Here is a 72,089-nt window from a genome sequence, read left to right on the forward strand (position 1 = left end):
AGAAAAGTCGAGGAATTGGGAGATTTTCTACATTTGCCAGCCACCTGACAGCCATACCAAGCCACTGCTAGGGCTGCAAGCAGGCTGTGGGCACACCTGTGTGGGTAAATGTCCGCTGAGGGACAGGCTTGGCAACTCCAACACCAGACTGAGTTATGGCCCTGCAGAGTCTCAGTCCTGCCACTTGCACTGGAGACTGACTTGGGGGCTCCCTGCTCAGCTGCTTTTGGGGATTTCTTCTACAGATACATAAACTAACTCAGGAGGGTGGCAGGCATGCTCTGCAGTCAAGAAACCACCCTGCATGCAGCAGGATGCTCAGGAGATGCAGTGCTTGGTATCTCACAGGTGTAGCTGTAAAAGGATACACTGAAGATCTCAAGGGAAGTCTAGGGCTGAGCAAGGAATGAGCTGAAACAGTGTTAGACCCTGGCAAGTGGTTTTGTTAGTGCAAGACTTGTCCTGCTGCGGCTGTAGGAGCTGAGAAGCAATTCTGCTGAGAGCACAGCTGGCTCAGTGTGCCCCTTGTGCAAGTCTTGCCCCTTTCCTTTGCGTTCCGGTAGGTTTGGTTTAAGAACGGCAGATTACAGCTGATATCAGCGTATATGTGGGCTTTTTATCCCATTTATTTGTATAGGTTCTCAGTTACAGAGAAATAAATGAATCCAGTAAGCACACAAAGAAGAGTTTATCCTTCTTTGTTATGAGCTTTTTGCTATTCACATTCTCATGTGTCCTGTGTTTTTTGATGCACAGCCTTCTCCTTACTGTCTAAACAGGGAAGTGCCAGTACTTATTTATTTTTTAACAACAGTATTTAATTGTAGGCAGTTCCTAATTATCTACTGCTAATTTAAAATGGGAAAATGAAGTCCTTGCTTTGACAAACTGCTGGCTGAAGCCAAAGGGAAATGCTGTTGTGCAAGAGCTGTGACCTGCTGATGATAAGAGGTTTGCTTTTATTTTTTTTTTATTTTTTATTTTTTTTCCCCTTTGCATTTTCCTTAAGTGTAGTATCTTCAGTGGCTGCCTTTAAGATCCCACCTCAAATATATCATCAAGCAGCAATAAAACCAAAATATTTGGCTTAGCTTGCTTTTGGTTGATCCTATAAAAAGAGAGGGAGGATCAGGTTTTTGGCAGGTATAAATGGGTGAAATCATCAATGCTGCAACACAGCTGGGGATCTGGTCCTCTGGTGTGTCATGAGGAAGAAATTAACTCTTTACTTCTTATCCCCTGAGGCAGGTCAAGCACTGGCTGTCACTATGTTGCTCTGTGAGCTTCAGGCTTTACTTTCCCAAATTGTGTGTGCCTGAACTGCCGGTGGGAACTGCGTGCATGCCGTGCTCATCCCACTGCCTGAGTTTCCCTGCTTGGCCCTTTGATCCGCTCATCCAAATCCAAAGCTGAAGTGTTAGCCAAAATGCAAGCAAGCTGGGAATTTGAGCTCAGATACAAGTCAGAGCTCGCAGGACTGTGTCGGTCGCGAAAGCATCTTTCTTCTTGATCTGCAGGAGTGCTTTTCTCACACTGTTCCTTGTGCAGCACCGAAAGATTCGGGATGGCTGTCTATCAGGTGACAGGGGATTTGGTGAGCTGGCAGAAGATATGTGATTAGAGAGGACCCTAGGGTAAGGCAATTCCCACAGGGGCTTATAAGGGAGCGCGTCCTGCTGAAGCAGCACACGTTGCTGGCTTCCAGTGTCGGGAAGCCTGGGCTGGCATCACCGCAGACGCTCCCCACCAGTGGATGTTGCTGCAGGCACATCAGAATTTCTTAATGTAGTGAAGAAGAAAGGGGGAAGAGGACAGCAGGGAAGAGAAATCAGGGGAAAAAAATGTATAAAAAATTCACTACATAAATTAGCTGCGCTTCTTGCAGCAAAACTAACAGTTTCTTTTGAATGCGAATTCTGTTGCTTCTCTTAACTAAATGCCTAAAGGAATTGTATCACATAATATACAAGGGTAATTATTAAAAATGCATAAATAGTCTTGTAGGTACAAAAAGTTGCAACTTGTCTCCAGCAAAACATTAAAAGGTTTGCATATGTCAATGAATTACAGGCTGTTTGCTTTTAATCGCTGCTATTTTGGGAGTTCCTGTAAGGATGTTTTTAGAAGAAACACATTTGGTAATTGGAGGAGGCCGCCCCATTGTAATGGGCAGTTTGAAGCCCAAAGGAGGCCCAGCAAGGATTATTCAGGGTGTCTAACGGTTTTGGCTCTGGCTTTGGGTGTTAAGTATCGGCTAACATGTTTATGCCTGGCCTTCAGATGTCCAAACACAAAGGCTCTTTTCTTCTGCGGCTGGCAAGAATCCAGGCCAATCTTAGAATATTTGCCCATCCTCCTCTGCTGTATCCGACCCATCATTGAGGACAGTGTTTCTCTTGGAGTTTCATCTGAAAAACACTACAGCAGAGGAATGCTCACTGACCCAGAAGCCCAGTGACAAGAAGAGGGAATTATATGTGTATGAATGTCTGCCTTTGGGAAAAAAAGTGCACAGAAAGAGAACTACAACAAATCCAAAGTTTCTTTCCAAATTGAAACACCTGATTTTTTTTTTTTTTTTTTTTAAAGGGTCAGAAGGGATAGGGCTTGCCTATATAAATATATATTTAAAGATGAAATACTGTATTATATTGTATTAATGCAGCCTGCTTGCTAGTACAGCTCTGAGATTCAAGAAATGTAACATGCATTTGTGTTCAAGAGTGCAGGCATCAGTTCAGACTGATGCTTGGAGATTATCCTGAGCTAGAATAATGTATTTATGACTAGGGTCAAAGGGATTACCCACATGAATAAGACCTAGCAGGATCAGGCTCCACTCTTACAGATGGGGATGAATAACGTGATGTGAAAACAGACTCTTTTGGATTGTTTTCTTCAAGCTTATGTAATTAATTTCTGTTTCTGTTTTAAAATATATTAAAAGCACTTGATGCAGTCTTTAATATTGGTCAATATTTTCCTTTTAATTCTATATTTTTGACACCAGTCCTATAGTTCCAGCTGATGGAAAAATAGTTGACTGTTTCTTGCAACCAGCTGGAGGCCAGTCCATGTTTCTAAGGCCTTGCATTACCTGTAAATGAAAGAACAACAGTATGAACATTGCAGGATCAGTCCCAGGGTTTTGTGGTCTGAATGCTCCAATGTGTATATTAGAAAAGATTAGACAGGGAAAACATGCATTCAAGCAAATCCTCACATTTCTCAACTTCCATAGATATGCACAGTATCTGTACATATCTTCTCAGTTTAAAGTCTGATGTGCTGCAATGAACGGTGATGATAGAATACAATAAATGCATTCTACTGGCAAAAAGATGGGAAAGAAAATGAAAGGTATTCCGAAGTCTTATTCATTGGCTTTTGTACTCATGCTTTGTTTCAAGTGCAATCCATCAACTGCTTACAAAAAGCATTTAGTTATTGAGAGTATTTGCATCCTGTCTCAATGTCCTTCTAGTCAATACATTTGTTTTTATGACTTATAAAAGAAACCTCAAATGTTTTGATGTTCATACAACTCTGTTTCTCCTGAGTGAACCTCTTCTCTCAGTCCAGATCTCTGGCTAACACATTTCTACCTCCAGACCTTTGGCAAGGAAGAACAACAGGAGCGATGTTAGCCTGCAAAGCTGAGCTGGAAGACAGGTTGCTCTGACTGTGCAGGTAGTGTTTCCAGCTCTGTTGTGCCTGCTTTCTCCCAAGAAAGAGTGATTTGTTAGGAAGACTGAATAGCCATCATGTAACACCCTTACACAACTTGTTCCCTCTCCCTCTGCTGCTGAAGCAAAGGCAAAAACTCCAACTGATTTCAAGAGGAGCAGGATTGGGCCCTTAGGCTGTACATAAGTGTCTGTGTTGGAAAAAAAAAAAGTACGATGTTGGATGCTTCTTATAATATAAGATTAGATCAAATCCTTTCAGTGCCCTGAAGCTTTATACCTTAATGCTGGGCTACCTGTGGCAGATAGCAAGTGAATGCCTGTCAGCATAGATCATCCTCTCAGTGTTCACTAAAAATGTGCAATTCTCATTTTGCAGCATTTGAGATCTTTTTAAAAATGGAGTCAAGTGGGAATAGAATGTAACATCAAGACAAGTAGCTTCAATTTTTACCTGATCATTGGCATATTCAAGGTATTTTGTATATAGTGATGCCTGACAAGCAGTCAATGAACAGCCAGAAAATCAGTGAGTTGATAGTAGTCTTCTCATCAATGTGAATGAAAAATGTATGTAGCTAGTCTGAGGGAACAGCTCACCAGGCAAACAAACTGCTGTTTGCAACACAGGCAAAATATGCTGGTGATTATCGTGTGAAAGCAATACTTCCTGTCCTATCTGTAATGTGCCCATGAAGGAAACCTTCTGTCTGGAGCATGACCTTGTCCTGTGAGTGCTCAGTGCCACAGCGGCACCAAGGTCCATAACATGTTCCCTTGCTGCTGGTCTTCAGGCTGGCTGATCAGCTTTGGGTCTCCTGGGTTCCTGGGCAGTGGGGACAGGATAGTGAACACCCATGGCCTATCCCAACCCCACCGCTGTGCTGGGCAACTGGGAAATATGGTGATTAGACTTGACCACAAAAGACAGCGTGGCAAAATAGTTTCACATTAGGGTGTGTTGTAAGAAGCCTCTCTGGAGAGTGTGCATGTCTAAATCTTTCTGGCTTTGGGTGGTTCACTGGAGCTTCTCCTGGTGCAACCTCTGCTTGAGATCAGAGCTTTGCCTTTGTGTTTCACACAGTCCTGCCTCACCAGTACTTCTATTTTCAACAGAGGACAAATCTCCTAGACCTTGGGCTACAGAGGTGAAATTTGGAGACCTCTGGCTCTTTCTATGACCTGCATTTTATGTAGGAGTTGGACAAAGATGAAATGGGACAAAGCATTTCTACCCCACACTTTCATGACTGGAATTTTGAGCCATTCATTTTTTTTTGGAATTAAAGGCTGCTTTTTGCATAAGTAATATACAATAACTCGGTGAATACCAATTAAAAGCATATTTCACAAAATTAGGCTTTCAGTTGCCTGTTCTGTTGAATATCAGTTGGTAATAAGCTTTCCTCATTTCCCTGAGCATGTAATTTTTCCCTTGAATTCTTGAGTCACTGCTTTGATCACTTCTTGATTGCTTAAAGGCTGTGAGTCAGTAATATTTCCCAGTTTCATTGTCACATCAAAGATCTTTGAGGGGCTTTCTCCAACAGAAGGCAGCCAAGGTTCCTGGTTGACATAGTTCATCACCATGCTGAAGCTATGCTGCACAAATGAAAATAAGGAATAATGCATCACCTTTAGCCATTCGTGTAATCATTTGAATAATATGTATCACCTTCTTAAATGGGCCAGCTGCTACACAGCACTTTTTTTTTTTTTTGCTTGAATTTTTACACTTGAAAATATGGAGGGCAAACATTAAACAGGAAAGGTGATTTTCATCCAGACATGCTGATGAATGGAAGAAAAGGCAGTTGCTTTCCTCTATTTGCAGATTTCTGCAGTTCCTTTATTCAGGTATTATGACATGAACAATTCTGGTGCTCAAAAGCCTCACATTTTTACAGAAGCATCATTTAATGTGATAATATGCAAAGTATAACAAAAGCCCCAAACAATATAAATAATTTGTACAGGATTCAGACTTCCAGTTAGGTACAGGAGTGCTCTCTTGAAATGAGCAATTCACATCACACAGAGGCAGTTTGTATCACTTGAAATTACTGATGTGCCACAACATGGTAAGGCAGATCCTGATGCTCTGCCCTCGCTTGGTTTTGGTTCAGGGTCCTTTGTGGAAAAAAAGCAGATTTTCAAAGAAGCTTTGGATTTCCAAAGATCTCCAAGAATAACTTGAGGGCAAGATCATGATCTTCACCTGCAAATCCAGCGCAACCTCTGCCATCCCTTGTGGATTAACTCATGTGCTGGAGGAAAAAAGCCCTGTGGAGATGGACCAAAAGCTAGACATGGCTTTCTTTGGCTTGTGGGAAGAAGGAAAACCTGTAATTTTCAATGCTCGTGGCTCCTGTGGGGCTGCCACTGGTGTCTCCAGGCTTACATTTTTGGACACCAAACCCTGTTGTGCTGAAAGAAGGACATTATGCCCAATCCCATCTGCACCATCTTCACTTTTCCCCCTTGGTCAGAGGGTCTGGGTATGCACAAATACCCCTTTGGGATACTTGGCCAGTCCTGCCTTCTACAGAGGGAGAAATGGCTAGGAAAGAGCCTGTCAGGACATTGCTTTTGGGGAAGGGGCTTGCATAGGTGTTACCTGGAAGCAAAAGTTCTGTCTGAGTGTGGAAATTAAATTTTAGCTCTGAACAAGTGGCAAATTTAACTTCTTCAGGAGCTGCAATTATCCCCACTGTTAACTTCGTCGCCATCATTCCTAGAGCAAATAAATTACAAGGGGAAGGGATTTAAAGGGACACTGTCGCCTTATAGATCCTATGCTGCAAACAAACAAATGCTTTTACCTGTGTTACAAATCCCACCTTAATGTTATTAAAAGTGAAAGAATTTTTAAAAATCCAATTTACTTGTCACTCTTTCTGCTTTGTTTACTGGTTGTGTTTTCTCACCATGGACAATAGAAATCAATGAAGTCAGATTTGCCTGTGTTTGAGTCACTTCCACTTTTAGGTTTTCAGGTTTAGGGCGGAAAGTTCAGGGGAATGGTTATTTCATCAAATGCAATTGTTTTCACTTGCAATTAAAAAAAATCAATGGCACCGTTTCTATTCGGGCATATGTTTTGTAAAAGTCTGCTTCTGTGAAATTTAAACTTTGGACCAACCTTGGCAGTGTCCTTTGAAAGATGTAGCTAAGTAAAACCTGGTGCTAATAAAAATAATGCTTTTCATTACCATGGTAGATGGGAGACCAGTTATGCAGTAGGACTCCATCTTAATAGATATTGCATAAATAAGGGATAAAATACAACCAGAGCCTCTGAAACAAGGCGTAGATCCATCTCTAACAAGAACAAGGATAATGAGACACTGATATTCAGCACTATGAGCCATGATTTCAGCAGCCCAAGAAACCCGTTCTTGTAGGTAAGATGGCAAAGGCTGTTCTACAGAGGAATATGAAAGCAGATAAAGCAGTAACTTTGCAGATATTTACATGAGATTCTCATAAGCACAAGGGGCAGCTTTTGATCAAAGGATATAAATCTGTGTGAATCTAAATTTTTTTTATTTTTTTTTCTCCTATGCTGGAGTTTCCTATTCTGTGCTACCGCAGGAGGGCTCAATTTAGGTCCTCATAATGGTATGCAAGACTTGCAAAATGTATCCCAGATGGGGCATGCTCTCTAGATAAGGCTTTCTTCTTGTTCCACCAGGACTGAAATTTGGGGAGTTGCTGAAAGAGTGAATCGCATTTGGCCTCAAGTCTCCATTTAGCCTTATTAAAGGGTATCCATTTGTTACAGACTAGTGTGTACTAATGAGATACTGTCAACAAAATCTAAATTTTAGTAAAAATACAGCATTTTAATAACTAAGAAATGTATTTGTTTAAAAGCATACAGTCAGCTAGAAGAATTTGCAATCTAAATTAGGTTTTTATTCATAACAATTCAGTGGAACCTTCATCGATTCTAAGAAATGAACCTTGTGGTTTGCTAATAACTGAGAAGACTAACCAGAGTGCCCTTGTGCACCCAAAGACCCCCGCTTCTTTCCTGCTGAACTGAGAGAAATGGTTGCACACAGCAATCTCTACTCTGCATGACTGGGCACCACTAATAGGCTGGCTAGTGTTTCATGGATATGGACTACTCATGTACAGTGTGTCTGGAGTGTCACCTGCTGAAGGCAAAACCACAGAAATAGGCTATCAGGGACAGAGCACTTCATTTTCATCTTAGAGAGGTGATGAAAATACCAAATCAAGGCTCAAAAGAATGGAAAATGTCAGTTCCAGATTTTCCATATCGACCATTGGAAGATGTCTGGATCCGAGTACTGTATCTTGGGCTCCTTCAGGACAGAATTCTCATCTGAAAGGAGCTGTGTTCTTTTGTTGTTTTGTTTTTGTTATATTTCGTTAGTTTAAAAATACTGAGAGTACAGGACACTGCTTCCTCGTGATGCTGCCTGCATGCCTGATGGTCACTGCTCCTCCTGAGGAGCTCAGGTTCTCACAGGCAGCATCTAATTGCTACAAATACCTGCAATGTTTCGTTCCTTTCTCCTCCTTAACATAAAACTTTAGCTTCGGAGGAAAGCGGAATCTGCTTCCCTGACATTTCTAAATCCCCTGTTGCCGCCTGACGACACCAGGCAGGGTGGCAGACCCTTGACCGAGATCAGGTTGCCTCCAGGTGAGCTGGCAAATTGCTCCGAGGGCCCAGAGGGGCCAGGTCCCTCTAAGGCTATAGGTGTCATGGGCAGGAAGCTCCCAGACAGCAAAGCCTCTTGTACTGGCCGGCTGGGAGTTGTTTTTGAAGGGGGGAGAAGTGGGGGATAAGAAAAGAAGACCTTGTAGAAAGTTCCAGTCTCTATTCATAAGGCTTGTGATAAAAATGACCTCGTGTTTTATGGTGCAGCAAACAGAGCTGAAGAATGCAGTCCTGGGGCCAAGGGAAAGTGTTTCTTTGACAGGTTAGAGACACTTGAATCACACAGTGGCTTATTTCACTGTTCTCTCCTATTCTTGACGGTGCAGTGTTTAGAAAGGCTCTCTCGTAGTGGCATTGAGACGCTGAGGCTTTAGTGTGGATAACTCAGCTGCACTTTGCCATTTGTGCACAGCTTTTTGCTTTGCTGAAGGAGGGATGAGATCCTGCCTTTCAAAGACATCTCATAACCCATCTGTGTGCCTGTCTGTCTGTCTGTCTGTCATAGATATGAGCTATGATACAAAAAGCCCTCAGGAGCCAAATTTGCTGGGGAATTAAGCACTTAATACAAAGGCAGTCTTCTGCAATAAATGTTAGAAATCATTTGAAAATACTTTTATTGCTTTAAAAGAACCTGTATGCATGAAACCTGCTCTTCCTTCAATCACTGTTGATATTATATGCAGTTACTATGAAGCTTAGAGTGACCAATGTCACTTCTCCTCTTTGTCTGACACATTCAGAAACTTCCCCCTTCTCCCATTTTCACCATATAACATAATTTTCTTCATCTTTTCCAAGACCTCTTGGAAGTACACAGACATGTGATTACCACCTGGATCGCCCAGTTTCTCAGCTCAGCTTCCATCTAAATCTCTCCTATAAAAAAGAGTCCAAGGGCTCTTGCAGCCAGCTCCAGGTTCTGGGGCAGGAGATGACCATTTGCTTGGTTTCCTGTGAGTCTGGAGATCTAAAACCTCTATCAAAAGTGTCACACTTAGGACAGAGCAAACACAGCTTTTGGCCCCGACATGTCAACAGGTGCTCAGTCTTTAGAGATGCTTCCAGCTCCTTCAGTTTTAACTTTTTCTCACTTGAAGCATTGCAGAGATATGCATTTGGATGGAAATTGCTCTTCCTCAATGAAGGTTTTCCTAACTGCTGGCTCCTGGCTCTTTGTCTGATTTTTTTTTCTTATTTTCTTTTTTCTTTTTGGAGAGGCCCTACCCTCCTGTATAGACACAAGAGATTTCAGCTGAAACACAAGTCTCCCCTTTGCTGTCTCTCTCCCCTCTTCCCAAGACTTAAGAGGAAATCGAATGCTGCAACATAAGCACACGGGTTACACTTATATTTAGTTCAATGGCTTCTTCTTTCTAACAGTTTACTTTGTCTCTTCTAATTCAAGCATGTCAGTAGCAAGTATCATATCTGTGACATCGATAATAAAAATCCCATTGTAAATGCCGGGGTGTCATTTTCCATTCTGCCTAAACAATCCCGAGCTTTGTACTTCCTGGAGTGGCCTCTGTCTTTCACAGGTGACATTTGCAAATGGGGATCTGCATGTGTAAACCACACAGCTAACCACCTAATTTCCATACACACAGGCTAGAATTAGCCCCCTCTGTGTCAGGGATGAGGCTAGTCTGGGGAAATTTGACTGTCATGTTTACAACAAGTCCCTTTCCCCTTGGCCAGGGTGCCATCCTGGTGAGGTGGTGGAGGCACACAGTGTGCCCTGTGACGTACAGAGGAGCTGCATGCCCTTCATTTCAAAAGGGAAACTGGGAAAACCATCCACAAGCTTGTGTGCTTTGACTCTAGAATGCTTTTCTTGAGATGCTTTGGTGAAGGGTGCCAAGGGAAATTGATACCTGACTTTTGTGGAAAGAAGCCGATGCCTCCAGCACTTCTATCATCCTGGATGGAGCCTCTCTGCAGGCTCTCAGAGACATGGAAGATGCAGCTCCTGGGAGGGCAGGGCTGGTTTTGAGCCAGCCAGGAGCTTTTCAGCATTGTTGCTGTGGTTCCTGCTGAGGCAGCACTGCAGCATCAATGCAGAAGGGCTGCGTTCCCTCCTCAGAAGAAGTGAAAGGTTTTCAGAAAACATGGCCTCTGAAAGGCTCACTTTATTGAGCAGGGGGGTCAAAATTGTGTATTTTTGTGGTATGATTTTTAGAATTCTTCTTAGAATTATACCATTATTTATATATTCTTATAAAGCTCAGCAATTATTTTAAATATCTACCAATATATACCAAAGTAGGTAAAAAAGAATAATTATGAGACCATTTGGCATGGCTACAGCATCTGTGGAAAAGACATCTTTTATGTGTAACACAATTTGTCCAGAATTAATGAAAATATCCAGGGCTGGTTTTATGAAGTAATTTGTCACATTAAACAAAAAAAACCTAAGGTTACATTGGACATGAAAAGAAACTCCCTGAAGGTCAAAGCAATTAAACATTGGAACAACCCATCAACCCAGAGGTCACCAAGGCCTCATCTAATGAGAACGTTCAAACAGAAGGAAATCCTGCAATCATCTCTACTCATTTCTTCACCAGGTTAAATACCCATTTGAAGTCCTGGTGCAGTGCAGCCAATGGAAAAATTCCCAAGGGCTTTATTGGGACTGTGTTTTTTGCCTGGTGTCTAATAAAACCTTTGTATTTTAAGCAGAATTGGAATAGTTGTGAATTTGCATCTTCCATGAATTCCTGTGAGCCAATACACCTGCAAGGAACCTAGCAGTAGCATCTTCAATAGCCTTGTCTTTCTTCCTTTCTTCCTCTGTTTTAATATTAACAGCTGACATTTGGCTGTTATGAACATAACAGCCATTATGTCATAATCCCATTTCATTGTTTTTGAGGGAATTTGTTTGTTCACAATCTAAAAAGAACTAGCACAGAAAGCAATTTTAGAAGATTACAATCCAAAAGAAAGAGAATGATTATACAAATTTGGCAAGACTTTAGCATACTTTTAGTATTCAGTCATATCTTTTCATAGTTTGGAAATCTCAGTAATAAAAAGGACTCATCACTAACAATCTGAAAATTTGTGTGCTGCCCTAACCTTCTAGAAGTAGATGTAATAAGATTTATAAATACCTCTCCTTTAAAACTGATTTAGAAAAATGCCAGGTAAGCTCACACAGATTTGAGGAAAGAACTATGTGGGTCAAGTGCTACACATTTCTTGTAAGCCCTGAATGGGCAAACTGTTTTACAGCTGGTAATGACAGCAGAGCCCAGAACAGTTTCTTGCCATCTTTCCATTTCTTTCCTTCTGGGCTTTTCTGCCTTGGTGTTTTTGTTAATACTGCTCCCTCTTGATTTTCACTTTTTTTTTTTTTTTTTTCTTTCTTCTTTTTTTTTTTTTTTTTTTTTTTTCTTTTATGGATATCTGATAAGTGTGGTACAATACTAGGTTGTCTGGTAATCATATTTTATAGGTTATAATTTCCATAGGCACTTCCCTGCTTTAGTGCAGGAGCTTTTATTAAAGACAAAGCAAGCCAAAAAAAGGAACCAATGACATATTTAATACAAGTTTATATTAGGTAACAGGATAAAAGACATAAAATGTTCTTGGAACTACATACCGACGTCTGTCCATGTACTAAGGTAAGGTCCATGTGATTCTATTTGGGGACTGGGGGTGAAACCAGTGAAACAGGTTGGAGTTCATTATGTAGTGATAAAACATGCAGTAGCTTTTCATTTAGAGCAGGCTACATCTTGATCCTGTTAGATTAAGAATATGCTTCATTTATCAGGCAAAATTTGGTATTTTGTGCTTTTTAGCCAAGTGGGATATAATGCATTCCTGTTTTCTACACTTGACTACTCATCAAATTTTAAATCATATTGAATAATAATGGTATTCTGTAGTGTGGAGGTGGTGTTGCAAGTAAAGATTTCTCTGGTAATCACGGATGCTGATGTTTTATCAGCAATCACCAGATAAGAATGGGAAATGGCTCAAAACACACACTTCATAATGAGTCATCTAATACCTCACTAATTCTTTGCTGCAGATAATAATATTGTTGTTCTAACCACGTTGGACATCATTCATGCCTTTCTTTTCTTCAGCAGTTGTTGAGTTTAAGGGTTCATTTTAATGTGCTTTCTTCAGCAGAACATCAGACACTTGGAGTGTGGAGACAGTGGTGATAGAGCTGTATGGAAAAGTTTCTTTTTCTACCCCTCTGAAGTATTCTTGATTAGTATTCATACTTACCACAAAGAGGAGAACAAGCATTTGGAGTTCTGAAATGCAATGGTAATAAGACATGAAAAAATATTCCGGAGCCGGAAAATTCAGAGTCTACTTTCTGCTGTACTCCCAGTGTCAGGAGGTCTAAAAAAAACCACCATCCTCAGATGCAGGTGACCCCCTTACTTGCTCAAAGGGAGGCCTCAGCAGCCAAGTTCTCTTCTCACATCACCCTATATCTATTTTCTTAAAGGAATCAGTTTTTAAACATGACACAGTCATTAATATTGCCAATGGTTAAAACAACTCAGCAGCATTTTTTTTTTTCCAGAGAAGCTGCTTATGTCCTGCCATAATGTCCTGAATATGTCCTGTCATGCCATTCTGAGTGACACTAACACATAGTCCATACAGGTTTAAGGCAGTGTCTGTAGGAGAAGGGAGAAATTGGGGCAGTTCTAGAAAATTGTACAGGTGTTTAGCTTTAAAGGAGTGCTTTGTAAGGCTAAATGGCAGTTCTTTAAAATAATAATAATAATAATAATAATAATAATAATAATAATAATAATAATAATAATAATAATAATAATAATAATAAACAATAAATCAGAAGGCTCCACCACATTAAAAACAACAACAAACAAAACCAACCAAAACAAAAAACAAAAACATTTTGAACAATATTTTTTAAATTACTTTAAAACATGCCAATTAATGGCTTGCAGAGCATGGCAAAAGGGTTGGTTCATATTCACTCTATCAGGCAAATTTAGAGAAGAGTGGGGCAGGACAGTCCAGAGTGAATATATCAATTGCACTGTGCTAACCTTACTGTGCCAGGGATGAACTTGGCCACATCAGTGGCAGAAGGGCTCCTGCCTGATAACAGGAAAAGACAATCAGGGAATGTTTCTTTCCCCCAAGAACTGCTTTCTGCCCCAGATGTTGCTTCTTGGAAACATCTCAAGAGTGGACATTAACACTGCCTGTCATCTCCCTGTTACATGTTTGCAGTGTATGCATTTTCTTCTGAGCTGGTTTTGTCTGCTCTTCATGGCAGAAAAATACTCACTTTTAGGGCATAATTCCTTTTATCTACTGTTACTTGAGGGGAAGCACTGCTTTCTGGTTAATAAGTCCTTAAAATAAGTTCTTAAATAAGTCCTGCTCCAAAGGCCTTGTGGAGATCTGTGTTTTCTGGGGCTCCCTATAGGGGAGGCCACAAGGCCTTCTCCTTTCCCTCTCAAATTTTTCCCTCAGAATTTCTTTTCTGAGATTGTGAGGCCATGCAAACTGAAAGGATAAAGTTTAAATGAACACACAGTGATACTTGATTTAAACCCGGTCTAGACTTTTCATCTTGTGTGACTTGTTTTTCTCTGGAAAGGACAGAAAAAGGAAGATGGGGCACAGTGAAGGTGAGGGGTCTCCCTGCTTTGCAGTTCAGCTGCGAAGTTCAGTACAAGCATCAGCTCTGGGGACATGTATAGGGAGCATAAAAGGGAAGGTGGAGACTTTGAGAGAGGTTCTGTGTGAACCACAGAGGAGGAGATGCCTCGAGAGCTCAGTCTCAGCAGTGCAGTCCCAGGGGCAGCACATGAGGCCAGTGGGAAGCATCATGTTCTGGCTTTGGTTTTCAGTGGGTGGGTACGGAAAGAACTGTGAATTTTAACAGTTTCCTACCACACTAGCACAGCCCAGTTTGTCCCAACTCTTTTTTTTTTATTTTATCCAATTTATTTTATCCAATTTATTTTATTTTATTTTATCCAATTTATTTTATTTTATTTTATTTTATTTTATTTTATTTTATTTTATTTTATTTATTTTATTTTATTTTATTTTATTTTATTTTATTTTATTTTATTTTATTTTATTTTATTTTATTTTATTTTATTTTATTTTATATTTTATTTTATTTACTTTATTTTATTATTTTATTTTTTTCCTGCTTGGATAATAAAGTCCTGTGAAAAGGGTGAATTTAACAGGTGCCTGTAGAAAGGGCTAATAACAGTCTTGAATCCAGGCAGAACATGAGTGCAACCCATGCCTCAAATATGGACAGGCAGCAGAGTGGTGGGCATCCAGCCCTCCAGGAGGCATGGGGGAACCTGCCTGCTTTCAAAAATTCTCCTCCTCCGAAGTGGAGGAAAGATAATGGGCTTTTGTACTAAGCATGGGACTGCTAATAGATACTTGTCTTGCTGACATTCCTTTATTGAAATTATTACTTGTTCCATCTTACACTGAAGCAAGATTAAAAAAGGCCTAGAAAGTTACTGCTTTATTGGAGCCAGAAATCTATGCAGCACCAGGAAAGAGACAAGGATCTAACCCAAATTCCTATCTACAAGTTGGAGGGGAGTACTTAATTGTCTTTTCCAACAGATACCACCGAACAGAAGAAGTCTTAAGAAGAAGCTGACTTTCTGTTGACAGAGATGGACACAGACATTGAATGATCTCAGGGCCAAAACTAAAAGACAAATGTGGCTGGATCAGCAAAATGTCATGGTTAATAGTATCAAAAGCAACCAAAATAATTAAAAAGCAATAGGTCAGCCACATTGCCACACTCTGATGACTGTAATAAATAATTAAAAATTCAAAACAATGCAGCCTCAGTATTATGGAAATCAAACTGGACTTTAGGGAAATTTTTTGTGACTAGATGGTCAGACATACAATCATCTTCCCCTTCATCCCCCCGGTATCCTTTTCCAAGGTCTTAGGAATGGGAGGTGAAAGAGAAGGTGATAATTCAAGATGATTGGAAGACAATGATAACTTATTTATGATAACTGAATAATAGCGGCACAATTCAAAACAGATAAAGTAAAATCACAAATAAGCTGTAGGATTATCCATGCTGAAATAAAAGGACTCAACACTCACAGAGACATTGATTGTACTTAGGGGTATTTTGGGTCTGGATCATACAATGCTTCTACATGGACTTAATTTACTCCCCTTAGCTCTGAGAATGTCAGTGGACTGTCTCCAGCACATCAAATTATGTCCGCCTAGATTTGTGCAGGATCAGGCTGTAGGGTATGACCAGAGATGACCAGAGAAGGAGATGAGATATACAAATAATTAAAAGGTGACAGAAGAAGACAGCGAAATTTTCTGCAGAAGTTTCAGAAAGGAGTTTTGCTGTGTAACGAAAAGAGCTCTTGATCAATTTGAAACAACTTAATAGGACTTGAAGGCTAGCTAGACTTTTGTTTTCTTAAAGTGACAATGTCAAATAGTTTGGATGCACTGACATCCTATTATACTATATAGGACAAAATTGTAATTTCTTTTTGGTTTATTTCCTGTATTCAGTTCTGGAAACACAGAAGTCTGAGTATCCCATGAAGGTGAAATACTGAGCCACTAACATCAAACATAACATTACCATTGACTTGTGCTGTGCCTGGTGCCTTTCCGTGCACCAGTGGGAAGTTAAATAAATACAATTTCACTGACCAACCCATAAATGCAATGCAAGGAAAAACCATAAACAAAGCAACACAGAGACAGTACAGGCATTATCATTTGGATTTAGTAGCAAGCAAATTAATAACATGTTAGAAATAATTTAGGGTAACTATTACACCTGCAGACCTGATGGGAACAAGGTGGTGTGGACAGGTGGACCACGCACCAAGTGGGTGCTTAGCTGCTGGCCATGCCAGGGGGATCTTGCTGCATCTCCCATGTACAGGAAACAATTTTGGAAGTCTGAATTCTTTTATGGGATTGAAAAAATATAATTGACTACAGAAAAAATCAGGTTGAATAATGTAGTTCCCTAACATTTGTATAACAATACTTAGTTTTCCTCCTCACCAAGGGCTGCTGTGTTATCCATGTAGTGATTCTCTCTGATTCACATTTCTTTTTGGCTTAAGCAACTTTTTTTTTCTTTTTATGGATTTTGTTGAGTATTTTTCAAGTCTCCTCTCATCCTTCCATATTTCTGTCATCCACTTTTTTTTTTCTTTCTTTTTTTTTTTTTTTCTTTTTTTTTTTTTCTTTCTGGCTTTACATAAGCTGCACTTCCCTCTTGTAAAAAATCTTTCTGGCTTAGATTTTCCTTTTATAGATTTTCCTTTTAGCATTTTCAGTTTTACCAGGCTGTTTGATTTCTGGCTCTTGCTTTATTATTATTTTATATTATGGGGCCTTCCCATCAGCAGCTTCAGTCCAGTCAGTGGGTTGAGTCAATGTTTCTACCTACTCACCCACTTTTGCTGCAGCATCCAGCTGCTGGTGCACTCAAAATGCTCTGCTCCTGGGGTTGTGCTGCTGTCAGGGCTTGGGCTCCACTGACTTCTCTGCTGCCAGTCACAACCAACACACAACAGCATCATAATCAAGGCATGGGGTCCTAGTGAGATGTCTAAAAGCTACCTCGTGGCTGTGTATAACGCATAGAACAAGAACTTGAGTGTATGATGAGCATATGATCCACAGCCCCAAATTACTGACCCTTACCTAACCAACTCTACTAAGTGCTTTTCTGGTACGAAGTGCCTGGAGGCAAAGGCCTGGAGGAAGAATTTAGGCTTCCAGTGAGGGAGAAAAAAGAAGATTATCTGCTCTGTGAGTTCCTCAGATATGCAAATGAAGACTAAATGTGACTAGGATATGACAGGGCTGAGGTGTAGAGGAAGACAAATGTGAATAGAAACTCCCTAGGAGGGCAGAAACTGGAAGTCATTTCTCAGGCTTTTTGTCATAAAGGCATCCAGTCACCTCAGTTGCAGGTCATGATGCAAATAAATGCCACCTACCCTATCTGAGCTAGTCTTAGGGTATGTGATACTGGCCACAGCTCATCCCATCTCCCCACTGGTCCTTGCCTGGGGAGGACAGTGCAGAAAGTCTGAGGTCAGGGTGTTCCTGCTGTGGGGTGGTAAGTTGAATGCCAAATTTCAGGCACAGGAAAAGCCCTGTGGAGGAAATTTGGCCTCTCCTGGGACCTGGAAGAAGGTGAAGTGGCAGCATCCACTGCTTCTGTGGGCTTCCTCATCCCTTCCCTGGGACTGACCCTTCCTAGCACTGGGGCCCCATGGGCAGCAGGAGCAGCTGTGCCTGTCCTATGGGTCAGAGCAGCTGCTGGGGCAATGTATACTGCTATCAACAATTAGTAAGCATGGAAGAAAGCAAAAGATGCATTTTGACATATACCTTAGCTTCTTCCACTAAGATTGTCAAAGTAAAATATATCAAAATCCTTTCTGGTCTAGAAGTCACATTAATCAGCACTTTCCTTGACATTTCTTGGTGCATAAATCCAATTTAACAATTTATCAGTAGAATGGAGGAGTTCAAACATCTCTTAAACAAAATCATGATTTATACAATTATTAGTTTTGAATTAAACTTTCAAGATAGTAGAGAAGAGAAAGGCATAGAGTTTGGCATATCTGCCAAACTGCAGATTTCACGTTTGCTGCAGTGGCATCCATTGCAGTGATTCTACAGCTTTCAGTCAATTCATACTTCCTAATGATGCTGAATTTGGTTAATAATCTGGTTACTGATAGACAGCACGATCTATTACTCTTACTGAGAGCTTGTACATCACTTCTCAGCTATTGGATCCCCAAATGTATGCTTGGCACTGAAGATACTGGCTATGACTTTGATGTCAGCAAATCCATAATGAAACCAAGGCTCCTACAAAGATTTTGGTAGAAACATGTTAGTCTCAGACCTGTAAGAGACAGGAGCCATAGTAAGCACAGTGGATCAAGTTTGCTGCTGATATTGATGATGGTATAAATGGCAGCTCAGATAAGATCACGTGCTGGTATAAGTAGTGAAAAGGATAATATACTGATTCCGAGTCAGATAACCTGTGAAGCTTAAACTAACAGCTATCAGAAGAGGGCAATGCACAGATAACAGCTAAACAAAACATTCACTTAACCAAGATCTTTTCATATTGCAACCTTTCCATGCCACCACTGGTGCAGGAAGAGAACACCTATAAATATCACATTAAAAAGCTATTGTTGGATTTTCTGTTGCAAAATAGGAAAAACAAAACAAAAACAGTGGAGGAGCAAGATGCTTTTAGTATTAAAACACTTGGAGAGGTCACAAGTCTGCTTTCTGTACACTTTCCTTGGTCCTCCACCATTTAATAAAATATTCACTTATATAACCTATTCACTTTGGCAGCTATCTAGTGCCTTATCACTTATTGCTATCTTACCACTTTACAGCTGCTGTAGAAATTACACCAGACTTCAAATTTTGTTTAGATATTTAGTTGCTTAATTGTTTTTTTATTTTGCCTAAGAAATTGATTCATAGGAAAATATTGCCACACTTTTCCCCCCTTCCCCCCTGTCTAGCAATCTTATCCACAGATCAATTCTACTAACTTGTGATTGCATTTTATTTAAAGCAAAATGATTGGATGGAGTTTTGATTTAAGGAAAAATAGCAGGATAGGGAGAAATCTGATGCCTTGCCAATAAAAATCAATTAATGTGGGAACGATACAGATAGAATCAGAAAAGCCTCAATTTGTCCTGAAACAGGTATACCAAGATGCAGTCAACCTCAAAGCAAGTGGTTTTACATCTTTTTTTTTTTTTTTTCCACCTCTAGTTTTCAGAAAGGTACTTAATGCAAGCAAAGCTAATTAGTTGCTCTGTGAGCTTTGAGATTTGCAAAAATTGATTTTCTATTGCACTGTGTCTCCTGGCTGGACCTGCTGTGTCTGCTAGGGCTTGAGCAATGAGCAGAGTTTCTGTAGGGTCTGGGGCAGTCCTTCCTCTGGGGTGGCTCTGCACCCTGTAGCTGCCTGCCCAGCCAGGGCACTGGTAAGGTCTGTCTCCACCATCTGCCTCTCTTTTGTTAGAAACATTTGGGAATTAGGATGGCTTTGGACATTGAGAATTTCTACTGGCTTCATCTGAAATTGCTAATGAGTTCAGAAGAAAGGTGGGGTTGAGGGGAGATAACATGTCTGTCTCTCTTTCATACACACATACATACATGTGTGTACCAATATGTGAAAAACCAACATGACCATGTAAGCCTTATTATTTTCTTAAGCAGCCAGATTCAGAAATTCCCACTGATGCTGCAGAGCTATAAGGCAGGAGTGTTGCTAGATATCACTGGTGGGTCAGCTGGGTTGATGCTAGAATTACATTGGGAGTTATGCTAAATGCTTTGAGTCCTGTTTTACACGGGGCATCATCCAGGTGAATTATAGCGAGCATTTCCTGGCTATGCAATGCCAATCTGCAGGGACACAAAGGTTATGAGCTAGAGGAGCTGGGATGTATGAGTGTCTGGTGTAGAAGAGAGTGTTCCAGTTGCAACTTTGATAATTTTGATGTCATACTACTTCCAGATGACACGAGGACCAGGGAACAAGAAATCCATCAGGGCCAGCAGGCAGAGAAAGAGCACGTGGCTCAATGGGTTAAGTAACAAGCAAAAGCTACCTCCGCCAAGAGGGTGGTGAATGAATGAGCGCCGTCCCCCTCCAAGTTCCAGCAGTGACCAGGATTCCTTTCCCAGCCCGCCCCCGGGATTCCTCAGGCAGGAGGAAAAGGGAGAAAAGCAAACCCTTTCTCCTGGCTGGGCACAGCGGGGTGCAGAGCAGCAGCCCCCTGCCTGCGCTTCCCTGCCACCCCCATGCTGGCATGTGGCGGCTGCAGGGGGGTGAGCTGTGGCTGTGAAATGCAAATTTATTTGCAAGGCTCTTGATTTCACCAAGGAAAAAAACAGAAACAAAAACAAACAAACAAACAAAAAACCACACACAGAATTCAAGTGAGTAAAGCCACATGAATGGGAGGTGCTGTATACCCGGGTTTGTCCAAAGAGAAAGATGAATTGAGGTCCCTTTGAAAATGTGGCCGTCCCTTTTCTTTGAGCAGGATAAATAAGAAGTCAGTGGCAGATAGTAATACTTCTCCAACCTTGTACCGTGGGGATTTCAGCACATTATTGAATTATCCTCACTTACCTGTCTTAAAACAGATCTTTGCAGGTGTCAAGTCCTATTTGCCTCATTTTGGAGGGGGGAAGCACTGAGTATTGGTGAAGGGTTTTGTCCAAATCCTCCAGCAAATCTGTAGTAGAGACAGGAAGCAGAATAACTTGATCAATTAATCTGCCTGCCTACGTGTTATATATGTTTCCCTTTACTCCAAAAGACTTCAAAGATTTACATGTCAAGGGACATTTTTCTAGGGCAAAATCTAATATCCCAAGCCCACTTAAGTGTGCTGTACCTCCTGAAATCAGACCATCCTCAGACTAGGTCCTAAGTGGAGCTCTCCGTGTTTGGCTTGTGATCAATAACTCACAATAACATTTGGACCAAGAGATTATAGACATTAATCTAGCTTCAGAACAATTTAAGATCGTTAACCCACACAAGGGAAAGACAGTGTATGCCTTAGCAAATGTAAACCAACTTAAAAATACCTTTTTTGGACATCTTCTAAAATCTCCTTTATCTCGTCCAGGGGAAGAAGAAAGCTTAGCAAAGAGAACCTGATTGGAAATGCATTCCTCTCTGGTGTACTCTGTTGTCTTTGTCAGCTAATCTTGTATGAATTTGCTGTAGCAGCTCCACAATTCCTGCAAAAACTTGGCTTGCTCCTTTGCTCATATGGAAGTCCTTAGTAGACTCTGGTGATAAACAGAGTGGCATGCCAGCTAACAGCCAGTCATACCACACATACTTTTTGGGTTGCAGTGTTGTTTGGTGGGTACCCATTGATATATAGTTTTGATATGAAGTAGAGGGATAAGTATGAGTAGAGTCCAAGGTTTGGTCTTTGTGGACCAATGCTAAAAGTGCACCTTAGTGATTTTAATCACTCCTGTTGCATATACTTATAAGTTAAACCTAGGTCACAGATCTGTATTTTCTCAGAGGTATATGCAGGTCTTATCTGGAGACACATTTGTCAGCTGGGATCAGGTATACAGATCTATAAGAGATCATTTTGGGTCAAAATGGTCCAGAAGAACAGTTTGTACCTGCTTCCCCATGTTGGCAAAAGGCCAGTCTTGGTTATACCCCTTCTACTTCCCCTCCATCTTCTTCTTTCACTGGCATATTCTGGATAAAATTACTGCTGAGGTTTTGGACATTGGGGTAAAATTTGTATTCTGGATAATCCAAAAAAATCATCATTCCTCCCACTGTGGACATCCCACCTTACTGCCTGGGCTTGACATTGCTTTCTCTACAGCTGGTTCTGTTTGACCAGCAAGTGTTACCAGACATGCAGGAAACTTATTCAGAAATGCTGAGATGCTTTCTTCACCCCATGATGGTGGGACACCATTGTGTCAGGCACCTGATGGTACCAGTCAACATGAAAAGTGTGGGAGGTGAGGAGATTTGGTACTGGGGCTTATCTTATGGCCACCTCCTTGAACAGCAAGCAAGATCACTGTGGGAGGAAGAGGTCCTGGTGCTGAGCTGAGGGTACAGAGAGAAGGAGGTGAGTGCAGGCGGTGTGTTTCCCAAAATATCAGGAATGGGTTGGCATGTCTGGCTGTAGAGGTGCAGCTTTGTGGAAGATGAGAGAGCTGCACCTGCTTACGGGAGAAATAGATTTGGACTAAAAGACACAAAAGAGCAAATTGTAGAGAAGCAGAAATCTACAGACAGAATTATAGATATTGCTGAATCCCCAATGTATTTTTAAACTTCATTTTAAAGGGAAAACAATGGAAAAAAGCCTCAAAGGCACATATTTAAGTGTTAGTTTCACAGTAATACCTCCTCAGAGATCTGACTTTATCACTACTGAAAGGAGAAAGCAGAAAATGGAATTGTTTTTGTTGTTCTATCATGTTTGTGACATGACGAAAATGTGGAGTTCTTCTGCCTTTTGCTTTTCACCTTGTTGAACTGCTGTCAGACTTCTGTAAATCGTTTGCACCATAAACAAGGTTTGTAAGTGAAAGGGCAAGTGCTGAGAAAAGCCAAAGGCAGAGATTTTGTATTGAATCTTTTCTTACAGAGATAACTAGCTTCAGAGTGGACTGGCTTCACCTAGATCCAGGAAGCAAAGCCAAGTTTCACTGAAGACCACAGCATAATGAAGCTGAAACAGCAGTAAATGGATGAAGAACGAATGTGTTGGTTTGAATTTTACAAAAACAAACAAACAAATAAGTATGATAATTGTGACTGAAGGGACTGGGCTTTAAGCAGAAGCTACTGCCTTGTTTCTCTGTGGCATTTCACAGATGTGTGACAGACAAGCTCTCAGAAAGACAGACATCCCTTGCACAGGAATACTGCCTGGAAACTGCCTGCTGCTGCTGAGATCCATGGCTGTCACTAATCCCCACATAAACTCGGCAAGGCTGTTTGCCCCCTCCACACCAGTAATGGGATATCAAAATAGGGAGAAAAGAGAAACTGTTTTGCTTGCATACGTGACTATTACAGTGTCAGTACCCAGCGCATCAGGCAGCTCTGCTCTTTTGGCAGGGAGCCAGTAGAAGAAAAAGGCATCAGCACGATTTAAAGCATGGCAATGACAGGCTGGGATAACCTGGTACCTGTGGTGAGCCACGCTTGAACCAGTGAAAAGTGAGGGGCACAGCGAAGGAACCTGCTCCTGCTCTATCTTGCTGAGTAGTGCTGAGCAGCAAAGGAAGACCTGGGAGGTGGGACCACACTAACAAATACTTCTTTAGCTCCCTAGAGATTGTATAACTTCAGGTACACCTGTTTTGTTCTTCATTTTGCAAATAGGATACACCTGAAAGATGGAGTATTTAAGGAGCCTGGGATCCATTATGCATAAACCCAAACCCACTTGTGCTGGGGTCTAGTAAGTCGAAGCAGCCTGGTGTGTTTCATGCAAATGCCTGCAGACTTAGGTCAGCTTGTGACTACAAGCAAGGTGGTTGGTATATTCATCTCTTCATGGTGCAGCAGCAATGACTGCATTTCTGTCTTTCACCCATAGTTCTGTTTTGGTGGTTACACCTGGAACTTCTTAGAAAGTCATGTGGCACCATACCAATTGGTTTTCTTTAAACCTTGTATTTGTTTTGTGTTTTACTATTCTTTTGTTATTGCTTCTCTGTGTCTATGTGAGTTATGCAACTGTGGTTTTAATACAGCAATGAACTTCAGAGAATGTTACAGACTTCCAAAATGTAAAATGGACAACAAAAAGCACAGAACCTTATCTTAGAAACTAATAGAAAGGATATAAATCCTGTAGGTTGTATAAACCCTCCCCCAAACTTGCTCTGGTGCCTCACATGTTTTTGACTGCCCCTGATTTGCAACTAGTGAGAAATATGGAGCCCTGCCCACAGCGGATGAACACAGGGTCATCCAAAGCAAGTGTTGCTGTAATTATGGTGGGCCAAAAAACAGGGAATGCTCAGGAGCTGTTAGATCTCATGTTTCATATGTGATTGTGGTGCAGGGCTAGGAAGAAAAAAAAAGCAATAGAAAAGAGGGCTGCATGATTCCTTACCTGCTAGGAAGTTTGGAAACTTCTTGGGGAAGACTCTACTATACATGTATTAACTAATAAATGCTATCATATTTTACAAAAACATTATTTATATTTTGAATTAACCCAACTAAAGACATTATTTTGCCATGTAGCATAGCAGGCATTTGAAAAATTGGTAGGACTGAACCCCTAAGTTTTCATTCTAACATCCAAGGAAGTGGTTAAGCAATATCTGAGCTACTGACTTTTGTGCCCAGGGATGAAGAAGAGATGCATTTAAAAAACATTGGGAGAAACATTTCATGAGTTTAACCCTCCAGAAAGGGGAGGTATATATTGATCAGCTTTGTTTGGTGAAGCTGGTCAGAAGGTCATGCAATTACAGGACATGCAGGTTATAGAAAAAAAGGTTTCTTGGGAGCTGTTTGGAAACACAGGTGGAAGACTGACTGAGCATCTCTATTCCCCCCACAGCCAGCTGGGCACCATGGTCTGGAGGAGGAGGTGTTGTGCAGGAGCAGTGAGGACCAAAAGAACTTGGTTTGCAGCAGAATGTCTCTTCAAGCCAGTGGACAAGTTGAGGAGGAATTAAACCAGAAAAAGAGAAGAGAGGGATTCTAAAGATCTGATTTCTTCAGATGCATACATTTCTGCATCAGTAAAGACAAGAGTGTGATTTTGGATCCTCTGATTATTTCATCCAAGTTGAATCTCTAAGTGACATGGATTCCTCTCCGGAGCTGTCTGCTTCTTGCCATGCACTGAGTATGCTTAGACAATTAAAGTTTGGCAAAAGGAACTTCTCCTTCAATATTCCTAATTTTTCCCTCAGAGTAACAAGCCTACAGTTTTCCTAAGTGAAACTGTCAGTCTGAATCTTGTCCCCAATGTGTTTCTTAATTACACCATAGCTGTTAAGCTGTAGTGATGTTCCTTGCGGAATGGTCTGAAATTAAAGCTAAGAATAAACTCAGCTTGCTGAAGCAAAGCCTAAGTATTACTTTTTAAGGCAAAAAAAAAAAACACAACACAACCCCATTTTTTTCCTGAGGCTCTAATTGCTTATGAAGACTGCAACGTAATGATGATGAGACAAAAACAATTTAACTTCTGACCCTGTAAATGCATATTATGATTGGCAATAATTATTTTTGGATGCCATGTGGCTTGAGGATGCTCTGGTGCAGTGCACTGATGTCCACTTTGTTCACACAGGTACCTGAAGTGCTGTTACATCTTGTTTCCAGAAGCCAGAACTTGCTGCAAGGGGAGAGTTCAGCTCGAGCCCAGGGTCAATTCTGCAGCCACTGGTAATGCTGAGAAAAGGCTGGTGGGAGATTAGGCAGAAATGCACATTCAATAAAGTCAAAAGGATTTTGTCTCCCTAAAGGTTTGGAAGCAATGAGTTTGTAGATAACTTGATGCCTGTTTGCCCTATGGACATCACTCTTTAACTTCCACTGAGGCAGAGCATGCTGTTATCCTGTAGACACCCAGTGAAGCAGACAAGAAGGATTTTTTCAGTTTTTCTGGCCAGATCTGTAGTATTTTTTTTTTTTTTTTTAGGACAGATCTTCTATGAAAATCATATCAAGTTCAAGGTTATATTTAATGGTGGCTTTACAGTTTGCCAGCTACTAATGGTATTTCTTTGGATGCCTCCAAAACTATCTTAAACCATTATTTTCAGCCATTCCTTTAATTGTCTGTCTAAAAGATCATGGCTTTGAAGACAAAATCCCACAGCTTTACGTCTTCTTGATCTTTCTTTAACTCTACTTGACATTTGGATTTTTCTGTCTCAACCTTATGCAACTGAATTACCTGCAATTTCTTTTAAAATCAATACCTTTGATAACTTTCTATATGGCTTAGAACTCAGAAATAAATTGATTACATAGCATTTTAAAGCCAAATTAAAGCTAAAGATTAAAAGTTAGAATAATTAATAACAGAATAATTCCTAAAATGTGTTTCCTTGCCTAGCCTTGCCTTCTCCTGTTTCTCCCTCTCCAGACAAGACATACCAAACTAGTTTTTTCAACAAAATGATATTTAAAAACTTATTACCATCAACAATGTATGTACAGCAGAGTTTCCTGAAGAGCAAGATATTAGACCAGTAAATGAGTCTCAGATTTTTCAGAACGTCAATTTCAAAGTTGATTTGCAAATTGCATTTTGGTTTAGAAATGCTGAACAGACTTCCCCGAAATCCACATTTATCATTACCAAGACATTCTTAGTTAAACATCTTTTGAAAAGATATTTCTTGCCCTAAAACTCTGATACTCTGTGTTACCATCTGGAACAGATTTCATGTTCACTTCTCTGTCTGAATATCCTCCTCACAAAAGGATAAAGGATCTGGAAAGAACACTTTTTTTTGGTGAATTTAGAGCATTTTTTTTTCCTGTTGTGATTACATGCAAACAAAGCTATCAGAAATGAAAAGACAGACAGCTTACTACTGGTCACTGACATCACATGGCACCACATCTTACGGGGACACCAGCACAAACCAGTTGCTGCCTTATGACCTGTTTCTAACAGGAGCAGTGGGGTCATGCCAGGTGGGTCCATGTTTCATGCAGCTGAGGGATACACTGAGGCTGTGAGAATGCTCCTCTCTGAGGGTGCTTGGCATGGGGAGATCAGGCAAGGATGCTTTGAGGGCCTCTCCACAGGTCTGTGCACAGAGTGAGCATCACAAACTTGTCTTCTCATTGATGCCCAGAGTCATGACTGGGCAGCGGGTGAAAACCTCACGGGACCCATTTCTTTTTTAGGGGAGAGATGTTGACACAGTAAAGGAGCTTTTACATAGTGGAGCATCCTACTAGGTGGCACCTGGGGAGCCTTTTCTGAGATGCAGATGGCAGCAGGATGTAGATGATTGATTTATGGCAGACTTGGACTGACATGATAAAATACTGTGGCTGCTGCTTCTTAGTGGGGAGAGAGAAAATGATATAGTGAGGTTAATTTGTATTGTCACACAGATATGTAACAGGAACCCCCAAATATGAAGACAGGAAAGGGGCTTTTGTGGCACTGCATGGTGAGCTGAGCTTGCCCTGACTCTGTCCCTGCAATGTGTGGCTGAAGAAATAGATGCAGCAGGATATAGTCCTTTGCCTTCAAATTTGGGACCCTGAAACTGCTTACTAGATGGATTTCAGGTGCCTCCCTGCCACCAGAGACTGGGCTCTGTGGGCTAGCAGTTTTATGGAGGAGAGGGCAATGAAAAGGCTGGTGTTGTTGGCAGCCATCTCACGTGGCCAGTGTTGTATTTGTGCTCTACACTGTGTTTCCTGCACGTTTCCTAGGTCCAGGCAGAGTGTTTTTCCCTGTTTATTTGTTATTTTGTTTGTCTCTGGATACCATAAGTTATTGACTGGCAAGTCTGGCACAGGTAAGCAGAAATTGTTTCCTTTCCTTGTCGTGGCTGTGTATAGAGGCAAGGAAAATGAGGGACTCCTTGCAGGTCAGGGTAGAGTAAACACCATGTGATGCATTAAGGTGACACCTTAGCTTCAACTGTTTTAATTGATTTTTAATCAGCTTTTACCGCACAACAGCAATTTATTATAGGTTTTATGTGATTATAGGATTACTGTGATTTTACTTGTTCACTTAGCATAGTTTTTATGGGCTTATGGTAACTTCAGGTTTTATGTGCTACTGACATTTTGCAACTTTGCTAAAAGCTTATCTGTACAACTTCCCATTCTCCCTGCCCTGGCAGAAAGGATTGTTGCTACCGTCTGGCTCATTTATTAACCAACCTGTTTAAATCAGAGAAAAAAATGATATTACATATTTTCTTTTATAAGCACAGAAGTGGTGTGTGCTGTAAGCACTGCACAAATGCACACAGCTGTATCCACATGTGCCTGTGTAAAACTCCTTATACTGTGGAAGGAGAGGGCATGGATGGAAGCTGTAAGTCCCTGTGACAAAGTGTGACCAACTGTCCTTGTTCTTGGCAAGGTGACGGGCTTGTACCATGGTGGAGGGATCCCCTTTACCAAGGGTTGTTCAGTCTTCAGTATATTTTCCTCCTCTTTACTGAACATGAGCTTCTCCAGCCAAAGGGGAAAGAAGATGATCCCACTTGCTCAGGGATAATTTCTGAGTTTTGGTGACTGGGCACTCTGTCAGGGACCTGACAAGACATTACCAGTGTGGTGCTGGTAAGAGGGAACTGCCCAGGAGCCTCACTAACAGACTGCTGATGCTGCCGGGCACAGAGATTGGCAATCCTTACTCCAGCAGCAGAAGAAAACTGAAGGAAGAGTGGGGCCACCTGAAAGATACGGACACTTCTGGAGATCCTGCTATAATTGCAGGACCAGCAGTATTCCCATAACAGTGCCTTGAATCCTGGCGTGATCCTACAGTGAGATAACTGCTGGCTACATGGTGAGTGTCTCCTGTTCTGGCTGGAGCTGGCCAGGGACAGGTGCTATCAGGGAGGGTGGCAGGGACACAGGACAGCAGGTAGCATGGGGATGTAGTATGCCACAGAGGACTGCAGGTACAGTCTTTAAGGACGTTACAGATGGGTGCCTAACCACCCCAATGACATTCTCCCCACTGCCTCCTCCCTCTGCCCCCTAGAGCAGGTTCACAGGTTTTGGGGGGAGATCAGTGGCCCATCTGCATGCCACAGCACAGGGAAAAATGGCAATTTCACTTGAAGATGAGCTTTATAAAGGGACAAATCTAATCCACATAAACCGCAAAGCCCTCTGCTGCCTGAGGAGGGTGTTGGTAGGAGCATGGCTCACCGTGTCTGGGGACCCTTTGGAAAGATCTTGCCATTCAGGACCTTATCTATTCCAGGCTTCCCTTGTGTTAGCCTAGATACAGGCAAAAGATGCCTCAGGCTGTTGTGAGCAGCGAGGTTATCCCGGCTTTGCTGCTTGCTTTGCCTCGGCAGCTGCCTGTGAGAAGCCAGCAGGCTGCTGCTGAGCTGGAGATCAAACAGCGATGGGCACGGCAGGGGACAGCAGCAGCCAGCCTGGCTCGGCAGGCCTTCCCTCGGGCCCCTCACCCCAGCTTCATCTCATCCTTTCCCTCCCTGTCCTGCGATGCTTGCCCTACTCCACCTGCCAGGGCAGGGGCTGTGTTTCTCTGCTCTTTGCTGGGTGGAAGGCTCCTAGCAAGTGGTCTGAAGACCCCACAAATACCCCTTAAACAAATATATCAGCTTTGCTGGCTGGCACTGCATTTTTTGCCTTCTGTTTCTCCCTTCAGAACTGTCAGGCAACAAAATGTGAGCTAGTATTGTAAGCCAGCATTAATATGAACACCATTATGTGTTTCAGTCAGTCAGCATACTAAGGTTGGCTTTCAGGCTGATTTTTGTGGCTGAGACAAGAAAGTTACACAATAGACACTGGAGAATCGCTTTTAAAAAAAAAATCCACAATCCTCCATTGAAATACCACGGAGCAAGGACCAGCCCCAGCCCCGGCCTGGCCGAGGCGCAGTCACATGAGTACACAAAACAATGAGCACACAGTGCAGAAAGCTGAGGCCATTGAACTTTATGTCACTTCCCAACTGCAGCATTACTCATAATTTATGGCTATACTCGCCTTTCAACCTTTAAAACCTTTTCCCAAGTATTTGCAGCATTCTCACATAAATATTGCTACAATAAGTAACACCAACGTTTAGTAGCTGTTTTTCAAGAATAACCGTGTGACACTATTATGGCATTCCATTAAACCAGCTGCAGTGTGTGGAAGGTCTAAATCAAATCATGCCCGCTAACGGCAACACTTACACATATACAAGAGAACAATGGATGGGAAAAGTTTATTCTGCGTTTCAAGACATAAATGACAGTTTTGTCTCCGTTCACAGTTATGCAAGATGTCCCTCTTTGGTGAAATGACCCAGAGTGGACACAGACTAGAGACTACATTCACAAGCTATTCATTACCTTCTCAAGAAAAATTGCAATTACAAAATCCCTGGTTTTATTTATCTATCTGCTCATTTATTTTCAGGAAGAAAACCTCATTTCAAAGGAACAGGGAATTCTCTCTTTTTGTTGAAGCTCTCAAGTGTTGTGAAATGATTAGTAAAATAATTCCTTGCCAGAAATGTTCACTGTCCAAAATGCATTACGACAACTAAATGTAAATGACAGATAGTTAACTTGCATATAGATACGTGCTTAATTGCCCTCATCCCTCCTGTCTGAAGAATGCACTTAAGCATATGCTCATTTAAACACATATGCTTCATTTCTGTTTAGGTCAACAAGATTTGAGCATGTGCTTAAACATAAGCAAATGCTTAAGTGCTCTTCTTGAGTAGTGGTGCTTTTTTGAGGCAAAGCTAGAGAAATAATCTCTTGGAAAAGGCTGTCCTCTGTCCATCCTCTCACTCCAGCTGCACTGACAGGGTGCTCCTCCTCCTTCCCCCAAACCAGCTTACTCCTCAGGGAGCCCCTGGGGCTGATGACTGACAACCTGATGAATGGACGGGTAGGGAAAGGGGAAAAATCAACAGTTCTTCAGAGAAATGACCTGCACCACACAAGCACCCCTGCTGCTGGCCTGCGTGTCCCCCTAGAGAGCCCTGCGCAAAGCATGGTACTGTGGCCTGCACTGCAGCCACCAAACCACGTGGCATGGCCAGCACCTTCCCACCAAACCTCAGAGCCAAGCAGGCCTCTGTTTTGGTCCTTATTGCAAGCCTGCCCATCTGACAGTCTGCTGGTGCAGGTGTCCTCCTAGCCGTGCGATAAAAACCATGTACAAACTCTTGCTTGTGAGAGCCTGCATTCTTTGGTGATGTTTTCAGGTGCACTCGGGAGCTGTATCTGTTGTGCGCTATCAGTTTAATTAAGATAAGGATATGGAGTTTATGTTATATTCCCATAAACGATAGGGCAGAGATATGAATGATTTATATGGTATTAATTGTACTTGCAAAGTGCAGGTCTGTCAATATGCATAAATACAAATGCCACGTGAATCCATGTAAGAGAATAAAAACGAGATCTTTTTTTCCTTAACGAGTTTCCCAAATTCCCACTGTTTGTAACATGACACACGTAGTGCAAAAAGTTTGAAGGGACAGAGCATGGACTGCTTGGGGGGACAATTCACAAATACCTGTCCCAAGCCAACCTTGGCAAGGGATTGTGATTCAGTGCGAGAAGACTCACCCCACTGCCTGCCCTGCAGGTAACGGGCTTGCCTGTGACGGCAGCAGATTATTTGTTCTTTTTTTTTTTTTTCTTTTTTTTTTTTTTTTTTCCCCTGACACCGAACTAAAGAATGCATTGTGGGAAAACTGTCCTGACACATGACACTGTGCAAAGGAGGATCACAGCGTGAGGCAGCATCAAGGGGCTTACTTGGCCTTGATGCACTCTTGCACAGCATGGGGCTCCAGAGATGAGTGTCTCTTCCAACTGAAGCACTGGTGCAATTTGCACAACTCTCATGAGAGCGCATGGTGAAGCTGCTCTCAAAGCCCTCATGTAAACAGGGCTGGGGGAAGAAAAGGGAGAGAGAAAGAGCCTGCACCGTGCTTGGGAAGAGCACAAAAGGAGGCAGTTCAAAAGCGGCTGAGCAGAGGAGGAGGGACGCTGGGGAGGGAAGTAGGGTGGAAAGGGGTAGAAAATTAAATCCAAATACTGGAAGCAAAGGGGGAGGCTCAGAAATATAGCTGAATGGCTAGAGCAGCTGCGGAAGGGGCAGTCAGAGGAAAGGAAGGGTAGGAAGACACCGGATGGCAATGCGTAACTGGAGATTTGACTTTCAAGGCAAAACTGTGATTGAAATGTGCTCTGAAGAATCTGCGCCTCAGATGTGCAGCCCTTAAACTTCTTCAAAACCTCCTAAGTTCAGATAATAAGTTTGCATAAAGAGAGGGAGGGATGGAAAAGAGAAAATAAAGACGGCTGCAAGTGCTCCTTACTAGCCTGTCTCTGAGCAACAGGCCCTCCCGTACTCCCTCTCCCTCGTTGCTCCTGCTTATCATAATATGCCACTTTTGCGCATCAAATTTACATTTCAAAAATGCTGTATCGCTGCTCCAAAATTAATTATTAATCTTTCATCAGTCCCTTCCGCAGATACATTTTTAACTTTGATTTTGCTACCCATTGGGGGGAGGGCTGGGAGAGCAGCTCCTTTAATCTTGTCACCGATCTGTGGGGCTCTCTGCTCGTGCTGCTGCTGCCGGCCCCCCGCGTCCCCAAAGTGCTCCGCAGTTGTGGCGGAGCCGCTCTGCTCGTTCTGGAGAGAAGTTTTTTGAGAGCAGGGATTGTTCATGCCGCAGGATGCGGCTGCAGAGAACGGCATCTCCCCTGGTTTGACCTGGCGTTTGGTTTCACTGCAGCGAATCTGTGCTGGTACACAGAGCTCCGGGCTGCAGGTGGGTTATATGCCTGTGAGGAGGAGAAAGACCTGGATGGGATTTACATGGTCTGACCAGAGTGCTGTATGGGCTTATTCATCAATCAGTTGGTCATAGAGATATATAGGGAATGGTTTGAATATCAGCTATTTGCTCTAAAAACAAGCGCTGGAATTGTGGCTATTAATCTATGGGAAGAATTAGTCCTTCCCTTGCTTGTAATGGAAAAGGAAGAGGAGTAAGGGGAGAAAAGTGTCAGATGGACTGGAGAGTTGCTAGTTGATGGCAGACTCTGTACTCGTCCCACCCCTCATCTGGGGTTGTGCCCAGTGGTATTATCCAGCCATAATAATGGAAGGAGGAAGAAAGGGCTCAAACAAGATAAAATTTTAATAAGAGACTCTTTTAAGGATTACAGAATAAACACATTTCTTTTTACCTCTGCACTTCAATACCTACCAGTCACTGGCTTCATGGCCAAAAACACATGTCTGGAGGTGTACACACACACACACACGTGCATGTGCATGCACTCACCCACCTTCCCCACTGATGTGCAATCTGGACTTCCCTGAAGCTGAAATGCCTTGTGCAGGTTGCTTCCTTGAACTGAGAAGGAAAAACTTGCAGGACTTCTTTATGTGCAGATGTATTAAAACAAAGTTCTGCCCAAAATGGCAAAAATTTCTCCTTGGAAGACACATGTGAACACAACATGGCATCTTAGTTAAGGACCCAAAGTCTCCCAGCTACAGGAAACTATATTTCACAGTGCACTGCTTATCTTCCTATTCACATGTACAGTCTAAGGAACACATACTATTTTCAACACCTCCATTGCTGTTATTTGCTGGGTGTATGTGTGGGTGAACATCCCTCAGGATGCCGGACTTAATCAGAGGTGAATTTGGATCAATAGACTATCAGTTACTAGAAAATCAGATAAAGTACAAGGGAAAAGTAAAGCTAAAAATGCAGAGCAAACTAGACCGTGCTTGTTTTCCACCCTACCCCAGCACATGGTATCTTCACAAAAGTGTACTTGCCCATGCCATATATTTGTCACTGTGGTCATCCCTCTAACCAGGTTATGCAGCCCTCTCTTCTATCTGTGGTGCCAATAACAAGCAGACCCACTGCGAACAGCACACACTGTAGTACCTTCAGCTGGGTTGTGCTTCACCATCATTAAGTTACTATTTGCATGGACACAGAAAATGGCACAGCACACCTACACATAAATATTATTTCATGTGGCTTTCACAGGTGAGAAAACTGAGCCATCAAAGTTGCTGGGCAAGTGAGGGAGTCAGCAGCAGCCCTGGATCAAAACTGAAGCCCTGGTCAGTCAGTTTTCTTCCCCATCTTCCAGACAACAACCTGAATTGAGCTGCACATCTACCCTCTGCAATTTATTCTGTGTAACAAGACTGTGATTTTTTTTTTCTTTCAAAGCAGTCTTTGCTTTCATTTTGTTGACACTAATTGTGCATGTATGTGTAATTCTGTAGGATCATCAGCATGCTACAGATTACCCACTTTGTGTATTTTGTCTCCACAAACCACTGGAAATGCAGTGCAATGATTCTCCTTGTGCATTCCCAGGGTGGAATTCCTTGGCTGCCTAGGGAGGTTGTGGAGTCTCCTTCTCTGGAGATATTCAAGGCCTGTCTGGACGCCTACCTGAGCAGCTTGCTCTGAGGAACCTGCTTTGGCAGGGGGGTAGGACCAGATGATCTTTTGAGGTCCCTTCCAACCCCTACAGTTATGTGATTCTGTGATTCCCATTTGGGGCATGCAAAGCAAGAGCTAGTAACTGTAAGCATCAGTCTTGTTTCATAAAAATAAACAATGCTTGTGTGGATGTGTCACAGATGTTACACCCTGTTGAGTGCACTGAATTCCTTACAGTCAAATAAAAATAGCTAGATCACGTAGCTTCAGAGTAAGCGTGGTTGCAGCAGGAATGCAGCTCATACTAAAATCCAATATTGGCCTTGGGAACTATTCCTTTTTGTCCACATAAGAGCTGAATAATGTTCAGGGCCCAAAATGCTATGGATTCTTAATCATGCACTGACTCTCCTCAATCAAAATACAAATCAAAATACAGGCACCACTTTTTCAACTAGTTACCTTCTCTGTCTGACCATTTCATGAGTTTAGCTAAGGAGCTTCATGTGCCAGAAGAAGGAGGTAGAAAACCTTTTTTTTTTTCTTTGCCTTTTAGAACTTTATTTGTATTTTTTACACTTCTGCAATGCTACAGAAGGATTTTTTTTTTTTTTTTTTTTAATCAGAAAATCTTTCTAAGGGGTAGTCTTTACTGACTTTTTTTTTCCAACAGGCCTAAGGTATTCCCTTGATCTTTTTCTGTTTTGTTTTGTTGCTTGGGGCAGATATTTCTAGTAGAGTGGGGCCATAAAAACATTTCCTGATGAAAAGAGGTATGGCTGGGATAGAGCAGAGAAACGAGAGAAGGCATTAACTCTTCAGCATTTGAGACAGATTATTCTCCTGAGAAACCATGAACAGCCCAGCAGCACTTATCCCATTTGTTCTAGATACACAACACCTGTATCACTAGCTAGAGGTGTGCTTGCTGCTCCAGGATCAGGAACCCCTTATCCTTTCGACCCACATTCTCCTCCATGCATTGTAGACCCATGCAGGGAGTTTGGGCCAGTGCTATGCTTCCCCATTCACTGCTGTTCTCTGCAAAATTGGTTGCAAAGAGCTCTCTTATTTCCTTGTTCCTGCTCCTCTGCTGTGAGCAAGAAGCAAAGCTACTATTGGTTTTTGTCATCTTTGAGAGCATCTCTGGCCACCCCTGAGCTTTACTCCTTGGTGCAGGAGACAGTGACTTCGTGCTCCCTGACCTCTCTAATGTCTGCCAAGTAGTCCCACAGCTGCTGAGCAATTTTCACTGAGAGATTGGTACTGGGGGAACTGCCAAATTCTCGCATGTAGGGGAAAGACACTGCCCTGCTCAGAGCCTCTGCCTCTCTGCAAAGTGCAGGTATTTAAAAGGTGGCATGCTTCCGCAGCTTCTTGCTGTTTCATCCTCACCATCCTTCTTTCACACACTGAGCTATACTCTGCAGCACTCCTAATCACAAAATGAAACTATCTCAGAAAGCATGGGCTGAAATGCAGCCATTGAAATTGTAGCAGCTGGATGCAGGAGGGCTGCCAGCTTAGGAAAGGTAGAAGCACAGAGACAAGCTCTTGGAATTTGGAGTGCAGACTTTCAGTGTGCCTCTTTTCTCAGTGGCTCTAAATGTGCTCTCCCAGCCAAGTGTTTCTTCTCCAAGGGACGCTGTGTAGCTTGACTGAGAACTCAGTAAGTTACCTTAGGAGGTTTTGGTGTGGAAGTAATTTCAGTATAGCTGACACACTGCAAGCTCACATCCTAACTGATAAGGTCAGCATCTTCTTTGGCTCACACACTTGCCAAGCACTTTGCAAAGGTGTGCCCATACACTGAGGTTAAAAAGATGTATTAATTAGAGGGCCAACCTTGAAGCCTCTGGACAAAAGAGTGCTGTCAATCACACTTGCCCCCTTTGGTGCAATCAGCCGTGGCAGATGACATCCAACTGGATTTAAAGAGATTCAGAAGTGCAAATAAACTTGCATCTGACTCTCCTTTCAGGCTTGGGATGGTCACTATTGCAGCCCAGTGTCACTGGAAAAGACCTATGCCCCCATCCTATATGGATCTCTTGGATTAGGGGTTTGTTGACTCCATGGAGAAGTAGGAAGAGGGAAAGTTGATTAATTTTGAAATTTTAATATAAGTGAGTTTCAGGTTGCTGGAGAAAAGCAGAAAAGGCATCAAAGATATTTAACTTCTATACATCCCAGCCTGGTGGAAGTTCCTCTTTGCATTCCAATGGGAAAATTAAGTCCTTGTGCCATTGAACCCACCTTTATTCATGAGAGAAGAGCAGTACCTGAAAGATTGCGTGTTTTTTCCCGTGCATGATTTAATAAAAGATACAACCTCTGTCTAAAACTTTGTCTTACCCGTGTCCTTAGAGTATCTTGCCTTGGCTTTGTCTTTGGGCCCCATTCACCCCACACTGCAGAAGCTGTTGTGAGCTCAAAGAGCTGTGAAAGCTTTCCCAAGCATTGCTGTGCCTTTATGAACTGCCTCCCTGCAGGATTTTTGTTTTGCTATGATTGACAATTTGTTTGTTGACCATTACCTCTATTTTTTATGAAACCCTTCATATAAATTTAAAATGTTGTCCAAAGAAGAAAAGAATTTCAAAGTAGAAGAAAACTAGCAAAGCATAGGAAAGAAAAACATTCAATACATGACAGTGAAATAAACCAAAATGAGGAAGGGGGGAGGACTGAAAGAGAAGGAGAAAGGGTTAAAAATAGACTCATTGCAAGGGGTATCTAAACATTTTGTTAAGTGCTGCATTTCCCTTTGCTCACACAGGCCTGAGGAAGGTGGTTTTGTAATTCAGGCACAGCTGGACCCCGTGGGTTGGGAAGCAATGTGCTTTGGTGAATGGGAGCTAGGTGGGAAGGTAGGCACTCCTCCAGGCTAAGTGCTTCTCTGCTATCGATTGAGCCTAGGACCTGAGGCAACTTCCTTCCACCATTCTTCCTTTCTGAGAGAGAAGGGTGGTAGCAAACCCTGCACAAACTTTTTATCTCTCTGCTTCCACCAGGAATTAATCAGGTATGTTGAGATTCTTTTCTGAGGTCAGGCTGATTCTCCACCAGGAGATAGATGCCTGTCTGCCTCTGGGAGTCCAGAAACCAAAGCTTGAGAAAGCTAAAATTAGGTTAGATAAAGCCTTTCTCCCTTCATGTCAGGAGGAGGCAAGGAGCATGTGATGGTAAATGAGTGTAAGCCTGTTGTAGCAGACAGGGACACTTGTCATACATGTGTTTCTGCAAGGAGGGGAAATTCTGGCAGTGGTGTGTGGTAGCAGATGGGAAGACAGGTGGGCTTGCAGGAGGCTCAGGAATGACCTCCCAGACAGAGGTGATCATGTCCAGTGTTTTTTTATAACAGAGGGATTGCAATAAAGGCACCCACTATAGGGTGCCTGCTTCAGATGCTCTCTAAGAATAGTTTGAACATCCTTGCTAGGCTGTCTAATAGAGTAATGGTGAACTCATAAGGGAAAATAATGTACAGTATCCACCAGCAAAGTCAAAGCTATGTGCTGGTAGCTGCACATGTACAGACATATATGAGACAGCCAACTGGGTGCCATCAAGCATAGCTGTAATAGCACATTGGTCATTCAGGAATGGAGAAGAAACTCCAGCAGCAAAGGCAGAGCAGCTGATCTTAGTGCTGTATTGCAGTTGGGAACATCATCAAGGAATAAAAGGAGAGGTGCCTGCTCTGTGCACCAGCACTAGCAAGGGAAGAGCAAAATGTCACCTAACAAGGACATCTCCCTTCTACTGAGCAGTCCAGCATGAGTATGCTGGCAGCTAGGATATAAACTTTAATTTTAAATGTCTCAGATCAAAAGCAAACCAAATAATGTCCAAGACCAGCTGGAACTTGTCTAGACATAGGACAATATCTCTCTGTGTAGGCCACCAACACCTCCAGATGGTTTTGCTTTCTTCTGAAACATGAAAATTGTTTGTCTCTTTGCTCTTTCAGGTGTGCTTTTGGCTGCCATAAATAATCGTAGTCTGTGCCCATGGCACAATTGCAAAATGATGGGAACACAGCAGGTGTTGATTTACAGGGCATAGATTCTTTACAGGAATACCCCAATTTTTAATTATTTTAGTGTCTGATAGTCTTTTATGTATTTATTCCCTGACTGCCCTTATCCAGAGAGCATTGTTATTACTGTTCTATAAATGAGGAACAGCAATTTTCTTGCCTTCAGATGGGGTAATCTCTAGTGAAGGGAGGTTTATGCTCATTCCCTTGCATCCCAGGCAAGCAGCCATTCTCTCTCCAGCCCCTCCTTACAAACATTGTAAGCAAACCCATAGATGGTTGCCTGCAGAAGAGCTCTCAGGAGCTATAGAAGAGGCATCACTATTTGCCCCTTAAAGTAGTAATAGAAAGCTAATTAGAATGGCAAGTAAAGTGTACAAAAGGGGAGGAAAAAAAAAAAAGAAAGGAGTGAAAATGGAGTTTCATTGGACCATACAAACAGACAAAGAAGTAACTCTTGGATAGCAGCAGAGGGGTTTGAAACAGCTTTTGGTGCATTCAATCTATTGCCTCTTCACTCCTGGTGGAAAAGATCGCACATATCATCTTACAGTGTTTATTGTTCTAAATAAAGACCTACACCGATGGAGCTCTCACACTGACTTCATACTCTATTGTATTGGCTTCTTGCTAACACTTATCAGCTGAAACAACATTATAACAGCACACAGTCCGGAGTGGTGTATTTTACGACACCACTAGAAGGCAGGGGGTGGGGAGGGAGCAGGGATTGAGCTTCTTTTCTTACAAACAAACAAACAAACAAAAAACCACAACCAAACAAAAATCCCACAAAACAAAACAAAACAAAACAAAAACAAAACAACAACAACAAAAAAAAAACACAACCAAATAACAGCAACAACAACAACAACAAAACAGGCCAGCAGCCTCTGAAAATTGGAGCCAGACTTGCTGGTTGACTAGAAGTAGATATTGGCATACAATGGTTTTGGAAATGCTTCAACCTCAGCAGTTCAGACCATTCCTAGTTACAGCAAGCGGAGTCCTTTTGGGAGAGGCAAAGGACAAAAGTCACAGGAAGGATGCAAGATCTACTTCTGTGTATTTTCCTAACAATTTCTTAAGCATATGCCCTGTGAACAAGGGCATGCAATTGCCTGAGCACCAGAGAGGATGGCACCCTGCTACGCAGTGATGGAACAGAGTCTTGGTCATAGTTTTAATACCTTCATTAAAGGTAAAACTGCATAGGAAAGCTTGGAGAAATTCTGCTAGTGTCGAGTCTGCTGAACAATTGTGATTCATCCAGTTAATATAAGAAGTGGTCCTCTAGTTTTCCCTGACTCTGTAACCTACCCTGGAGGTCTTTAAAAGATGTTTAGATGTTGAACTTAGTGATATGGTTTAGTGGAGGACTTGTTAGGTCAGAGGTTGGACTCGATGATCTTGAGGTCTCTTCCAACCTAGACAATTCTATGATTCTGTGATTCTGTGATAAGGTAGGAGAGTACAAACTGGCCAAGCAGTATGGTTGTTTTCTGCCAGCTTGCAACTAAAGGGTAAAAGCTTTCATGCAAACCCTAACCAAAGACAAAGGGCTGGATCCATGACTTGCAATTTGAGCAGTGCTGCAGGAACCCATGTGTGTCATGCAGAGCCTCTGTTGGTCTACATCATCTGCATGGAACTATGAAGCCTTAGAAAAACACAGTCAGCAAATTGAGATCTCAGATCTTGGGAAGGCAACAAACTGAGTGCAAAAGTGTACGAAGAAGCACAGAAAAAGCAGTTAATGGTTTATTTGCACATTTCTTCCATGTGGCATAGGAGCCATGACAATTGCGTAGCCTGTAAACAAACTCAAAGCATAAACATGCCTTAAGATGGAGTCTAGCTGAGCTTTATTAATGTTAATCAGTAAACAAAAGCAATTGGTCAAAAGCTACAGAAACATATATCCAGTGAACCAGTTAGCTTGTGCTCAGTTTAAAACATACAGTTAGTCTTTCCTATGAAAAAGTGCTTTCTTGGATCAGGGTTGAGATGGTATTTGAAGCAACAGTGAGATACACTATATGATCTACAGAAGGCCAGGGATCTACAGAATAAAATGGATTTCCCCCCAAATTGCCCAAGGATTGGGATGCCCATAACTAAGACCATTCCCCATCACCCCTCCTTTCAGAATTAAATGCTCAGTTTGCCCATATTAGAATAAACAGTGTGGTCAGCTGAGAAAAGAAGCTTTACAATAGCATCTCTACACATCACACGTTACAGGCTGCAGGGAAAATAAAGAGAGAATTTAGGGAACTGTGCATTTGGTTCAGTTTGGTGTTAAAAGAGGTGTGTTACTAATCCTTCCTAGAGCCTTTTCTCTTCTAAATGTTTTCCACTTATACATAATATTTCCCAATTATATATAATTTTCCCATTAAGTATCACAAGTGTTTTATTATGGGCTCTGAAAACTGACCCTACAGGAATTACTTGGCATTTTTTTCTTAAATGAAATAAAATGAATTTTCTTTCCTGAAATGAAACATAGGTTTCAGATGGATTCTACTCTTCCATACGCAAATCTAAGCTGATTTAATTGTTCTTGAATAATATAATAAAAATTCCTTTCCTGGTTTAGAAGTAATCAAAGTTAATAAACAAAATAAGAATGCAGAACTGGAACAAGTCTCTGGGTCACTGATCTGAGTCCTTTGCCACCAACTTTGATGTTGTGTTTTCCTTTTCATTAACTCATCAAGCTCTGACAACAACAATGTCTTAGACAGGCTTGATGCCTTTCACCCCCATATGCAAGTCACTTCCTCAAGTTGATTCTGAGACAATGACAGGATAAAATCCAAGTAACCTGAGTCTTGCTATGTTACAATACTGAAAAAAATAATATGTCCAAAATAATGTTGAAACTGAGAAGGTGGATCATGCTTGTAGGCTATATAGGGAAAGAAAATTGTATTTTCTTTTTCCATTTCACTGGAATTCTCATGAGAGAGCAGTGACCAAGATAAAAGCTCAGCAAAGACAAATAAAGCAAGAACTCCACCTCTTCCTCAAAAGATGTGAAAATAATGTCAACTGGAGAGGGCTTTGTTTCACTGTTGCTTTCTCTACAACACAGAGAATGTTAATGAATTACACTGCTAACTGGGACATAATCTTGTCTGTAAGGGATCAGGGGAAATTTAGATGTGGAACTATCTCAGATAATGAGAGGCAACTGGGAGTTTTTGGAAAAACTGAGAAAATGGCATGTGGAAATAATAATTATAGATTTAAAAATATTTACTGAGAAACGCTTTGGAAGAAACCTCTTTGGTTTTAACTGTGAACCTCGGTAGAAAGGGAATTAGGATACCTGGTGTTAAAATCTCCTCAAATCCCTCAAAGCTTTAGTGAAGATCTAATGCTTTGGCTGGTGCACTGAAGTTTGCTTAGCTGATACAAATCTTATTTCCAGGAAAATTTGTACATTATGCTCCCAGATGTCAACCAGATGATACAAGGATATTTTGTCTTGGAAGCTTCTTTTCTCCTTTTGTTTTGTTTTGTTTTGTTTTGCTTAAGAAGAAAAGAAATGCTTGTGTGCTGTTTACAAAGATTTCAGCATGATGTCTACTATTTTAGCCACTAACACAAACAACCTTGACAATCAGAATGTAATTTTTTCATCCTTCTTCATCCAGACAAGTAAGCAGTCATCAATTACAATCCCACACATGAAATACAAATTTAGCACTGCGGAAATGAAAACTAAAGCAATTTGTACCTTTACTATTCCAAAGGGATTCATTCTTGCTCTGTTTACTATGAAATATTTCCTCTCTTGAAGTCAAAGTTATATCAATGTCACCGACCTTAAGCTGAATCATAGTAAAGAGATGATAACCTGGCATTTCTGGCATCATCTCCTCATTACTGAGCTCACTAGTTAGCATATGTTTTAAAACAGTGTTCAAGCTTTTGTTTTCTCTACCGTTTTGGTTGCATTAGAGATTGATTCATTTAAGTAGATAACATCAAATTTAACAGTAAAAAAAGCATTTTAGAAAACCTCTTTTTAAACTGATAAATAATATCAGAAAAATAATTTAAAATGTTTCTTTACCTACCAAATAATCTTTCTTAATAATAGCTGAATCATGACACTAGCAGGAAAAACAAAACAAAACAAAACAAAAATCAACTAAAGGAGACAAATGTGTATAGGAGTATGTTTCTGTGTACCTTGTGATGAATGGTTTGAAAAACAGAAAGACAGCTCTGATCAGAAAATCCTATTTCACTTCCAGTTGTTATCCTTCTCTTCTGACGGAAACAAGCAGAGTATTAATATATGTGTTTTTCTACTGCACTGGTCTGTCATTTTCTTCAGTTGCATAGCTAGTGGTGCCCAGTAACACAACACTCCATACAAACATATGCATGCCCATGTGTGTCTGCACACACACAGTGATCACATCACGCTGCATATTGGCAGGGTAAGTAGAGAAGGCTGTCTCTGTGTCAGGTCAGCCTTTGCAGGAAACCACACCATGTAAAATGTAATTAGAACATTACAAATGGTGCACCCCAGTCTGAAAGACAGCCACGCAGATTCCATATTTTCACTGCCAGAGCATACATTTGAGTGTAGGATCCCAGCTCCTACACAGGACAGGGTAGGTAGCTGGCACCAATTCTACTGATCGGTGGTGTTCCTTATGTCCATTCTTCTCTCCTGCCTTCCCAATTTACTGCCTCTTGTCTTCCCTCATGCTACTTGTAACCTGGGTGTCCTTTGGGCTGCTCCTGCCCTGGCCACAATCAGTGGGGCCCTTCCCACCTTAGTTTAGGGAGTAACAGGCATGACTACTTTGGGAATGTGTCCACACTGCAAGCTTCTGACCATTGAGATGAAAAAGGTGTTTTGTTACAACTACTAAGCCTCTCAGTAAGGTCTGGAGAGGTTCCAATTGCTTACCCTGCTCTGTGGCCTAGGGAAGAAGCCTACAGAAAGAGTGCCTCACAGAGCATCATAAATTAGGTGGAATCCTCTGGGCCTTATGTAACGATATAAAAACCTCCATGTACCACTACACCAATCCACAATAATTATCTTCCCAGTGCAGGGCTCTGCTACAGAACCACAGCGACACTGTTTTTGTGTGGTGGGCTGGCATGGAGCTATCACCCTCCTTTTCCTTGAACAGGAAGCCAGAATTTGAATCAAGACCCTGGTGGGCTTTTCTGTACACAATTTCACATTGCTGAGTTTAGCTGGGAAATTCAGAACCACTGCATTAGTACAAAGGATATTTAGCTGAACCTGATGTCTGTATTTTTGAGCATATGGTTTATTGAATAGTAGTACTTTTCAAGATAATTTTGACTGCCCTATTCTGAAGGATTTGTATTCTCAAGTAGAACATGCACAAGAATAAAGATTTTGATTGCAGCTTTAATATCAAAGTAATATGTTTCAATTGACTAAGCAGGCCACTAACAATTTAGATAAAGGGATGCAATATAACAATTAATGAGCTATACACAAATTCCTCATTGCTCATTAACCCTTCAGTGGCTGCATATCTGCATGTATCCTATTTTGCCTGCACTCTAAAAGATGGCAGAGTTCTCAAAACATGCCGCTCGGAGCTTGTTTTATAAAATGGTAAGTGATATGTATACATGTTACAAAATAGCATGTACAAAGCACTGGTAATGGTCCTAACTGAGGTAATGGAATTTTCTGAAATTTCTAAAGGGTGAAATTTTAGTTAATATCCATTATAAAATCAGCTATCTCAAGCAGAGCTGGGTTTGCAAGATCAGTCAGCCTGGGGCAAAACTCCACTTGAAAGAGCAGCGGGATACTAAAGCTGTCAGGGAATGGGTTACTCGCTCCCTTATTCTCAACTTCAGCCCCAGCAAAAACATAAACATCCCAAGGCCTACTCTGCTTGTGTGAGCAGTATTTTTCTAGAACAGCACAGTAAACATGTTATTTTCACATGTGTTGCAGTATCTGGAGATGTCCAGATCTGGTAGTCATGTGCTTTCACGAAGAATCATCGCTTTTCTCATTTAGTCCTTAGCCCCTGTGGGTTGTGGTAAAAAGCCCCTCAAAAGACCTGAAAGTGTTTTTGGCCCAAAATCCAAATTCTTTACTTTATTCCTGTTTCCTGACTCTGTCAAGCCTTCTTCTTGAAGTCCACAGGGGTAGGAGCGTCAAAATGGATTGCCACAGCCATTTCTCTCTTTGGATTTTCTCATTCTTCCCTATTCTTTTGTCACTATTTGCATATTTTCTTGATTATTTGACTGAGCTTTCTGGGCTGGAAATGGCAGATATATAGAGCTGTGTATTAGCTGGGGTAAATGAGAGTATTTCCACTGATGACAGGGGAAACATAGCACAGTAGTCTACAAAGTAAGGAGAAAATACATATCTCATCTGAGGGCTGTCTGCCCATGTAGCATCAGGGTGCCTGAGTAGCACTATGGATCTACGGAGAGTGAGGCTGTTCTCTGCAAGGCTGCTCAGCATACTGGGGAGGTAGAAACCTGACGTGGCTGCCCCACTTTGTGGCCATGCCCAAAAAGGTACATACGAGCTTGGGTTTGTCCTCAGTCTACCTAACATTGGCACCAAGCCGAACCCACCTGGTACATGCTCCAGTCAATAACTCTGAACTTTTCATCATGAATTTGTCGTACAGGTGACCTGCACAGAAATGACATAGAATTATCCACTCTGTTTTACAGACGGGAAAGAGATAGATGGGGCACACTAGAATGGCTTTCCCAAGGACACACTGTGAGTCTTTGACCAAGCCAGAACTCAAAGGAGGGGCTCCTGGTCCAGCATCCTATCCTCCTGGCAACCAAAGGCACTGAAAGGCTATAAAAGTCTGCCAGACAGCTGAGTGAATCATGCCCATAATTCATTCAATGAGCTTTGTTTTCATTCATAAATTCATCAGAGATCAGAGCCCCTGAAGTGAATTATTGTCCTGTGTTCATTGAAAAGCTGTTTGTTAATCTACAACAGACCTTTACCTTTATGGTTATACAGGGGGTGAATTTAATATACTTTCATTTATATTTTTATCGTTAGCTCAGATATTACTGATGTCAGCTCCAAAATGTATTCCCAGCTCTAAGACCTGTATACACCAGTATCACACCAGCACAGTACATGGATTACCTTTTCCACAGTGCTTGTCCAATTATATGGGTTTGGGATCAAGTCTACTGTCCCCAGTTCTAAAACACCCGCAGTGTATTGACTAGGCCAATATTATTCAAACTTCACATACAGATACGAAAATGCTTCCTTCAGCTCCTCAGCCACGCTGAAGTAAGTTGGGTGTGAAGCAGTCTGCAGGACTGGGGTAGTTTCCCTTGTAAGGTTTTATAATTTTCCCCTAGATGAGGAAGAAAGGAAACAGTGTACTTCACCCTGAGAAGCATTTCACTTGATGACTCACTATGGTAAAGGTACAAAATCTATCCTTAAAAATTAGTACTGTCTCATTTTCACTTGGAGGACTCTTGTCTGAAAGAAGCAGTTGATTCACATTTCAGTTTTCCCATAGGCAACACTGTAATAGTGACATTCCTCTCTAACCCGCCCGTAAAACGCTTGAGATCTTTGATTAGAAGCATTTCCTGTTGCTTTTGAAAGAAATTAATAGTAAGACTGCATTGTCACTGGAGATAGTGACTATGCAGATATCTGTGGCTTTCTGATATATGTGTTATTTTAGTGCTATTTTAGTTATTTTATACAACATTTGTATGTGCAGCATATATTTCACTATTTCTGAGGATCACCAGTAGCTTAGTTATAAATTTTGATTTCAAAAAATGTTTGTATACAACTAAAAATTTTCAAGGTGGACACACTCACAAGCAAAGAGTAGAGGAGACAGACAAAAAATAACCCATCATTTTAGACTTGGGGATCTTTACTACTTTGGAAAAAGGATTTCAGAAAAAAAAAAAAATCCGACTCTGCATTTTTTTCCCTTGGTGCATCAAAGTTAAAAATCAAATCAATACCATCTTAGTATTAGACGGTGGTGACAGCATGCGGACATCAGTGCTGTAATTAAAAAGCCATTCAGCTCAGTTGGTAAAATGTAATTTTAGCTGTAGTCACTGGCTGTTTCCAAGCAATCTATTTACCCCAAAATGTCCTCAGGCATGGACTGGAGAGTGTGAAATGATCGAGTTTTAGTTATCCTCATACATAACAAATTTCAATTATAATTCCTACTGTAAAAAATGTTATAATAATATTACGCTGAAGTCCCTGTGCTAACTGGCACCAGGGATATAACAGAAAGAAACTTTCTCTGCTTTGCAGCTCCCATTTGTCTCCTTTTACATGGGACTTCTTCCCTGGGCTGGCATGGGGACAGGTTGCAGCTGGTCGCATCTGGTGTTGCCCAGAGCATGGCCAGGGACTGTCCTGGAAGGTGATGCTGTGCTATTTCCCCACCCTGATAGGGACCGTCGGATAAAGTTCCTTTCCAGCTGCAGGACTGGCAGAGCTGTGGCTATAGATACTGCTCACAAAAAAGCTTAGGGACATTCATTAAAGTAGCAGCTAAATTAATGGTAAGCAAAGTTAAGCAAAACTCACATAGCGTTTGACTTCCTAAGCTAAAACTATCAGCCAATTAAACTGAATATAGCAGGGCTGAGTTAAATATTAAACTTATTTACAGATGAGAAAACTAAGGCAGAAAACTGAAAGGCCAGTACTGAAGATGGTACCTCAGCACTGATCTATAATTAATATCTCTTTTGGGTTAAGTTATTTCTTTCTGAAATGCCCTATATCCAGCAGGCAGAGGCGTGGAGATTCAGCAGCTCATCAAAGCTCGGCTTGGCTTGGTTGGCACAGGAAATGTAAGACCAGTAGTGAAAGACATCATTTCTAGTAATTAAGGAATACAAATTTATTTCTTTCAAGAAGGGCAGAGATGAAAGTGGAAACGGTGAGATAACATACTTCCTTAATTCTGTGGTAGATTTTACAGAGAAAAGAAGAGATGTCCATGTAAAAAGACAAATCATGCTGCAATTATATGGTCTTTGCATTTCCTATTGTTGTGGCAGCTATTTCCCTCTTTTCCCTCTCCAGTGAACCTAGTACTATCAAAAGTAGGGATGGGAAGCTAGGAGTAAAGCATGCATTACAAGGAAGGTGGTTTAAAGACAGCCATTCCTACAGCAGCTTCAGATAAAGAGACCAGAAGCACTTTCCTGACTCTTGGTTTCATCAGTGCCCTTGGCCTTGAGCTGATGACTGGTGCAATGAGCTAAATGGGCCAAGTCTTACAGAACAGAGGTTTCAAAGGAGATTTTAAGGTAATTCCCTCTGGGCTGCTGCAGGATGCAGGTTATTTTACTCTGCAATCTTACGCTGACCCGTGCTAAAAAGTGAGAACAGACGTTAGAGTGTGCACGCTGCTGAGTCCTGTTCCCGCAGCAGAGATGGGACACTGGCAAAGAGCAACAAGGTGAATCCTCTTGGTTTCTTATTGACTCTTTCTGCAGAACCCTTCCTTCTTTTGGGGTGATCCTTTGAAGGAAGGTCAGCTTGTAAAAATGCAGATAGAGTGACTGGCCTGCTTCTGCTGCTTCTCTTTAGCTAGCCAAATCCCTAATAACTTTAATTACACTTTTTTTTTTTTCTTTTTTTTTTTTTTTCCACCCCTAAAAAGTTGCCAAAGCTGCTCTTTTCCCTCTCACCCCACAAAGTACCTTTTTTTCTTCTGGCAGCTCAAGAATGTGTGAGTTTTTGACGCTACTGTTACAGCTTGCCACAGCCAAGCTCACTACAGCTGAGGACAAGAATTCCCATATGTAGGAAAAATCACATCTTTATCACTGATTCTAAGAATCTATGACTGTCCTATGGTCAACCTAAAATTTAATGGCAATCCTGCTTGGATTTTCCTACAGCTGCTGACACTGTGAAGTGACGATGGACTGGGTTGCTCACAGTGTCTGGTTTGTATCAGAGGAAAAATGAACCAAGAGAGGAGAAGACGTGTTCAGACAACTCATGCACATTTCAAGACAAGGGTAAAATGATGGAGGGATAAAAGGACATCTTCTGAAGAACAATAAATGGGAGAGAAAGGGAAAGGGTAGAGAGAGCTCCTAAGGGTGGCTGAGAGGCAGACAGGCTGTCCTGGTGGCTTTCAGGGAGGGGACAAAGCCTCAATCTCTGGGTGTAGTGTGGTGTGCAGCCTGTCACACTACCACATTCTGGGCCACACAACTCACTCACTATTCCCGCAAACAGGTGACAAGAGGGAGAGTCCTGGGATGCTTTCATTCAGATTGAGATAAGCCCTTTCACCGTCCTCTGAGCAGGGAACATCCATTAGCTTCCCCACTTGCATTTGCTTCATGTGGTCTTGAAGGCACAAACTTATCTGTGCATCATTTATTTTTAGGTTTTAAAAAGACTTCAGTTCACTGCACTGACATACAGCCCTCAGTCTTTCTCCCTGCTGTCAATACTTAAAATGACATTAATTGACATTGGATTGATATTCACAGTGTGGCTCTTGAACAATTCATTAAAACATCCAGTCTCACTGCCATAAATTCAGAATATGGACTAAAACAGATCTCTGAAAACAGTCTTGAAGGAACCCTGCACGGAAAGAGCACCTCATCACAAAATGACCAGTACCTTACACATTAAACACGTGTCTATTTATTCAAAATCAGGAGCAAAATGTGTTCCTCATCCTTTGCTATAAGCCTTCTCTGTTGCTGTGTACAACATTTGGCTGAACAAGCTGTCAAGTGGGAAAAGGAGTAGGAGGTGACCAGCTCCCCCTTCATCCTTTCAACTAGTGTGGAAACCGGCGAACAGCAACTATCAGGGGGAGCACATATTTTTTAGTAGCCTGCAGGCTAAACATCCCTCCTCCATCTACCTGTCTATCTTCCTAATGCAAATTGCACTGTCACTCCGAAAGTGCTCCAAATATACATCCAGAGCCCCTTTTGCCCTCCCAGGAAAACCTCTGGAGCAGAACGCAACCTGGCTCTTCCAGAATAGACAATGACCAGTACCACTTTTGCCCATAAATACGGGCAAAAATGTCCTTTTATCAGTGCAGTAGACAATACAGTATTTGTAAATCTTGAGAAATACCTAAACTGTTGATTGCTGATATTCAGAACAGTGTAACAGTGTTTTTTACACTGGTTTTATGCTGCTCTCTGGACATCCCCTTCTGGCCACTGTTCAGCACAGGCTACTTAGTTAGGTGACTATTTAGACCAACTTGATGTTAGTTGTTTTCCTAATGTATTAAGTGATTTCTAGCTTAGTGAAGCTTCTGAGTATCCATGAGCCTTCTATGATGAGACTCACAGTGTGATGAAGATATACTCTTACCTGCTCACGGAGTCCAGAATCTGGTGTTTGGGGCACAGAATGCACATATTAATAACTTCACTACACTTTGGCTACATCTGTAAGGATGAAGTAAATATGCCCAAGACTGTTTTCTGGCCCAGAGGCCAACTGGCATGGAACAGCTTGAGTCCATGTACACACAGCCTGCTAATGGGAATGGTCTCTGGACCGAGTTGACTTCTGTTGCATGTCCAGGAATTGCTTGGGAGCATGCTGGTTGTCCTGGGTCACAGCTGTGCCAAGGACCCTTCTAGCAATTTAATGTTTCAGGCAATCAAGTTTCAGTGCCAGTGTGTTTTCATCTGAGTTGTTTAATTTCCTTGGGTAGCATTAGTTGTTGGGAATCCAAGAGTCTAAGCCCATTGATAGCCTTCTATATATCACCTACTCTTATTAGCAGGAGTAATAGCACTTTCTTGATGGCAGCACACATTTCCACTACAACGGCTTTGAAGTGGCCTGCTCTGAGGCAGCCATCAGGGGTGGCAAACTTCCAGGCAACCTGGCTGAGCCCCTGGCAGTGCTGCAGGGCACCGGGATGAGGTTATGCGCTGCTCTAGCAAAGTGGGCACAGACCTCCACAAGCCCTGTGCCTGCTGCCAGTCACTCTAGGTCTGGAGCACTACTGTCCCACTGTCCCTGCCAGCTGGACAGGCCTGAAAGCACCAAATGAATGTGTTCATAGAAAGAAACAGGAGAGCAGTCTGCACAGCTCCAGCCTCTTCCTCCTCATCCTAATCCTTTGGTTCTGCAGGCAGAGCATGGACTTGCATATGTTTGCAGGGACCTGTTTATGGCTGGCACCCCAAAGATCTTCCCTCTAGGGTGGCTGATACTGCCCTGGTAGTGGAGCTGGCAGCCAAGATCAGGGAAGAACTGGAACAGCTATGGATGATGATTTTTTTGACTTGGGACTTCCTTTGGCTTCAGATGAAAATGTCAGTAAAAGCTGCATGAAACACCCATGAAATGGGAACTGTTTCTGTGGAGCTAGTAAGAACATGGCTTTACACTGTGTTTGCAACTCTGCTCTTTAATAACTGCCCATGTGCCTTCTTTTACCAGATGGTAAAGGCATTTAAAATAGTGCAAATTCTCTCTGAAAACACGACTACAAAAAATTCCATAACATGATGTAAAATAGTGGGCTGAGGTTATTTTGAAATGATGTGGCCTGGCCCTCAGGCCAAGCACCATTTTCAGGCACACAGCCCCAAGTTCTGGGGTGGTGGAAGAGAAGAGGGACCCCCATGGCAGGGTGGTGGCTGTGGCATCTCCCACTGTGACTCCTACCTGAAGCAGGTTATCAGGGGTACCTGAAGTTAATTGTGTATTTTGGATGGGTAGAATTCTCCCAGAGTTAAGATGGGAATCCTTTCAGCTGGCTTTGTGGGAAGGAACATCGGGTGGGCTCTCACCCACAGGAATGCATGAGCACAGGGACTTTGAGTCATGGGGAGACCTGAGGAGATCAATTTATCACATTATTTTTTTTCTTTATGATTATGACCACATTAGAAGGCAGGCAGTTAGAGAAGGTGCCCCCACTGTTGGACAAAGCATGTTTCCATCTCCCAGCTTCAGTGGCTCAGATGTGGCACCTGTCTCAGAGGCAGCAGCTGGACTACGCGATGCAGGGTGGTTGCACAATGCCGTGTGATCTCCTCTGTTCTCCTCCCTCACCCCGCTGGGAACCTCGCATGATAAAAACAGTAAAAGGCTCTTGATTTATTTTGCTGACTAGAACATTTCATTATATTGATTCAGCTAGTGAAAGCCCCACAAGGAAATGGAAAATAGCCCATTATTTTTAATTTCCAATTGGAAAAGTTACAACACATTTCTATTTATGATGTGAGTGTTTTTTTATCTCAATCATCAAATTCAGCACTTATTTTTAGAACAGTCTATTTCCATCATTAAGGAAAGACTAAGGCTTGAACTTGTGGTTCTCTATATCACAAGCTGCTGAGGTTCAAAGCGATTATTCATATATATTTTGCATGGAGTTGGTGAGGAGGTGAAACTGCCAAATATCCTAAACTTCTCTATTTTGGGAAAAATGGTGGGCTAGGATGATCTTATAAAATGTATTCATGGCTTAAATTGAACAATTTAACACTCTGAAGCTTAAGTAAAAAATTAATAGAAGGCAAATCTTTGAAGTGGTGGCATGTGTGTAAGCCTCTTGTCCCCTGCAGCCAAAAAAAAAAAGTCATCAAGGCTTCAGACAAGCAGCATTAAGCATTTGAATTCTCCATAAAAATATTCGTGATGTAGAGCAATTACTTGTTTTTGATATTCGAGAAAAGTTGCTAGAATGTGTTTATTTTGCCTCTCTCTATGTAAGATCATTTGGAACATGTGCTTTGCACGACTTCTGTCTCCTGGTAGATTCATCCTTTGTGGTGCAACTAGATACACATGCACACATATATATTTGTACACACACAGACACAAAGAACAAATAGACTAGATGGCCAGAAATTCCTGGCACGTACTCTGTTATTTCTGTGTTGCTCTTGCTTGAAGCACATGTTTAACATTTTACTTGACTTGAAAACTCGGCAAGGTAGATGGATTAAAGAAAAAAAGCCAAAGGTTGAAAGGATGAATAGCTTAGAGAATAAAGCATCGGGCACTTACAGTACTGCTGGCATTGAATGCAAGGAATCAGTTCTACAGACCTCAAAAGGGTGAGGAATGAAACTCAAACACACCCGGTTTGGTCAGCCCCAAAAACCTAACTGAACAAAGACATCCCAAACCTGCGGCTTGGGTTAAAGAGCTAAGACACTAATCCAGTACAAAAGGCTTTATTCAGACTGTTTACCCTTTTGTATGTATGTATATACAATCAAAACTAATTTTTTTTCAGACCCTGATGTGAACCAGTGCTCTATACAAATCTGGGGGGAAAAAGTCCAGCAAGTTATTTCACTGACAAAAGTAGCCTTTATGCTGCTTCAAAAGTGGCCTTTACTCTTTGCAAAGTTCCTTTAGAATAAGGTCTGTGAGGAATTTTGTGGAAAACAGACCTACTTTACAGTATTTTCTTCGCATTGACTCTTTAAACATACTAAATCTGTGCTTTGTTAACTAAGCATTCAAATGTAGAGAAATCCAAAGAGCAGGTCAACTTTCTGTCCTTAACGACAGCTTTGCCTCTGTACCAGCCAATGGCCTGGTCACAGAACCTAACCTTCTGCCCTGGAAGATTTATCATCAGCTTTGCAAACGTCCTTCTCACTTTGAACTGAGTGGAGCTGGTCAAGATGCTTTAAAATTTAGCTTCTGCATGTGTCCCCTCCGCTCAACAGAAGCCCAAGCATCATTAGTGCTAAAAGCTCATTGTAGCTCTTTTGCACATGCTGGTGAGTTCAAAATTTAGTGTAGAGTGTGTCTTACTTGCTGCCTAGATTAAACTGCAAGCTCTTCAGGGAACACACATCTTTTACCCTCTGTAGCTGTCAGCATAACAGGACTCAGCTGGAGGCTTTGGGTGCTACCATGGTAGGGATAAATAAGAGCCAAGGCAGTTAATGCTATAAAACTGTACTGTTAAAGAAGCTGGAAGCATCAGGTTCTGTCTGCAGAAACTTCCTGTAACAGACATGAAATGTAAATTAACCCATCTGAAAATAACTGATTAAACCAGCAATTAGATCAGAAATAAGGTAAAAAATACCTTTCTTTCCATAAACATTTTGTATCCTTTTCAGAGGAGCAGTGCAGTGTCATCGTATCACTCATCCCTTCCCAAGCCTTGTTTTGATTTATTCCTTCTTAAATAAAAAAGACAACCCACAGTGGTACGTGATTTTTACTGCAAAGTGTTTCTGCTGTAAGAGAAATCATTGACTATACTGACATAGCTTACATATATCTCCTTAACCGGTAAAAAGACATGCTTCCAAGAGTTTTTAGAAGCTAGGAATGGATCAAATAAAAGTACACATTGGTCCAAACCTTCTGTTTCTTGTCTACGGATATTAAGTATATTGCTGTGAATATAGAGCTGAAAGACTATTCAGATGCAAGAAGGCAATACTCAATTTCTCCTCCCAAAGACAGTTTCTTTGTCAGAATTAGAGGAATTCTAAGGGGCTTTTCACTCACACAAAAAGCCGCCTGCCAGCAATGATCATGGTTAAACAAAAAGCACGTCCAATAGAGCAAGCCACTCATGTGACTCTCATTTGCAACCCAGGTACTGGGAGCAAACGCTGCCTGCATACTTTGATCTAAATACACCCCAATTAAGGTTTGACTGATTATCTGTACTCACAGAGTGGAGGTGGGCAAATTTAACAAATGGCAATGAGGAAACTTAGGTTTATGGAGTAATTTAACAAAGGCAACATAATGGCAATAACATGGGAGCAGCAGACCACCTGCTCCTCTGCTGGGTTCACTTTCTCATGGACCTGTCACACTGGAGAGCTCCTCACAGGAATAAGAAAAGAAATAAGTAATTCTCCTGCAGATCAGTTGTTAAAATACCAGTCCTGAAATACACTACAATGGAAACTGTTATGAAGTGGCATTTCTAAACCTGTTTGAGAAAGTCAAAGGTCTCAATGATTGCAGAAGAGGTTTTATCCGAAAGATGTGTGAAAACAATTAACACCCCTCACTTTGTTAATTACATGTGGGTTTTGTCATGACATTATCCAAAAAGCTGTAGGTGCAGGTGAAAACCTTCTTTAAAACAACCTATAAAACATCATAGAAAACCTTAGTCTTTCATTAGGTTATTTTATATTGCAGTTTAAGCTTTATCAGAGATTCAGAGCTTTCTTATGTGGATGTTATGATTCTATCTTTTGTTGTTGTTGTTTTGATTTGTTTTGTATTGGGTGTTTTTGTTTTATTGACATGTTTATTTAATCACTACTGAGCAACTCAGGATGATATTTTGAAATAATATATATAATAATACAGCTTTTGCTACCTTGCTGATTGTGCCATGAGATTTATACCAATGGATCTAGAAGATAAATTTGCAATATAAAGTACATTTCTTGTTTTGGTGGATGAGAGGAAAGAGGTTAAAACAGAAATGGAGCAGTGGTAGAATGCATAATTAGACAGAAGGCTCTGAAAACGGTATTTGTATGAGGTTATTTCATATGTGTGAACAAAAACTGCAGAGAAATGGAGTCAAAAAACACAGTTACTAAGAGTTGCTCCAAAGACTGTTGAGATAGAATATTTTCCCTGAACATTTGGCCTGAATCCTCAGGGACTAATTTTACTTTCAGGTGACCTACGGACGTGAGTCAACACCTTGGGTAAGCATTTGAAAACAGATGCCCATGCTCCATTTGTTCCCTTCCTCTTGCCACTGATATAAATGACAATTAATATGCACATCTGAACATGCATATTCACTGTGGGACTGCAGACACTGGAGACCTTTGCCTCATTGTCATAATGTGTTTTTTCCCATGAGTACATTTACTGCTAATTCTTTCAGCTCTCACAACCAAGCATTGTTCCAAATAGAGAAAAAAAAGATCAGACAGAGTTGGTAAGAAATCTTAAAGTTTTGATTAAAAAGATGTTGACACAGATGTTGTGAGAGTTCATGCCTGACAGCCTCTTCTGCAGCTTGGGTTTCCTGGACAGGATAGCTGTGGGATTCAACTCACCTCACTACAGATATCTAGAACAGAGGTTTCCTAACCTTTCCCACCTTTCTTGATAGAGACAAAAAAAAAAGTAAATAAATAAATAAAAGAAAGAAGAAGAACTTTTCATAGAACCATTCATTTTATGTCTTTTAGACAGCTACTATGCTAGAATTGCCTCTAGAGGGGCCTGTTTTCCTCCATTATATACAGTCTAAACTGAGCTTAAGTTGGCTAACTCCTGTGCATCTGGACTAGGGCAGATCTTCTCTTACAGGTATTAGTGGAGTTTCTCTCATGTATCAGGAGATGCCAGGCTCTGCCTGATGTGTGCTGGGGTGCTGAATGCATGTCCGTCACTTGGACCACAAGGAGAAAGGAGATGACTCCCAAAACATATAAAAAAAAAAAAAAAAAGAGAAAAATGAGGTCTGTGTGGAATGGAGCTGGCTACAAGAAGTTCAGGTCTGGATCCAGACTGGTGCTTTGTGATATGACAGTCCATGGAAAATAATGGCGGGTGAAATTTTGACTGAGGCTTGTACTCATTTCTGGTCCTGCACCATGCTGCCTACACTCACGAAACACCTTAGATCCAAGGTCATCACCAAGTGCCATATGCAAAGAAATGGCGATGCAATGTGGAATCAGGTCTGGGTTGAGTGTCAGCTTAAATATGCAATTTCCTCTATTTATCATCTCATGTCACAACTGGAACATTATTTTAAGGCAGCGGATATTTGGTGTGTGTGTGTGTTAATCTTTACTGTGAAAATGTTTGTGATACTTGTTTTACTATCAAGATGTAATGCTGCTGATTAAATTACAAATGACACACTACATCAATTCTTATTAGAGATGCTCAGGTCTCTGTGTATGTATGCTCATGTGGCTGATACCCCTCTTGCCCATTTCTCATAACACTCGACCCAGTAATTATCAGTGAAGATTTCAGACCAGACTTGAGGTAGTCACGCATTTCACTGTCAATCAAAGGTTTTATTTTTTTTTTTGTCAATGTTTATATGATATCAGGGGTCAGAGGTTTTTAACCCTACTTCCCCTGGTGAACTATTACAATTCTCCACTGGATTTTGCTGGAGAAGGAACATATCCTATTATGCTGCCATCAATTCTTCATCTTGTACCATCATTTCATGATTCACAGATCTGATATCATTAAGGCTGAAATTCCACAGTATGTTGAACACTTTGTTTATTTCAATAAGACCTGAAAGATCTTGGGACTGGCCTTCAGGTATGATGAGACCTGTCACGCACGACTTCACCAGTTTTGTTATACCAACAATTTTTTAAGATTTAACAATAATTTAAGACTGTACTATATAGAACTTGTTCATAACTAATCTGTAAAAGGAGGTTATTGTTTGCAAATAGTTGTCTTTTCATCCTTTCTTTTTACCAAAACCACAAATAAATCTGGTTGAAAGCTGAAAATTTTTCATTTTTAATTCAATAATTAAAAATTTCTATCATTAGATAAGAGAACATTTTGTGTGGAAAAAAAAAAAGAAGGAAAGAAGTAATGAAACAATCAGTATCTTCACTAAAAAAAATCCACTTAGGTGGAAAATGCTTGACAGGCCTATTTCTTTTCAACCTTCTGAGCCCTGCACATGTACTCTATGAAAACTTTGCAGGTCCTGGATAACCCATATCAATGGATGAAGAAAGAAATGTAACACAATAGTTCTTGAAAGCAACACCTCAGCTATTCGTGTTTTATAATAATAAAACAAGATAATATATATATGTTAATGAAATGAAATATGTTTCATGTTAATGAACTTTTTTTTTTTTTTTTTTTACCAAATCACAACATGATGAGAACACAAAGTACTCCTCAGTATAATTCTGCAGCACAGGCTTGGCAAAACTTTGGAAACAGTGCCGTGACAGCAGACCAGAAAAAAATGAACCAGAAAAAAAGTTGACAAAAGTAGTGTGACTCCTAAAAGGGATGCAATAAATCGAAGCCACCAAAGGATTTTAAATAATAAAAAGGTGTTCCTTTTGGATAAAATCCACTTACTTACATATAAGGCAGAGTGAATTTTTAGCACAACACTGCGGAGGCACAAGGACACGACCATGGAGTCGCCTTTTAATAAGTGAAGTGTCAGGGGGGCGGGCAACCCATGGGGGTGACACGGAGCCTCTTGCTTCCAGGTCACTGCTTTGAATCAGGCCCCGGCTGATGCCAGCAGAGAGCTGTAACTCTTTGATGACTGCTTGGTGGCCTTAAAAACTGCCCCCTCATTTGGGTTTGGCATAGGCTTGAGTTTGCTGTGCCAGCAAGCGCTTTCCTAGTGGCAGGTTCAGCACCTGATGTCACATAAACTTTGCAAAAATAAAAATAAAAATAAAGCCTTTGATTGACAGCAAAATACCCAACCACTTCAAGTCTGGTCTGAAATATTTGCTTATCATTGTTTCATTTATTATGATTATGGGGAGGTGTATGTAGGGCACACTACTTCTGTGCCCATAACTCAGGGCTGGGACATTGCCTGCTGTGCTGGCACAAACACGCCAGACAAGAAACTCCTGGCAGTACATCAGGTTTGAGGACAGAGTGCATAATTCTGCATGGCTCTTCCACAATATCATTCTTGCAAAGTTTTCAGTAAGAGCACTGATCCTAAAAACGTTCTGTTTTATGAGCAGGTCACTCTTGTGTCATTTTGCACCTATTCCATCCCTCCATACTGTGCACCACCTGAGAGGGCAAAATCAAGCTCACAAAACAAGATAACATTTTTCTAGCTATTTATTTATTTGCCACACTTACTTTCTAATAGACTGTGTGCAACATCATATTTAAAACATGACCTTAGAAACTTAAAAACACATCCGTTTCTCCTGAAGAATATACAGCTGCCAGAGAAAAGCGGACATTCAGTAAACTGCATGTCACTATCAGCTATTGATAGCCAGTGATTTGTTCTGAATCCAAAGGCTAAACCAAACCTCATGCTGCTGTATGTCAGATGCAATTGGTCCAAAGTCAAAGTTTTACAGCTCAGACAGGGCGCACTTTATCCTTCAGGCTGCTACTTAAGATAGCCATGACCCTGAGGAGAACCAGTCAACAAAACAGACAGACAAGAGGATGTGATTTGTATGCATCCCTGAGCCTGCTCAAATCACCTCTGACCTGCAGGTCAGGCTGCAAATGACAGCAGAGTGCATGCACCTGATCAGACAGCACATTCTCATTAGAAAGCCTGGGAAAAGGGGGCAGCTACACTGTGTTTACTCATAGACCAAATGCAATCTACCCAGGAAATGAGAAGAAAAAAGATCAATTTAGCTCAACGGAAGAATGTGAGCGACATGTAAGTATGTTATGAAATTCCAAATCAAACTGCTTATTCCTATAAACCCAGACAGGAGCTTTCTGCCGGGGTGAGGTACCAAGAAGACAGGTTAGCACCCAAACAGGGGTATTTGTTTGTGTAGAATGCTGTGCCAGGAGTCTTTGCAGGGGTGCATAACCTCTACTCTAATAGACTGAGATCCACAATCAGATGCATCTATAGGCTTTATTTGCTGCTGGGTCTACTTGACCATCAGTGCAGTTTGCTGATTTGGTAGTTTGGTAGACATTGTTGATAATTTACATCAGCAATATGTAAATTCATCCAGTACAGAAGGCTGGATTTATCGAGAAAAGGGGCAGTGATCACGCAGAAATCCATGTTTCTCTAAATTTCATTTTTTGGACATAGGAGCAAGTTATCAAAAAGATCAGCAAGTTATCAGAAAGATCCAAAGAAATGATTTTGACTACAGGCTTCTGCAAAGTTCAGAGGCAGACAGTGCTGAGACAGTGATGTGAAGAGATTGTCCCTTTGTATGCAGCACTGGTGAGACCGCATCTCAAATATTGTGTTCAGTTTTGGGCCCCATACTACAAGGATATTGAGTGCTTGTGATGAAGAGCTATGAAGCTGGTGAAGGGACTAGAAAACAAGAGTTATGAGGAACAGCTGAAGGAACTGGGGCTGTTCAGTCTGGAGAGGAGGAGGCTGAAGGGAGACCTCATTGCAGAGACATGTAGATGTGTCAGTAAGGACATGGTTTAGTAATGGGACTCAGTAGGCCAAATAAGACCTGGTGATCCTGAAGGTGTTTTCCAACCAGATAATTCTATGTTTCTGTGATTTAGTTCAGGACAATTTCCAGTACATTTAGAGTAAGTCTGGGATTTGAAGGGTGCATGTGTAGGGGTAGGGCTCTTGTAGTGACTGTGTAACTCTGTACAGAGACTAAGGACCACTCTTCCTTGGTTCTCAATCTTTGCACTGTATTTTTTATAAATGTTATATGGAGTTAGAGGGAAGGTTGCAGGGCTGCCATTATGCATTTTTGCTAAACTGGCATGCCGGCAGCAGTTGGAGCCCTGTGGCTCAGGAGCACTCATGCAGATGCTAAGGAAATGTGCTCTGTGCCTTCATGACTCCCGGGCTGCAGGGGCTGCTCTGGCCTTAGCATCATGTCAGGCCTGGGCCTAAGCAGGAGTCACGCTGACCACCTACTGCCTTCATCCTTATGGAGATCAGATTTACACAAGCCACATCCACCTCAGCTGTTTTTGTGTCCAGCCCTCGCTGTGCTGCTTCTCTGCTTATTCCCTTTTGCCTGCCCAGGCAGGAGAAGTGACACTGATTGTACTGGGCAGCAGTTTCTGAGCTGTCCAACTGCAAACCGGCCACAGCACTGAGGCTACGTGCTCCTGTGCAGCCCTGGAGAACAGCAAAGTTAGGTGAGCTTTTGGACATAGTCTATCCTCCAGCACACACCAGCAGCACACTATGGTATGCTTCTGGACTGCCCAAGATGTGGGTTTTTGCCACAAATATGAGATGGGAAATGGGACTGAAACAGAATTTGATCCTGGCTCTTTGCTGGGGCTGAATGGGGTCTCAACATGTGAAGGTTAGCTTTTTCTCAATTTCTACCACATATTCATGCATTCATGAAAGACTTTAACCATGATTTTCAGACTGGTATTTTCTTCCAACAATTCTGTCCCAGTGATATCCATGCCAGCAGAAAGGAAAGGAATCCTACACACTGGGGTTTATTTTAAGAGATGCCTTTCTTGTGAATTAAATAAGTGCTTTTTTAAAGCTCTCTGTGTAGGGTATCTAGTGATGGACACATTCTAGTGGGGAAAGTCATTTTTACTCTTTACATATCTGTTGAGTACTGCATGTTATTAAACAATCCAGCCTGAGAAAGTGTCATCATGCTATATTTATCAATCTCTTTCCCTCCTAAAATAAATGGCAACCAAGACCGAACACAAAAGGGGCCCTTACTTCAATAAGGAAAATACCACACAGAGATGAAGTCTGCACAGAGCACCCTTGCATATTTGCTTAAAGCTGACAGTAATGTCATTTTGATGCCTACTGGATAACTGAGGACCATAAATATATTGCTGGTTGGTTGTGATGAGTTTTCAGGTCTTGAGCTGGGGAATACGGAGCAGACCTCTCACAAAGCCCCCTTGTGCAGAATAAGAAAAGAAAGAAGTATCCCTGTTTCACAAATGGGGTCATAACAGTCTGGATTCCTAGGAAAACCATTCCCAGCATGCTGGCCACAGTTCTAGGGAGAAGAATAAAAATAGACTTTGTTGCTGGAATAAAATAAGAACGTAAGAACAAGAGAACAGCTGTACTGAGTCAGACCAAAGGTCTTTCTGCTCCTGTCTCTGACAGTGTCTAGTAACAACTGTGCAGGGAACGATTATAAGGAGGACAGCACAGAGTGACCCTTCCCATGGCAGAGTCTCTCAGCTTTCAGCTATCTATAATTTAGGAATTTCCTGGCACAGGCATGGTGTCTACTGGACTTTCTTGGCCTTGTGTAACTACTGTTTGAGCCTGCTTGTATTCCACATCCCCTTCCAGCGAGTAGTTATGGTGCAAGGATCCCAAGTAATGCCATATGTGAAGAAGTACGTTTGTTTGTCTTACAGTTGTGCCTAGTAATTTCATATAGTGGTTCTCAGTTATCAGGCCAAGAGAAATTGTGAGACTCTGATTGGAATGGGAAGAAAACTCATGGAGCCAGAAAATTTCCCTGTCATTTATCTTTGTTGTGGTTTCTACTACAGTAGCAAGCCAGGCAGTTGTTGGTAAGCTGCACCATGTTAATAGAAGCATATGGGAATGACAGCAGAGTCTGGAAGGAAATGCATTTTGGTACAGTACACACACCTGTAGGTACAGAAGTGAGATTTTTAAAGTTTACTATGATGTGTCTGCAGGCTCTCTCAAACTGCACATCCACTTTCACAGGCAATGAAAAGCCAGACATTTTATGGTGATATCTTTCCAAAAAGAAACTTAATGTGGCCAAATACTGTGATTTCATCTGTAGTTATAAATTCATTGTAGGTGGCTTTTTTTTTTTTTTTTCTTTTCCTTTTTCCCCTACAAAATCTAATTACATCCTGTCTATAGCCTTGTACAACTGTAGTGTGTATAATGGATAGGACATAGATTATGGAGAGCTAAGCAAAGCACTGCTATAGCTGTTTTCTTCAAGTTTCAGCAATTACTACTCCTAAAGCATGGTTTATGTTTTTGTGAACTACTGAGCTTTCCAGGTTTGCAGGATGAACTAATCAATTCATATGTAAATAAAATATATCGTACCCTATAAGAAAAGAGCAGTTGATAAAGAGGATCTAGTGCTGTGGGTCTTTATGATCAAGAGAGGGAAGAATTTCTTTGTGTCACTACAAAATGTTACTCTGTCCATGAAAGGAAGGAGACAGAAGGCTAGCTCTATGCAAAAGCCTGACTGCATGTGACTGACCCAGCAGGAGAAGTGCTGGCTCCCTTTCTCGGGCTCCTTCTGTTGCAAGACACAGATCCTAAGTACGTGCCGGATGCCTCTGCCTGATTTCTGGGGGGCATTCTGGCCGAGTGAAACATTTTAAAACAAAAAGGAGAGTTAGCAGATAAAAAAATGTAAGCCACAAACTGTTTCTCTTGAACTGCATTGCTCTGCTGAAAACAGCAAAGCAAATATGTGTGTGTTTTACTCCTCTTTTATGTTATTCCCTGATAATGACTCTCATTCATGTTACAAGAAAAGATTTCATCCTTTCCTTTACTTTTAGAACAGAACAGTTGTCTTTATTTAAAATTATCTTGTCCCTTATGAAACGTGCTTTTTCAGGGTGAGTGAGCCTCGAACGGCTTGATAAAAACCACAGTCCTTCCAAGTTGGACTGCATCTCATCAAAGTGCTTTTCCCCTTAGGATTTTATGGAATGTTACCTCACTTTATGACAGTTCACATCACAGCATAAATGCTGAACATTTCTGTAAGTGAGGCAATGCACTGTGAAATGTCAGGCAAACGATAAAATCAATAATCTGCAAGTTACCAAAGAGAAATGAAACTCATGGATGTCAGTAGTTTTTGGGTCAAAGGCAGATGTTCCAGGATTATGATGGCCAAACACTGCTGGATTGTTTTAATTTAAGTTTCATACCCAGACAGCACTGAAAAATGGCCCTTCTCATAACAACCATGAGCACCATTACATATGCTTTTTCCACTTTTTATTCTTTTAGCTGAGATGTCGAGATTGGAAAACTGCTTGTTTTCTTTTGTATCATCTTTCTGTGCCCTGGATGTATGTTCTGTAAGAAAGTTAAGTTGTATTCTTAACAAGTGCAGAGAGAAACCTTTGAACAATACCTACCTGAGATCAAATGGTGTATTTCTTTGGCACTCAGATCTGCTATTGCCTTACAAATTATAATGAGGTTTGGGATTCTGTTTGGAAAAAAAAAAAAGAAAAAAAAGAAAAGATTTCAGATAGAAAAAAAAAACAGAAAAACATTCATAGGCATGTTCTCTATCAGTCTAAAAATGGAAAATGTTGTGGTAAGCATCTTTTATGTATTTTTATTGCAAAAATTAAACATTTGAAACCAAGTTTAACTTCTAAGGTATCAGAACAGAAAGATTTTTAACATTTTTTTTTTCAGTTTTGACTTCTAGTTTTTAATTAAAAAAACCACATAACTTGCTTTATGAGAACCTCTCCTCCCTCGTTCCCCCCCAGTTTCCCCTGAACATCTTAATTCTTTCTATTAGTTCCTCTGTTTAATTCCTCAGATGATCATGTCCAGCAAAAAATAAAAATAAAAATACTATTGGAACTTTCCTCATTCACTTTAAACTTTAAAATATGTGAGGAGAAATATACTTAGCACTGGGATTAAAACGGTCACAGAACAAGTGAAATGAAGTTGATGGTTAACAGTCATACTGGGATATTTATATATGGGCTTGTGAAAAATACCGTCGGAGAACTTGTAGGTTGTGCGGAGCAGTTCTCCAAATGTCTCCGGATGCACCGACAGAGCAAACAAACGCACCACTGGAAGCAAAGTGCTTCAGCTGCAAAGGAGGCATGCAGATGGTTTCATAAACCCACAACAAAAAAACATTCCCTGGCAAAGACAGGCAAATGAAAACCTCCTGGTGCAGTGATGTACGGCTTGGGCTAAAAGGTCAATGACTGCAGCTAAAAGTTATCAAGATAATTATTGCTCATGCCTTGATTGGGGAAAATAAGCACCCCCACAATGGGTTTCCAGCTCTGTGCCTTGGAAAGAGTCCTGGGCCCAGCGTTGTTTTCCTGCTGTTGATTGCAGTCACCACACCTGCAGTGCGGGGCCCATCCTGGGGCCCGCCGCCAGCCGCCTCCCCAGGCAGCCCTGCTGCCCCAGCCCCTCACATGCAGCCACCTCACGTTTTTCATCCCATCCCATCCCGCTGTCACCACACCGCCTTCCCCTGCCCCTCCGTGCCACCTGATCGTGGGGAAGGGGCGGCAGGGGAGGCTAAGGGACCTTGCCTGCCTGCCACCACCGGGCTGTCCCTGCGCACTCCTCGCCCTGTGGGTTTTTATTTCCGATCAAATGCAGTCGGTGGGTTTCTGTCGGCGGCCTCCCCCTTCCTCCCGCAGTGGTACAACCTCCTTGTCTCCGACAGAAGTCTTTCTAAAGATCTGCTCAAGCCTCACTAAGCAGCTGTGAGTTAGGTCATTTTCCCAGGAGTTTTACATGTGGAAAACCGGGCATTAGGAAGGCCTCAGAAAGGACACCATCTGGCCCCGGTGAAAAAAAGGATCATGACACTTTCTGTGGTACCCACAGGCCCTGATGAACCATAAAGGAATTCAGGCCCAGGCGGTGATCCGATGGCGGCTGGCCCCACAATCACCTCCGTGACAGCCCGCTCCATTCATCTCCCCGGTTATCTCATAGCACAATGGACTTTTGTGCCGCGCTGTTTGCTGACGGCGTCGTCAAACCCGGGTTGATTTTTGTGCCGGGTTTCAGCGCCTGTACTCCTCACTGGAACATGTAGCACGCATCGGGAGAGATAACAACACAAAGAAGGCGGCCTTTTTTTTATTCTCAGTGTTCAATCCCCTCGAATTTCTTTCACTGTACAGGGGAATAAAGAGCAAGGCTCTGCAGCAGATGCAAGGAAGATCTTTGCTGAGAATCAAGAAATTCCCTCCCCTCCCCGTTAAGTCAGATGTTGTGGATTAAGGGGAATTTGCACTATTGTTTCCTAAAAGTGAAATTTAATTAACGTGGATCAGGACTTACAGCTCATGTGCACTTTTTGTGAGGAAAAATGGATATATATATATATTTTTTAAGTGAACACTTCATGGCTTCCTCATTTTGGAGTAGGGTGGGTCTGTCTAGGTGAAAAATGTGCTCCTCGCAATTTAAAATGTATCCCACTTTTATTTGGTGGCCTGATTTCAATTCTTCAGCGGTTCTTATTTAATACAGGAAGTGCCTTGAATAGTTTGTACACTGGGGTGCAGGTTGTGCACGGCCCCCTGGAGGATGCTACCTTCTCCCTGCATTCTCACCCCCAGCTCCACTCCCACCGCAAGAAAGAGCCTGGGAAAATAAACAGACCTTATAGCCTGCCCTCAAGGTCACTATGCTGACCTTGGAAGGGTAGGGGGTACCCAAATCCTGAGTCAGGGAGCCTGTAGGGAAAGCAACCTGCTGCTTGCCCCCACTTCTCTCCATTTAGCCTGGGGCATGGTGGTGTTTCCATACACCAGGCTCCTGCACCACCACCAGGGAGAGGACATCTCTGCTGCTGGGACTCCAAACCAGACGCAGCTCCTGAGGTCAAACTCCGGATTTGCGTGATTTGCCCGATTTCTGATATCATCACAAAACTAGCTGGAGGCCAACACAGCTCAGGCAGCATGGACATAAAGACAAATTAGGACAATTCATCCTCTTAAATTCAAAAATGGGCTACAGTTGATGTGAGATTTGTCCAGGGGCTCCAAGCAGGTTGTCAGCAGAGACAGACAACAAACCACATCTTCTGGAGTATCAATCCAATGTTTTAAAGTATTTATGCAAGTTTCTGGTAAAATACACCTCCACACTCTCAACTACCGAATTGAGCTTTGTACACTCAAAGAAAGGTATTGTGGGTTGGGGAAACATTTCATTACAAAGTTTCCTACAGTGCTTTAATTGGTGACCCCAGACATTAAATATTGGGTAGCTTATTACTTGTGGTTTCCTTACACTCCGCTTATTACACAGGCCTTCCCTGCACAAAAGACAGATTCTTTAAAAGCCCTTGTATTATCCAACACATACCCAGTAGTACATCTGCTGGCAATCAACAGTTTTTAACGAGATCACTCATTCTCTTGTTTTTAACATTCTTTTACTAGGCCAGGAAATGTTTTGCTTTCCATTTCAAGAAGAAAAAGCGGAAAGAAGAAAAACCACAGAGTAAGTGCATCCAAGGAAAACATCGTAAAATTTCCACATTGGGAGAACCTTAGTTATCTGTGAACCAGAATGTGTCTTAACAAGGTGACATGTTAAAGATTACATATTGAAGTGATTTTAAGTAAGCCACTGAAGTGATTCTCGAATAAACTGTTTTATTTCTGCATTTGCCATAGCTGGTTTGAGACACTGATCCCATTTTTTATGGGTTATAGTCAGTGTATATAGGTGCTGATGGCTCCCAGTAACCAGGGTGCATACAAGCTCATTTGCGTATTATTGCTGTGTGTGCAACTGAGGAATGTCATAAAGGAAGAGCCTGACTGGGAAAGAAGGAATCGTGATGTGTGTTTTGAAAGGTCTAAAGATGAGGTCTGTAGCAGCCAGTATCCACTTACTGAAGTGTTTCCACAATTACACATGCAGTTATTTATCCTATTATAAGTTACAGCCTTTCAGAGGTTGCCTCTAACTGCTTAAATGAGAAATGCCAATGACACTCTGAGCCAAGAAGAAGCCAGAACAGCCACTGACATGATGGTTCAGCAACCATCAGCTGAGATGAGCATGGAGCGGATCCCTCAGCCCAGCCCTGTGCTTGCAAAGGGCACCAAGTGCCCCTGCGTGGGAAAGGGTTGCAGAGCCTACAGGGAGCCCTCACTAAGCCACGGAGGAGAGGGAGGAGGACACCTGGACACCTTGGTTTGCGCTCCGCACTGTCACCACAAAAGATATTTATCTGGTCTATTGGCAGCTGTTTCAAATGGGAGAAAAAACAGGACAAGGACTTTATCATGCAAATAGTTAAATTTTCTGGGATACACGCTCACTTTTTATTCAGAAAGCCCTGCTCGCTGTAATGAAAAATGTCAGGCTCTTTTAATAAAAGAACAATTTGAAAACTTGATATATCACAAAACCATTAATTTTAGCTATTATCTGTTTGACACTTTTCATAGCAACGATTTCACTCTGTAACATGCTTCCCGAGGATTAAAATGATTTTAAAGGATTAAAATGTTAATTAAAAATATAATAGAAATATCAATCGCTGAGAAGACCAACATAAGTATTTGTCTCTTTAACTGTATAATCACACTGCCGCTGTTTCCTCCTGGCTCTTTACAGTTTGGAGCTCCAGTGCATGAGGAGGTAAATGACAGATCCAGGAGCAATTCTGCTCTTTAACTATTTGACAATGCATCTGTTTACACTTCACAAAGGCAGCGTTATGTCCTTGAAATTTCTAAAGGTCATTGTTAATGGGATCAATTTTTTTTTTTTTTTTTTTTTTTTTTTTTTTTTTTTTTTTTTTGTGCCAACTGTGTCTTTCTTAGCTTGTAAGAGCACTATTCCCCGCGAGGGGCTGGAGGGGGTGGGAGCAGGCAGGTCCAGCGAATTCCATGTGACCAGTTCAGCTGCAATAATCTCTTTTCTCCTTCTGGTCCAAGCTACACATGAGAGCACTCTAGTGTCTTTCATCATTATTTGTCACCCTTTTGTGTTGAGCAACTTATATCCACAGCCATTCCAGCAATTAAAATAAAAAAGGACTAAACATTATTCACAGTGAATAGCTCTGAGACCAGTGACATCAAGTACCAACCAACCCATTGAGGACTGGGTACCTGATATCCCTGGAGTATTTTATGGAGGGAAAAGAAAATGCAAACCAAAATAAAATCCAGCAAACACATGGTTATACTGAGAGTTCAGAGCCTGATTTAAAGATAGGCTCTCTACAACGATCTCTTACAACATGTTCTTAGCAAGGAGAGGAGAGAGGAGCAGGGGAGAGGGGCAAAGAGGATAAGCTCTCAGTTACTACACAGCTAACTTTAAAAGACTGACAGCTTCAAAGTTTATTTTTATGTTCAGGCACCTGAATGGATCAAAGGGCTGCTTCAGGAACCATTCCCTGCATCAGCCAAATGTTGTAATTTAGGAAACCCACATCCTCAGTACTCTGGCAAAGTTAAGCTTCTCTGAAGCACTTGTCAAATGACTTCAGCATGCATAAGCTACACAGAGACACCCTCATTTTTTTTTCTCTCTCTGTGCAATTGCCTTCCCTGTGCAACTACTGTGAGTGGGGGGGATCTGTATGCTTAGGGAGATACAGCTCTTTCCCCACCTGACCAGGTAAACAACTATTCATCTTCTAGAAGTTGATTATTCTCTATCCAGTATATTCATTTTTCCTGTCAGAAAGGCACAAGCCCCATGAACAAATCCTTGGCTTCAATTTCTCCTAAAATATCAAGAAAGCATATTCTCATATTTTCAAAGGGTCTTCAGAGTGCAATGACATTGAAATAAAAAAAAATAAAATCAACAAAACCATCAGCAATGCATTTATATGGCATTTCTTAATGCCCATATTAATACACATAGGTATGCACAGTGGCACAAAGAGAAATGACTCTTTTGGCAACAAGAGCAGGCAAGAAATTCATCTATTTATGGAAGCAGTCTGATTGTCTAACCTCATAGTTGTGTGGGGCTATCTGGAGATATTCATTAGTAATTTCTGCAATGAACAGATAAATACTGCGTGGTGTTCAGCAGTTTACCACATCCTTTTATAGTTGTTCAATTAGTTAATTAGTGATACTATTATAGAAATGTCTTTAATGTCTTTTTTTTTTTTTTTTTTTTTCTAATCAGCATTTGTGAAGATTAAGTTTTCAGGTTCTGATTGTTATGCTTCTGATGCACTAGAGAGCCATCTGCTACCAGCGAAGTTTCCTTCTTTTCAATAGGTAGAGCTCTGTAAGGCATCATAAGAAAGAAAAGTTGTGGACCTGTTAGACTGTTTCCAAAGTAGGGCCATGAAAATGATCAGAGGGCTGGAGCACCTCACCTGAGAGAGCTGGTGATGTTCAGCCCAGAGAAGAGAAGGATCTGGGGAGACCTCATTTGGCCTTTCAATATATAAAGAGGGGTTATAAGAAAAATGGAGATAGACTTTTTATCAGGGCCTGTAGTGATAGGACTAGGGGTAACAGTTTTAAACTGAAAGAGGGTAGATTTAGATTGGGTACAAGGAAGAATTTTTTTACAATAAGGATGGTGAGGAACTAGCACAAGTTGCCCAGAGAAGCTGTGTATGCCCTGCCCATGGAGGTGTTCAAGGCCAGGCTGGATGGAGCTTTGAGTAACCTGGTCTGGTGGGAGGTGTCCCTGCCCATGGCTGTGGATTTGGACCTGGATGGTCTCTAATGGTCCCTTCCAACTGAAACTTTTCTACTATTCTAAAAATTTGCTCTTACCCTTCTTAGAAGAAACTGAACACATTGAATTATCTTATTTCTCACTATTGAGAAGGATATTCTGTAATCTTGAATGAATCATAAGTTTCTGAATCATTTTCACATTTTCCCCTACATCTTTCTTGAAATGGCTAAAGGAATGGGGACAATATTCCAGTAATGTTCTCGGTGGTGCTGTTTAGATGTGGTTCACTTCCCTGTTTCATATTGTGTTAGATGCTGTCAGGGTGGATCCAGGAGAGGGCCACAAAGATGATCAGAGGGCTGGAGCACCTCTCCTATAAAGAAAGAAGAGCTGGTGATAGCTTAGCCTGGAGAAAAGAAGGCTCTGGGGAGACTTCATTGTGGTCTTTCAGTACTTAAAGGTGGCTTATAAAGAAGAAAAAAAAAGGAGAGTAACTTTTTACATGGGTGGATAGTGAAAGGAAAAGGAAAAGTGGTTTTAAACTAAAAGAGGGGAGATTTAGGTTAGATATAAGGAAGAAATTCTTTACTAGGAGGTTGGTGAGACCCTGGCACAGGTTGCCCAGAGAAGCTGTAGATTCCCCATCCCTGGAAGTGTTCAAGGCCAGGCTGGATGGGGCTTTGAGCAACCTGGTCTGGTGGGAGGTGTCCCTGCCTGTGGCAGAGGGGTTGGAAGTGGGTGGTCTCTAAAGTCCCTTCCAACCCAAGCTGTTGATTCTATGGTTCTATGATATTCCTTACCTTTTAAATTTGCTACTCTTCTCAGCCAAAACACTGGACTGGGAGATTTGCAATGGTATATAATAAGAACATGGTTTAGTGGGTGATATTGGTGGAAGGGGGATGGTTGGACCAGGTGATCTTGGAGGTCTTTTCCAACTTTTATGTTTCTATGATTTTATGATAGTATGGGTATTAAGTAGGATTTTAGGGTCAAAACAGTCTAAGCCAAGAGATTTGCATTTAGTGAGACTTTTTTTTTTTTTTTCTTAAATGTTCTGATATGCATTACATCATATTTTGAAATATCAATAGCATCTGATGTTCAAACGAGATTAGTTTATCAAGCAACGTAGATTACTCTATTCACCTGACCTATCTCTATCATTAATTTAGGACTTCACCAAGTCTGAATCACTAGAAAACTTTACTGCAAATGATTTATATTTTCTTCCTAAACACTGCTAAATGTATTGAATGACAATGAACAGAAAACAGATCCTGTCAACACTGTGCTAGAAATTGCTTGCTGAGGCTGCCCCATCTACTAGGTTGTATTATGCATTACGAAGTTCCTCTCTGGGGACATGGCACTGTTCTCTGGAAAGTGGAAAACAGGCAAATAGATGGTGACTCAGACTGTACACCCGACATCTGGCTACTTTTGTGACCCCTCTAGCACATACTGCATGGATTTGGCACTATGCTGCTTTGTAGACCTCTGGTGGGAGATTTGTCTGTCCCACGTCACCTGTTGAGGAGGAGGAGGAACATATTAACTTGAGAGAGTTCCCAGCTATTCTTTCATTGAACAGTCTCTGTCTCAGGAACAAGAGGATGCAGAATATATCCCCTGGGGTTCAGTCTGTACATCCTGTCCCTTCTGAGGTTTGGGTGTGAAAACCGTGTGCCTCACATTGCCCCAGAGAGTCTCTGCCCTTCAGTTTGAGCTCACAGTCGCGAGGGAAGCTTAATTTATAAGCACTTTTTAAAGGGCAAAAGAGGAGAAAAAAATACTGACATTGCCAAGGATATTTTTCTGTTTACAAATCACATGAATAAAATAGTGATATATTAAATGCACTGCTCTGTTTGGGCCAGATGCTTTCGATTTGTGAAAAATGACCATGCTTCTCTCCCTAGGAAAACCAATCTTTTGCTTTAATGCGATTTATGGAAGAAATCACCATTTGTACATTACTTTAAAACTTGAGGCATTGAAGAGCGATTCTGTTAGAAGTTTCCTCAACTTTGGTGAATGCTGAGCTGTTTGTAGAGATGTCAGCCACAAGATTGGTGGCTGGACCTAGCAGGTTGCATTCAGAATGGCTCTGTGTCTGTTTTCAATTTGAAAGGAACTGGCTAAAGTGTTGCAAACACTTGAAGCTATGCATTCTGCATTACAATGAAAGTGGTGTCATTATACACATTACACTCAACAACAGCTTCCTTTTTAATACAAGGAGGACATCATAGTCAAAATCTGTTGAGTATAAAGCACAGGAAAAGAAAAAAAAAAAAAAAACAACAAAGAATCCTGGATGTTCCAAACTTTGTAGCTAGTAATGTGGCCATGGCGTTTTCTCAGTGGTATGCCTATAACAAAAATATTGTACATAACCAAAATATTTGGATTTAAAAAGATTCATTAGTGATACCTGTGAACAAGAGCATGTGGGAAAGGTCATAGCATAAATCTGTTTATTTTCTGATTTCTTTTCTTCTGCTTGCTTTACTTTTTCTATAAAACAGTATACTGAACATATATAATGGCACATATAATGGTGTGACATGTACAACCATGACACCACTGGACAATGCAAATCATACGCTATCTTGAAGCAACTCCATCTGTATCATCATAAGAGCTAATGTGCAGAACAAGAGTACAAAGTTGCTCTGTCACAGAAGGGTATGGACCCTTCATGTTCATTCCCTAGAAGATAAAGAGTCCAGGGCTGGAAGTAGCATTGGGCTCACAGGCTGCCTACGTCTTCATGACAAGTTATCTGATTTTGTTCTTTGT

At 41.6% G+C, this 72,089-nt stretch overlaps 1 long non-coding RNA gene across 2 annotated transcripts; it reads left to right on the forward strand.

Annotated features, from left to right (window-relative positions):
• The first annotated feature begins 23,344 nt into the window (after nt 1-23,344).
• LOC137853049 (uncharacterized) lies at nt 23,345-26,580 on the forward strand. Of its 2 annotated transcripts, none has more exons than XR_011094191.1 (3): nt 23,345-23,450; nt 24,567-24,857; nt 25,308-26,580. It is a non-coding gene; the product is annotated as an uncharacterized lncRNA (long non-coding RNA). The 2 variants fall into 2 exon arrangements; XR_011094192.1 differs by having other exon boundaries at nt 23,447-23,522.
• The last annotated feature ends 45,509 nt before the right edge of the window (nt 26,581-72,089 follow it).

This window comes from Anas acuta, chromosome 3 (assembly GCF_963932015.1).
Source record: "Anas acuta chromosome 3, bAnaAcu1.1, whole genome shotgun sequence".
NCBI lineage: Eukaryota > Metazoa > Chordata > Aves > Anseriformes > Anatidae > Anas > Anas acuta.